The 55,713-nt window shown below is 24.8% G+C and overlaps 4 protein-coding genes across 6 annotated transcripts; 3 read left to right on the top strand and 1 right to left on the bottom strand.

Annotated features, from left to right (window-relative positions):
• The first annotated feature begins 7,203 nt into the window (after positions 1–7,203).
• LOC113550675 (esterase E4-like) lies at positions 7,204–16,183 on the top strand. 3 transcript variants are annotated; one of them, XM_026952669.1, is made up of 9 exons: positions 7,204–7,377; positions 7,874–7,982; positions 9,431–9,620; positions 9,691–9,985; positions 10,062–10,444; positions 11,948–12,113; positions 14,718–14,905; positions 14,985–15,253; positions 15,471–16,183. In XM_026952669.1, exons 3-9 carry the CDS (start codon positions 9,438–9,440, stop codon positions 15,682–15,684), a joined length of 1,698 nt encoding a protein of 565 aa, XP_026808470.1. In that variant the 5' UTR covers positions 7,204–7,377; positions 7,874–7,982; positions 9,431–9,437; the 3' UTR covers positions 15,685–16,183. The 3 variants fall into 3 exon arrangements, with proteins under 3 accessions (XP_026808470.1, XP_026808479.1, XP_026808460.1); XM_026952678.1 differs by lacking the exon at positions 7,874–7,982; XM_026952659.1 differs by lacking the exons at positions 7,204–7,377; positions 7,874–7,982 and adding an exon at positions 8,275–8,394.
• A 2,889-nt stretch (positions 16,184–19,072) lies between these two features.
• Positions 19,073–22,655, bottom strand: LOC113548931 (15-hydroxyprostaglandin dehydrogenase [NAD(+)]-like). Its single transcript, XM_026950038.1, has 6 exons — positions 22,183–22,655; positions 20,345–20,474; positions 20,124–20,236; positions 19,751–19,918; positions 19,443–19,624; positions 19,073–19,349 (listed from the first exon to the last, which is right to left on the bottom strand). Exons 1-6 carry the CDS (start codon positions 22,294–22,296, stop codon positions 19,232–19,234), a joined length of 825 nt encoding a protein of 274 aa, XP_026805839.1. The 5' UTR covers positions 22,297–22,655; the 3' UTR covers positions 19,073–19,231.
• Positions 22,656–27,010: 4,355 nt separating this feature from the next.
• LOC113560695 lies at positions 27,011–39,670 on the top strand. Its single transcript, XM_026966730.1, has 16 exons — positions 27,011–27,190; positions 27,271–27,456; positions 28,308–28,584; positions 28,929–29,311; positions 29,378–29,543; positions 30,297–30,484; positions 30,567–30,835; positions 31,138–31,353; positions 32,415–32,658; positions 35,503–35,691; positions 35,837–36,110; positions 36,228–36,610; positions 37,061–37,226; positions 38,156–38,343; positions 38,419–38,687; positions 39,520–39,670. The coding sequence occupies exons 1-16, from the start codon at positions 27,182–27,184 to the stop codon at positions 39,668–39,670; spliced, it is 3,558 nt and encodes a 1,185-aa protein (XP_026822531.1). The 5' UTR covers positions 27,011–27,181.
• A 3,306-nt stretch (positions 39,671–42,976) lies between these two features.
• Positions 42,977–55,165, top strand: LOC113560686. Its single transcript, XM_026966718.1, has 18 exons — positions 42,977–43,117; positions 45,657–45,848; positions 45,945–46,215; positions 46,709–47,094; positions 47,243–47,408; positions 47,576–47,757; positions 47,846–48,114; positions 50,711–50,926; positions 51,432–51,498; positions 51,933–52,142; positions 52,226–52,375; positions 52,687–52,846; positions 52,955–53,140; positions 53,213–53,406; positions 53,675–53,837; positions 54,260–54,441; positions 54,580–54,845; positions 54,914–55,165. Exons 1-18 carry the CDS (start codon positions 43,085–43,087, stop codon positions 55,107–55,109), a joined length of 3,489 nt encoding a protein of 1,162 aa, XP_026822519.1. The 5' UTR covers positions 42,977–43,084; the 3' UTR covers positions 55,110–55,165.
• The last annotated feature ends 548 nt before the right edge of the window (positions 55,166–55,713 follow it).

Here is a 55,713-nt window from a genome sequence, read left to right as displayed (position 1 = left end):
GTCACATAGTTCTATTTAAATTTAAAATACATATATATTTTGAGTGTAGTAGTTGATTATAGCAGATGGCAGTACACAAAATATTTTTAGAAGTCTATGAATATTTTAATAAAATTCTTTTTCGCTTATATCAAATGCACTTAATCTCGATTCAAGAGTATAATAATGCTATAAACTTAGTTTTCCACACCTTAAACTAGTAGTGCTAGAATATTAGTAAATTGTAGGTAAATAAACTCAATAGAGATCTAATAAATAGATTATAGGTACATAAGTTGTAAAATTCAGTGTTTATTTTTTAAAACTAGTATATTAGGCATAATCGTTATTTACGTTATTCGTCATAAAAACATTTGTTCGTCAAGTATTTAGGGTACTAGGTACCTACTTATTATACACCATGTTTTTTTTTATATTATACTATTATATCATTTATGAACATAATATATTTCTTTGGGATGTAAAATAGTAAAAAATAACGAGGGAATCGATTATTCCATTCCCCATAGGTCATATTATTCTTCATATCTATTTGTTAAATACAATTTCATAGTATTAAAGTGATTAAGATAATGTTAGGTCTTAGATCATGTACAAGTATATGATCTAAGTATTAGGTACATATATCATGTCATACTCAAGGTGGATTTTGATCATACTTCTTTTATTATCAAATATTATTAAAATATGCAGAACACTGAAAATTGTTTTCAAGGTACCTAATTGGAAATGTGTTTTAATCAAAACAATGCAGACAAATAGGTACTTATCGCTTTATACTGTACAGTAAGTGTCGAGTGGCCAAGTGGGTGAGTGGGTCTCTGTAATGGATGTGTTAAATTTGAATTCAATGATATAGATATCATTGTACATGAAAAATGATTCTAAGCGGAGACTATTTGTCAGCTTATTTCATTAAGTACATTTCATGATACGTTTTTTATTATTGCTATTAAAGTAATTTATTTTATTATTACTATTACAATAGGTTGATTTAATTTTTTCATAAATTACTGCTGTTATTATTTATATTTATTTTATTTTATTTTAATTTAATTAAACACGGGCTCGGCCTAAAATACAGTAGTAGGTATTTACAAATAGTATGGGTTCACTAGAAGTGAGACGGAACTAATTAACCAGATTATAACAGGAATGAAGGGTTGTTGTTGGCTAGACGCATTAATTGGTAAATTTGATTATTCTAACTATAATTAATAGAGCGTTTGATAATAGAAAATTGAGCAATAGAGCGAGTTGGACATGGAGGTACACGAAAATGTATGAGGGGTAGGAACGATGGGGCATCAACAGAATTATCAATAAGATTTTGAAGGAATCTTATTATGTTTATCGAGTAAGAGTGGCTAATTAAGGAACGACATCGTGTGAAGAACATGAACTGGCATTTTGCCTCGAATACAAACCAATAGATTCAAACCATTTAAAAAGAGCATTAAGCTCACCTTGTAGTATAAAATTATCAGAATCGTTGCTTACTTAACGGTAGATTTTTAAGAGATCTATAAATCCGAGAATATGGCAACTTGGAACTATTTTTTTAATATCATTAGGCAATTGGCATTAATAAATAAAGCAAAAAGTAGAGGTGTATTATGGCCATCTTAGCGAAATCCCTAATGGGTTATGTGAGACGTTATATTTAGTATTTAAAATCATTAATTTTCACTCATTAATGTCTTTCCGAATAGGTAAGATTTAATTAAAATAATAGTTATATATACATCGTAGTGTGTTCAATAATGTAAAGAACACTGAATTTCTCGACCAGATTATGTTAGAATAAATCAAGTTTTTTTTTACCAGCTATAGTGGTCAGATAAATTTCAAATTTTTAAGTTTTAACCTTGGTACGCGCATGCACAATATAACTCACATTCTTTTAAATGGCAACCGGTGTTTTTGATACTCAATTCGGATAGACTGAATTTTTTAAGTCATTTTGACCTATTAACCTTGGCTTTACAACCAAAATTAACTGAATAAGAGCCATTTAAATTTTAATTAATAATACATTTTTACGATTCATTAAAATGCATAAAACCATTTTCTAATTATTTATTATTGGTTACTTTTTGAATAGCTTTACGTATTTTTTTAATAAAAATAATTGTATACCCTATTGTTGATGTTAATCTTGTTTATAACACGTATAAAAAAAAGTACGTAAAAATATTCAAAGAGTAATCGCTTATTTTTGGTATTTTTGAATATTATGACTTATTACTGGGGTTAGGATATTTATGACTTGCATATTTTTTCTTTTAATCGTACACATTGCAAACCTAATAACAAATTCGTTTTGTAAAACATTGAATCAGATAGGTACATTCACTTTAATTTTGCATATTTTTGCATATTTAGGGATTTTTATGAATAAATGCATATTTCGCCAAAAAAATAACTTAGATATAATTTATATAAACATCAATATAAAGCTAGAAGTACACATTGTTGGTTTCTCAACTTAAGAAAACGAAAAAATATGAAACGTGTAGTTTATAAAATTATTACATTTACATACTTACTTTACTATAATTCTACATTTCTACTAATATAATCATGTTTACAAACGAAGATCACGATAGTGCGGTGATGCCGATAAGACAATGGATTTACATTATAAAGTCTTTAGTTTTGTGTATTATTATAATTCATAATTATATTATATTAAAATATATTATGTTTAAGCAGTACCTATATTTTTAATTTAAAAAAGTCTTATATTTTTGTATATTTGTATTTAGTTTTGAAATTATTAAAAAAGTTGTAAATTAATTTAGAATAAATTTTGGATTAGTAATTAACTAATTTTAAAAAGACATATTTAATTTTTTTTTTAGGGCATATTTTAATATTTATTACACATATTTTCATGTATTTTTTATTTTTGTATTGTTTATAAGGTCATAAACATCCCAACCCTACTTATAACCATATACGATATGACAACATACACGATACACATGTTAATAATGAAATAATGTAGTAAGTTAGTTGGTAGCTATACCAGTCTTTTATAATATGATTGGCTTATTTTTGACTTCGTAACATAGGTATATATGATATACTTCGTAGGTGGTAAGACTACATTAATTTTATTTACAAACCAATTGCTCATTTTTTTTGCCAAGACGAGTTGTTGATTTTTGGTATTAAAATATTATATCTTATCACTTATTGACTTACTGTGTGCCTATCTATTTATTTTTTATACCTATAACTTATAAGCATATCAAATTATCAACTAATTAATATACAACATGCACAATTGGTGATTCATATAATAGTCGAAAATCATAAATTTTACAAATACATCTTATACCTTATTACTTACTTACATTTTCACAGTACATGTTTATTTGTACACAGCATCTAAAATTAAACTAAAGACTATTTTATTTCATGATTTTAAGTTTTACTTTGAATATTAATAATTTTTATTATTTTTATGATCTATAAATACTTTGAAGTTTTAATTAGGTATATATTTATTTTTGTAAATAACCTGTTTTTAAGTTATAAAAAAATTTAAAAATTTGCATATGACTTATAATAAATATAAATTCATGTTATACTTTATATATATAAAGGTATATTTATTTTGACCAACAAATTTAAATTTTAGTTTTATAAAAAATGTATTATCTTTCAAATTAGATATAAATATATAATAAATATTTAATTTCTTTAAATATTTTGTTACTAATGTTTAAATAAAATGAAACATTGGGTGTAATAGAGTTGTTTGGTAAATAATAAAAATGTGAGAATTTAGTAGAGAAAATTGTTGAGTGTTGGTGGATTGGTTAATGGTTGGCCTTAATTTTATTTCGAACTGAGAGCTTCTATAAATATATTTTACAGCTTGATTCTCAAGGGATAATTACACGAGTATCTATTTATGCTTCGAATTAGGTATATTGTGTGTTTTGAATGATATTGAAGGTTAATTATTATACAGTAACAAGAAAAATAAAAAATAATAACTAATGTAATGTTGAAATACACGATAATTATATAATTATACTGATAAATAATTATGGTTATAATCCATCGAGTATATAACAGTGGTCTAAAAACTATGTTATATTGAAAAAATACCTTCAGATTAAGATAGAAAATAGGATTATACTATTTTTAAATATAATATAGGTATACTTTTTGGACAAGTTTTTTTTTTAAATCGCAACCATTGCCAAGTATCTAGATGAACGGGTTATACCTACTTTTATATGCGGCTTGTGTAACTAAATATTAGATAATAGTAATAGAAATAATAATTATGTATCACTTAAATTCCTTAATTGTATAATAAGCAATAAATACAGAATTTAAGTATGACATAAAATATTATTACTGATTATTATTAATTTATTATTATACAATTGTTTGACTATGCACAAGAATAGTGCACAACTCAAAAATTATTTATTTCTAGTTGGCATCAAAAATCAAATCTATAGAATATATACTTTTATACATAATAAAGGCAAAAGTCAAATAATTTATAGTTTTGCCAAAATGTAGTAGTGTCACTTTTTCACTATTAATTAATTGGTATACTGTTTTGTAGAACAATGACATCTTATGAGTTATGACCCTGTTGTTATCCATATCACAAAGCGTTTATGACGAAATATGACGTTTTTTGAATTGCTACATTGCCAAGCTATGTTATGCATAATTTCATGAAAAGTGGCTTAAGTCAAAATCTTTTTTTATTTTTAAATATTAAAAGTATGAATAAAAAAGAAACAAAACAAAATTGTAATAATATGTACAACATTAAAACGATTTCTTAAAAATCCATACATTATTTTCTAAAAATAAGACGAATAAATTAAAACAAAGTTTTTTCAATTTTTCAATCGGCTATACAGAAAAATGCATGATTGGGTTGTGTCACTATTTTTGTGCATAGGCGAACAGTTATTGCTTAATACTTATTACACTAAGTAGCTTAATATGTTGATTTTTTCAAAATTTAATCGATATTGTTGTTAAAACAGTTAAAACCTATTATAGGTGTAGTAAAATTAGATTAATAAAAAATAAATAATTTCTTATTAATTCTATGTTTATTAAACCTGTAGGTAGAAATAATTCAATAATATTTCAAACATATTTGATTTCTAACCTATCATAATTTATATTTAATGTTATATAAACTTCATGTATATAAATATCATGAAACATTTTTTTTAAATTTGATTCAAGTAAGAAAAATATTTACAAATAGCTATTGAATTGAAAATTACATCAATATATACCTTTAATGTGACAACAACAAATATTATGTATATGTATATCACATAAGTAAAAGATTGTCGGTCAATAGATAGTGAGGCTTATCCTAATAAAAAAAAGGAAGAAAAAAGTGTTACAGATTGATACATTACGTGGCTACATTTATTGATGATAATATTAATATTATAAATATAGTATAAAGTATATATACTATGAGTATTTGTGTATTAAAAAATAAATCATAACAATTATTATTATATATGCATGCTCGGATAAAATATGCAAGTTTTTTATTAACATTTTAGATTTTGAGCGTAGCGATGAATTACAATTATACATAATTTTTCTATTTTGTGTCCGAAAAACTTATAGTTTCAATATTCTGGTAGAAAATTGGATTTTTCTTTGAATTTTGATCAAAAGAAAAAATTCCTAGTACTTTTAAAAATTATCGGGAAAAACTAAATAAAATAATTACCGCTAATACATTTTTTAAATTATTTAGATTAATTTTAAGCTATTTGTACTACAAATCCACAAACTGTTTATTCAATTCTATAGTTACTTCGGTATTAAGTTTTAAGTATATTATTAATTATTTATTTATAAAAGTTCAATGTAAAAAATGGTTATTGACAAAATTGATTAGCTTTTTTGATGTAATTAAAAAATGAAGCACTTTAGAGACGACATTTTCACTGAATAATAATATTTGTATTTTTATATTTTTTTTATGTAGGCACCTAAATACGTATAAAAAACTAAAATGTGGCCAAACAATAGTATTTAAATGATGAAATACGTTTTATAGTATTGAACCACAGTATATTGCTACTGCTTACCTACCTATATATACATATCTATACGAGACTTCTAAAACATTTAAATAAATGCCAAGTTAAAAAATGCATTAATTATAATAAAATAGTCATAAAGAGACAGTTAAAATAAGTTAATAATATATAATGCAAATTAAAAAGGTTCCCCTTAAATTGAGATGGTTAATGACCTATCGAAAGTTTTTCAAGTAGTCCGTGCTCCCGTAGTGCCAAAAGTATTGGGAAACACTGCATTAGAACTAAATTCTATTTTTAATAGTTCACCTGAAACTCATGCCAATTAAAATATATTGTCAACGTGACTTTAAAAATACAGGGAACATAACAATATGAAGATGTTATGACACTTCCCCTTAAGTTAGAAATTATAATCCATTATAATAGGAATGCAATTTGTACAGTTATTAACTTATTGTATTTATTAGAATTGAAAGGGCTCTTTACCTAAATTTAATTGTGTTGCATTAAATAACTATTATATAGAATTATATGTTTCAGCATACATATTTATTATTTTTTAATTCATTGCAGTATTATAGAAGTAATAATATTTTTGTCCATTTAAATACTAGTTTTTTTTTGATAATCAATTTAAAGGTCGTTCAACTTAGAAAAATATCAACGGTATAAAAGTATAAAACTTGACAAAACTGAACAAAGCCGATCTCAGGAAGTCATGCGTGTAATGTTATTTGAATTTTTGCGGTGAGTAGTGTTCAATGACTGCGAAAATAATCAAATTACATTTAAAAAATTCAAATTGAGTTTAATAAAAAATTATTACATTTGATTGTAATTATATTTTTATTTTTGTATAGGCTTGTTGCGGTGCTCCATAGGATACCAGGATTAACAGTTTGGAAACCACTAATCTGACAATATAATTTATTACATTAATATATTGTATAGTTCCTCGGATGTGTATTTTAGCTTAAATAATTGTTGAAAATGATTATACAGAAATTCAATGAAAAAAATATATTCATCGCTCTGTTTTGAATGTAAAAAAAATAATGAATGATTTAACGGATTGAAAAATGAAGGTATAATGCGGCTAATGTTTATAGTTTTATCAACTAATTTTAATCAAGATATGGGACGGGTGAGACCAAGTTTCTTTCTCAATCAGACAATCGTCGTTGACAATGATGCAGGTATCTACAAACTGTTCTAAGTACATAATACATCATAGTGCCAACGCTACTACTCAAGGGCTTCAGTAGTTCAGTACGAAAGCGGCAACTACACGGTTTACAACTCGATAATAGTAAGTAAAATACTATAATGATTTACACATTTAGGTACTAACTATATTTAAATTTGTTTACTTTTGAGATTTTTGTTTATGAGCAATTATATTTATGCATGTAGGTACTTTATTATTATTATTATATAACGTTATATTTTTTTTAAACATGGATTGCTTTTATAAAACTTGGAAATATATACAAATTAAAATAAACCATTAATAGTTAACTACCTAAATAATAATAATAATATTTTTTTTAACAATTCGTAAATTAAACTATTTTTGTTAATTTAAAAGGCTTGTAAAGTTGTAATTAATTAAAGTTTTAAATATAGCTTTATCTATTACGTCTGCATTATAATATTGTGTTTGCTAAAATAAATTTTTAATTGATTAAATTGTAAGTTTATTTTTGTAAAAGCTTATTATTATTGTTCAATTTTTTCCCCTATTAATAATGTTAGAACTGCATAATAATGACATTTATCTTTTATCTTTTAATTTGTTTAACTAGATAACACAACACAAACAATATTAGTATTTAGTTGTTACTAATACTTGGCTAGTAGCTACATTCGTAACGGCATATAATTCATTCAAAAGAAAGAATTATTTTAATTTTAGTAAGTTATTTTAATTCTCTTATCAAAATATGTATTTCTACAGATTAAATACCTACCAAAAGAAATATTATATTATTTATATTTATTATTTTGTATTCCTACATAAAATATAGGAACATATAATAAAATCAAAATTAATTCAAGTAGTTGGAACTTATTTTTTTTGGTAGTAAAAATTGGAAGACAAAATAAAATATAAGAATATTTAAGGATCAAATAGGTTTTGCTTTAATTTTGTAACCACACCTGAAGTGCCTAAGGCTCAATGATTTTCTGGCACCTGCTCTAAACTCCCCAGTTTTTGTTATTTTACCTTCAGAATGTAGTTAGTTGGGGTCGTGACGGCAACGGAATCGTTTTATCCTGCGTCTTTATATTTCATTATTCAGTTTGAATGTATACATATGACTACGTGAGTATGTGTAACGATGTAAGAATAAAATATAATATTGTTTATGTATTTTCATATCATTCTTTTAACACTGATCTCTACTAAATGTTGAATTAGATAATTAAAATATAAAAAAATGTATTTTTAATACTTTTTAGTTATAATTATTATTTAATAATAATTATCAGTGTGAATTAATTTATTATACGTTAATAGTTCATTTTTAGTTGCAATAATTTATATTTTTATTTTAATAGTGCCTATAATTGTAGTTCAGACATTATTTAATTTTAATTTTTTATTTATTTTTAACTTTATAACATAGGTAATTATATATAAATAATATAATCTTTATTCACCTTTATACACATAATATAGGTAGGTTTATTGTATTTTTAATATGTATGTTGAAATATATTCCCTGTAAGTAAAGTTTGTGGTAGAGGTAGGGAGACCATCAAAATGTATTTGATATGTTTAAATTGAAAATTTCACAAAACACAATAATAATAATAGTAAAAAATAATAATAATAATAAATAATGGTAATAATACAATATTTAAACAAATTAATTATAATGAGAATAATCGTTTGTTTATATTTTATAAGTAACTTAAATTTATTATTGTTGTCAATTAGTTTAATACCTGAGGTAGTTGATTAAATAATCTTATACCTCTAATAATATAATAATTTATCATCAATGTTGTGTTAGACTTGATTAATCTTAAATTATCCCAATTTCTCTTCCCCTAATATTGTATTTATTATGGAATTAAAATGTATTTTTACATATGTAGTGTCAAGCATATTTAACTCCATTTTTTCACTTTAATAAGAAATTAATTCAAATTTTGTTTTTTAAATTTTTAAATATACTTAACGGCCATATTTTTAATTATTTAGATTTTGTATTCCATTTAAAAAATATCTTATGGGGTTACTAATTTACTTTATTTTGTAAATTGTTAAGAAGATGATTTTTTGAAAATATGGATGTATATAAATAAATATTATATGTAAATATCAATTAATTAGAGAATACTTAAATGTTTAGTTTGAAAATGTGGGCAGTTTCTTGCATTACTTGCATTCTATTTTTGAGTGCTGTAATTTGTAATCCAGTAGTAAAGATTACAAACGGTGCAATAAGAGGACAAAATTTAAAATCGAGAGATGGCCGAGATTTTTATTCTTTTACCGCTATACCATATGCAAAACCACCAATAGATGAACTTAGATTTAAGGTAAATTTTATTGAAATTTTGGATGAGATACAATACAATTTTCATAATAATATTTTATAATTTATTATAGCCTCCAGAAAGAGTAGATTCGTGGGAGGGTATTTTAGATGCCACAAAAGAATCAAATATGTGTACGCAAAATAACCATTTCTTTTCATCAATTAGACACTTAACATTAGGCGAGGAAGACTGTTTATATTTAAATGTTTACACACCAAATGTTAATGGAAAACTTCCGGTAATGTTTTGGATACACGGTGGAGGATTTCTTGCTGGTCATAGTGGATCAAACGTATATGGACCTGAATATTTTATGGATAAAGATGTTGTTTTTGTATCTATAAACTATAGACTTGGATTATTTGGTTAGATTTGTTTATACGCTTAACTATGAACTGTTTTGAAATTAATATTTAATAAAATTAATTTGTTATTATTAAGGATTTATAAGCACCGAAGACGACGTGATACCAGGTAACTATGGATTAAAAGATCAAGTCATGGCATTACGTTGGGTTCAAGAAAATATTGCTAATTTTGGCGGTGATCCTAGCCAAGTAACAATATTCGGCGAAAGCGCGGGCGGTGCCAGTACTGGTTATCACTTGTTATCGCCGATGAGTAAAGGCCTGTTCCATAAAGCCATACTCCAGAGTGGTACACCAATGTGTCGTTGGGCTGTTTCTCCATCTGGGTTAATTCGTAAGCGTACCGAGGCAGTTGCTACTATCGCTGGATGTCATTTCAATACTTCCGAAGAAATATTAAACTGTTTAAAACAACTCCCAGCTAATTATATTGTCGAACTTCATAATAAATTGTTCGTGAGTATCATATCTCTGTGACCTGTGGGCGCCTTTATCTTTCCTGTCTCTGCAATCTTTACTTTTCATGGATTATTGTATTGTTTTGTTGTTCTACTATCAAGCGAAGTACCGATTACAATAAAAAATATAACAATGTAAAACAATGATCACATCATTAAAGGGGCGGATAGGCTTATTGGAAAATCGGGATTTTCCAGGTGGGTTCCTGTCCGTACCAAATTATGGGGCCCCCAGTCTCAACACAGTATTTTATGTTTTAAATGTTATTAATAATATAATAATAATATCGAACTATATACAATTTGGAAACAGTTTATTAATTTTATTTTATTGGTAGGTATTTGGTTTATAATTAAAAATGAAATAAATACTTTTGCGGTTACGTTAATAAAACATGACATTGTATATAGACATATTATAATACGTTTTCTAGGCAGTTTACCAATTGCGCTCAAAACATTTAACAATACCTAAGGAAAATGTATTAGTTAGTTATAAATTATAACTTATAATTATTATATAATAAATGAAAACACTAACCGATTTTTTATGAGTATTAATACATAATTTCACTTTGAACCTTGTGCCCTTTATATAATAATAAGTAAAATAAATAAATAAATAATTTTTTTCGCATTGTACAAGTTATTTTAAAGTCGTTAATTATTCAAAATTAAATACCAGTTATATTACATTATAATTCGTTTCATAAAATTTCCGATACTGTTATAAAACACCCAGTCACTTAAATCAGTAATCAATCGATCAATAAATAAGTTTTAATTAGCAAGCATTTTAGTATATATTATACAAGTGCAATTGATATACTGACTCTAAACGAAAATAATGTTTTAGGCACAATTGGTCCATGCCCGTTTTCTATGTTTATTGTATATTATGGATAATGAATATATTACTATTACCTATTAATTATAATGTATCGTATGTATGAGTGGTGCTCAATAAAGAAAAAATAACAAGAATGATCTTTTAATGACAAGCGCTTCTAAGTGCAATAAAATAACTGGATTTTTTGTCTTAAGTATGTAAAAAATTATTTAAGACATTCAATGTCACAAGAGCATTTAGTAAGTTTAATGTTAATGAGAATTGAAAAAGAAATGTTAACTAAAAGTAACCTTAATGATATTATTGATAAGATGGCTGCATAAAATGATGTATTAAAAAAAAAAAAAAATTAATGTATTAATTATGATTGAATAGTTTTATATTAAAATAAAATAATATTAGAGTAAGAATTATATAGACTTGTTTTGTAAATGTATTGCGAGCGAAGCGATCATAAAATGTTTGGGCTCTTTCGTTCTGATGGACCCTTGAATTCAATTCCCGGTAATAAAAGCTCTATCCGCCCCTGCGAATGATCCTTTCTGTTATTGTATTAACGTGATAGTTAATAATGTAACACACTAAATTGGTTGCTTACTATGTTAATTAATAATTATATTCAAAGTAAAATTAAAATATTTTATGTTTCAGGAGTGGGTAAATCATCCATGTATAATATTTCCACCTGTGGTTGAATCGTGCGATTTAAACCAAGAATCGTTCCTATGTAACCATCCATTTACTGACTTTAAACAAGAATCTTTTGTACCGACTATTATTGGTTTGAATTCGGGCGAAGGTGGTGTATTTGCTGCATGTAAGTAAAATTACTATATATTTGGCATATTTTATATCAATTTGTTAACTATACTGTAATACTATTTTAATTAATGAAGACATATTTTAAAATAAACAATAATCCAACAAATAAAGAACACCACATAGTTTATTAGCTTATATAGTGCTTTGCATTTTATTTTGATCCCATAAATATTAAAGTATAATACTATAAAACTAGAATATATTTTATTATACATATTTCATAGACTAAATTATTGCATACTATAACTGTTAACAAGTTTGAGTACAGAAACCGGTTTTTGGTTGATGGATAAAAGAAGATCAAAAAGGCCTTGACTATTTAGTTAAAACAAGTTTTTTTAATACAAGATATTCACAAGAACTAACGTATGTAATTGTTTACCTGCTACTCTCGTGTAGGAACCTACTATTCCCCATTCATTATCATCGTATATCTTTAACTATTAGATTTTTGGAAAATATGTTATTTAAATAATTTAAAGTAATTAAAATAACAATATTCTTGAAAAAATAATGTTTATATCTAAATCAGTTATTAATAATGAAAATTTGTAAAATTTTCAATTTTTTAGTAAAAGGAAGAAAATTTAATACATGGTAAATGCATTCTGAAACTAAAAATGTAGATATTTATATTTCAATTTTGGACGAAACTACATATTTATTCGATGAATAATTATACATTTATTTATAATGATTCAAAAATATTGGCGCATAAAACTTTTACGTTTATTTTGAATTTTATCAAAATTTGTAGATTAATTTATAAATAATACTTATTTACCTTATAGTTACTTTTAAAATTACTTTGTAACTAGTTATTAGAGTTCAATAAATTATAATTTATTTTTAATTATTTAAAATTTGTATTAATTTGTCATGTATTAAATATTTTTATTCTTTATATTTGTTATTTTGTTGTATTTTGGGCAAAAAATCATGCGCCATAATTTTAGATTTGTATTTTAGCTACAATGTATCAATTAAATTTAGGTTTATTATTTTAGGTCATGAAGTATGAGTTCATAAACAAAGTATAGATATTTTATATTTTATGTAGATTTTAAAAACATTGTACTTAAAACAAAGTATAGGTAATAAGTACGATAAAGTGTACAAAATATGTTATTTCTTTTTGAAATATTTTTGGTATGAAAAATATTCAATTTTTTATTATTTTTTTCTATGATTGCTGTTAGAAAAATCATTTGGTTAACATTTTTGAAAATTTAATATAAGATCGATTACTAATGATTAATGAAAATTAAAATAAACCATCAATTTAACATTAAAATGCTATGATAATTACATGTATTAGATTAATTAATTATTTATTTCATGTAAGATTAAATGATGTTGGTTCCAATGTTCCAAGCATCGAGATTCAAGATTAATTAGCATTTTAAATTCTATTTTACGGTAAACTTTAACCTAATCAGACATTGTCTGGTAAAGTCTTTATCATCTAGACACGTACCCAATTTAATATAAAATCATAACGTTAATAATAATTAAGTACAACAGGTTAACGTTACGTATAATCAATATTAGTAATAAAATTTAAGTATTCAAAATTTTATGATTTCATTATTTCATTATGACTTCTACACATTTTTAAATTTTGTATTGTACACACATTTTAGTCTTTGGCTATAAGCATATTAAAATTCAAATAATGTTAGAAAATAATATGAAAAATTAAAGAAGTAGATTGGTACAATTTTTCGGTTTATGTAATACAAATTTAAGCTACCAACGAGTGCCTTTTTTATTTTATTGTTTAGTAAACAAAATATTCTTCATCAGTACTAATGCACTTACAATATAATTATATAGCACGTTTGGTCTTAAATAATAAAATATACAAACGCAGTAAACATTTATAACTTAAATTAATTTGAAACTTTAAATTTCATAATTGAATACTTCAATGCTATACATAATATCTAACAAGTACCTAATAAATTATTATAATTCTTTCAAAGATTTTAAAACATTTGGCAATTAATAGCGAAGCAGTTTTAATCAATATTGACTCAATTACTTTTACTTTTCAATTGTTCGATAACTTCATTGTTTGTTTGAATTCATAAAAGATAAGCACATTATTTTCTAATATATCTTTAACTAGAAAATTTCGACTATAAGTTAAAACTCTCCATATTGTTAATATATTAAAACAACTTTAAAAATTGAAAATCAGTGTTCGCAAACTACATCGTTTTAAATTAAATGTCTAAGTAATTGTAAAAACAATTTAAAGTAGGTATGTCAAACACGTGGTCAATTTTAATTAAACTTTTAAACATTATTCACCTGAGTTTAAGGAATCATAAGATTACTTGTATGCAAATGTTTATTGTTGATATGCATCACTTTAGATCTCATACTATACTTTTTAAATAGATAAATTGTATAATTATATCTTCTTTGGTTAATTCGTTGAATTTTAAAGTAAGTAATAAATATTTTGGTTGTAACTGTAAAATGTGATTTTACAAAACAAAATTATTAATTAAAATATAGATAAGTAGATTGGAAAAATTCCTAATTTCCGGGTTTGTCAATCTATTCTTAAATTTTTAATTCATATTTTCAGCTTTATTCAACGAAACTTCTCTTCTTTACCCGGAACTATCTACCGATAGTAATCGCCTGTTGCCTGTTTTATTAATGTACAAACATGTGTCATTGCCTAAACATATGGACGAAATTAATAATCGGATCATTGAAAAGTATTTTCCATCGGGAAAAATAGAGGGCGATTCGCATTTGGATGCAGTTAAAGTATTATAATATATATAATTTTATAAATAAATCAATTTTTTTAAACATTGAAATACATTTTTTAAATAATTAATTATAGATGATCGGAGACGGCGCTTTTATTACGTGTACCATGGACATGAGCATTAAATTAACTTCACCAGTCTATTTTTATTTATTCGATTATCAAAATGAGTTTTCATTCAACCAATTTTATGGCGATTGTAAAAAGTCTCTTGGAGTAAGTCATGCTGATGAATTGATTAGTTTGTTTTCATTGAAGGAATTGAATCCCAAAGGATTAAGTGACAAAGATATAGAAATGTCAAAGTTCATGGTTAATATTTGGGTCAAGTTTGCATCATCTAAGTGAGTATAATATTTATTTATTTAAGTTATATTTAAAAGTCAGAATAAAATTAAAAATACATTTTATAACTTTATTGCATAAGTTACTTAATAGTCATTAAATAATTCAGTTTTTGAATAAGATAAAATAAACTTCATTCATTATTTATAGTTGTATACTTTTGTAGATATTCAAATTTAAAAAAATACACACTGACAAAATAATTATTTATTCTAGAATACCTACTATTGATGGAACGGACAATGGAAAAACTTGGCCAGTATTTACTTCTATTGAAGAATCAGTTTTACTTCACATAGATTCAGTCCAACCAAAAATTGTAAAAAATCCATTAGAGAAGGAGTATAAATTTTGGAGTGAACTGCCTTTATTATCACGTTTAAATAAAAATACATCACCAATAAATTCAAATATAAAAGACGAATTTTAATATTATTATAATTTTTAACTATACTGTCTATACTCATTATTTTAAATTTTAGATTAACCAAATACCAGGTGATATATTTTAACATTTAAAATTATATTATGTGATTCCACTTTTAAAGTGAACTTTAAATTACCATTAATACTCGTTACAACAATACTGTATGTTGTATCAATTTTTTTCTATTATTTTATAGGAATGGTTCATTTGATTAATAATTTTGGAATGTATTAAATTATATAACTGTTTATTTTTAGCCTTTTTTAATAAGGTATCTTGTTTTAAAAATATTAAACTTGTGTACAATTATAATAAAATCGTAATATGTCACTTCAAAGACTTAAATGTGAACTACTTATATATTCGTGACTACATGAGGAGAGAGAGAGAGAAAGTCGACGTCACGTAATACGATTAGTGTAACTAATATTACCTTGTTTAAATGAGATAATTGAGGTACCAATTGTTTAGTTTTAAAATATATTGTATACATGATTGTTAATTGCAATGTACATTTTTTGTATGATCATAATCGACATTATTTTCATTGGGTATGCTGGTATGAATTAATTTGCATGGTGTAAACTGAATTTAGTAATGTTTGGTGACAATACTGATAATGGACTTAAAAAGTATGCTTATTGAAAATCTCATTAGTCATTTTTGAATAATAAAATATTATTAGGATTTTGAATTTTTGATTTTCTTCAAGTTCTTTATAAGTTTGACGACTTTACATTAGCGTTAGAATTTCAAATCTAATTATATTAATGATTTAAATATGTATTGGTGACAGATGTCAAAAAGATTTATTTGTTTTTGTTTTCGTTTTAAAGGAAAAAACTTCGGAGGAAGTTACAGTTCAAATGTATTAATTATTTATGATTATTATACTATTTTTTTAATCTTTTTTCTTCCATGTCCTTGAGGCAGAGCGACAAATGTGCTGATTTTATAATGATGTGTGAGTTTTTTATTATTGTATGTGTAGGTATAGGTACGTCGAATCGTAGAAAAAATGCTTTGATCTTAAACTTTGAGAGTGATTTCTGTTAATAAATTAGATTTAGTTTGTACTTTTGGAGGGTTAAAATTAAAAACTCCTAATACTATTTAAAAAATAGAAAAAAATATATCAATCGGACAGTAAATCCACAAATATTTATTTTAAATTTAAAGTTTGCGAAATACAATATTTACGCATAATAGATATAACGGCTCTTATCTGACGATTTTAGTTTTTTTTATTGTAATAAAAATTTAATAAGAATTAATTGTAGCAGCAAAGTATTTCACTGTTACTAAATTATCATTTTCTACGCTCAATTTTGACTATTTTTAGGTATTTACCATTTTTAATATATTTTTTAGTGTATGTAATTCTTTATAGGAATATAAAAATATTTGAAATACATGGTTATGATTTTTTTTAATAATTGTTTGAGGTTCAAATTTTGACAATATTCGTCAAAATCACCGACAATTTTTTAGTTCAAATGTTTTAGTTATTTTGCTGTAATTTAAAAATATTATTCTTGAGTAATTTGGATCTTTTAACGTACAAAATTATATTTTATTTATATATGCAATGATTTTTTAAAATGTCGGTAAAAATAAATTCAACCAACACATATACTATAGGTCGTCATTTTAATATGGGGTGACACTGGTTTGCGCACAAATACCAAAAAGACATCTTGTTCACATACAAAAAAATACAATTTACTGGGAACAGTTGAGCCTTAAACCATACACAATATGGTTTGCTCAGTTATCTTTTATTTACCTTGCATGTTAATATTCATTTATTAATAATTGTTTATAGTTATTACTTCTTTAAAAGTATTTACACACGAAAATGTCACATTTTCTTTCACCCTTACAGTCTTAGGGTTAGGATTATCTATGGATGTATCCAGTTACTTACTTGCTTATCACTAAATAATAATTGTTAATATTTAATACTTGTTTAAGTTAAAATTGCATTTTAATACTTGGTTATAATATACAGTGGATACTGCTTAATGTGGACACGTTGGGACCAACCCTGTTTGCCCACATTCAGTGGTTACTTATAAAAACCGAAATTGGTTAAAATATAAAAAAAAGTAAACAAAATCCCTTTCTGCATGAAATTTTATTTTTTCCGATAAAAAACAACAGGAGGATGGGAAAAATATTTAAAAAATATTCAAGTGAACTACCTTTAAAAGTTGATTAAGGATTAACTTTTGGTACATAATTAGGTTATGATATACTTGAATATTTCAATAAGCATTATACTTAAAAATCTATACTTATTTTTAAAATATTCTGGACAAAAAGTACTACAAGATAGATTTTTTTTACCAAAGATCGGTAATATCATAAGTATCAAATTGTTATTGTTGTAACATAAGTGGGTAGTTTTTCACTTTGCACAACAATAATATTTTCAGTCGTTTATTTTTCATCTGAAGTTCACAATTTTACTGCTAGGTAGATGTAACTGGCCGTAGTAATGTAGTAATGTTGTAACTTTATTTTCAACAATTGAAACTACGAAAAACTAATTTGTGCCATTTTTGGTACAATATGCAGAAAAGGGTTTTAAGATTTAAATGGTACCTAATGCTTTTTATTATTTTCGATAAACACAATCTCATAGATATGACGAAGCCCGATTAAATTAGTCGTTTTTAAATACATATGTGTATTCTAACACTATGATAAAATAAAAATTGCCCACATAAACCTAATCGAGTGCCCATATTACATAGCTTTTTTCAACCTTGTTAATACACATTTATATTGGGACCAGACCATTTTGCAAATATTAAGCGAATGCCCATATTAACCGATGCCCACATTAAGCGGAATCCACTGTAATTGTTAATTTTAATAAATGGAATATGTTATATTTAATTTGATCATAAGAATTACCTACGTATCTATTATTTTCCATAATAACAGTTCCTCATTATTTGCAAATATTTAATTTGATCTATTTCACACTATATTTATATTTTGTTTATAAGTTTATACGATGTTCAACTGATTCTATTGATTTATTTCGGCGATAATTATTTATATTTTGATTAATTGATGTTATTTTTAATTCTGTTTTCGATTGTATTTTTAGAATTATAATTATTGTGATGTGCGTAAACCAATTATACATTTAATATCATCGTGTGCCCAAACAAGTTCCGTATTTCAGGTAAAAAATAAAAAATGTGCGCAAATAAGTTGCAGCCTAATATGTATAATAATACATAGATATAACATTAATAGAAAAAAAATTATTATTTAATGTATAAATATTGTAGGAAGCTAGGTATTTAAATTAAAAAAATAAAACTTGTAAAATACCTATGTATATTATTACTTATAAGTTATAACTGTAGTCTGTAATATTAACATTTGTAACGTGACAAAGTTACACAACATAGTTGTGATTAAACTTAATTAAATTGTTCTATATAATTAATTTTTACTTTATATAATTTAATAAATATTTTATCATAACTTATAGTAGTTACAAAATTAAAATTCAACTAGAAGTCGATATTTAATATTGAGTGTAGAAATGTGCAAGTCTCGCAGGCTCTTTATTTTCAGCTATCCAAATATCTCCACTTTGGCCGTTTTTCATAACGTGAATAAATGCAGTTTTAAAGTAGTCAGTACTGTAATACAAATTTTTAAATATTTTAAGCTTTTTTATAGTATTTACTTATTCGTACAATACACTAACGTAATAATTGTATGGAATGCATTACCTTTGTATTATTATTACTCTATTCGGATTTGGGGTTTCTTCACCACTGGTTATTAATTCCTTAATTTCGTGCTCTAAAGAGTTTTTCTCATCAATGTTGTTATCAAATCCGTCAAACGTAGGGCCGGGACAAATGGCCATAACTCTAATGTTATTTCCGTTTGCATTTGTATTGAACGAACACTTGAAACGCATACAAAATGTATTCATATTAAAAATAAAAATAAAAGTTTCTACATGTATTAGTCATAACAAATGTTCATTGCAATTGCCAGTAATCAAAATATTCTAGATATACTCAATACTCACTCCTATACATTTTGTGAAATCAATAACGGCTCTTTTGGTTGATTGGTACATGGGCAAGACAGTGTTGGATAGTCCAACTATCGATGCTACATTAATTACTGCAGAGTTTCTATCGACTTTGTTTTCAATGTATTTGAGACCTAGTATGGTACCATGGACTACTGCTTTCTATAACATAATAATGGTATAAAATATATTCATCTGATACTACTAAAAGTAATATAACAATTAGAACTAATCTATTATGTTTTTCAATCATCCTTATGATAAGTATAATTTTTAACTGAACTAAGCTGAAGAATCTTATAGAAATACAAAAATATTACTGATACACGATTTAGGTACCTACCTATAAATGTGTTTGCCTACTTACGTAATTTAAATCGATGGCTAGCTCCCACGAAGTAATATACTTGCTCATAATACCAGCATTATTAACAACAATATTTAGTTTTCCAAACTTTTCAATAGTTTTCTTAAAAGAGTCTAAAAATATACATGTAAAAAAATTAATCAATGTTCTGTGTTTTATATAAATTTTAATTTATTATGTTAAATGTTTACATGACAAAAATTATTGAGAAGAATATTTACCTTCGAATTCGATTTTATTGGTAACATCACACTTTATGAATAGTAATCTACTTGAAGACAATTTGTATTTGATTTCTAATTCACTGATCGCTTTGTTTCCTATTGCTTCGTTAATATCTAATAGTGACACCTTGAAAAAAATAAATAGCAAAAAAATTAATGTATAAAAAGTTATTTTTAAATGATAATAAATAATATAATGAAGATGATTTAACATAAATGATGGAAAGTTATTTTATAGTTTATATATAAGAAACAAGTTTAAATAGGTATATAAAAAAAATTTGCATTATAAACTATTTAAACAATCTACATTATAAACGTAAAAAAATTGTATGTAATTCGAATTGAACTTCTAATTAAGTTTTTTTTTATAAATTATATAAATACAAATAAAAATTATTCACAAGGTTAAAATTTTTGGAAATTTAATGTAAGATCCCACATATTTTTTTTTGCATCAGTATAAAAATTAAAAAATATATAATTACAATTATTTTTCCATTTGAAGTTTAAATTTTTACATCATTTTTCAAAATCACGAAATTCGTCAATTATATTTTGAAATTATAAATTCATAAAAGCTTTTCTTTTTATATTTACGTTTTGAAATTGTAATATAAGATATCTCATTGGCTCATTAGTAGTTTATACTGAAACCATAAAATCTAATATATATATAAAGGAAATTAGATATAGACATATGTAGTTTAATTTTGGACGAAATTACTTATTTAAAGATAAATAACGACGATAATTATTTTGTTATGATTTAAAAACAATTCGTGGGGACTTTTAACTTTTACGTATATTTCATTATAATCTGTTTTGTTATACATAATAACACCAACCTACCGTAATACTAAAAGTAAAAGAAATGACTTAAATATAGTTGTATAAAAAACATATCATGAAGTATAGTTATTATACTATAGGCTGACACATCGGTCTCCGACAGCCAGTCTTCGAATCATTGAATTCAAATTTAGCACACCCATTACAGTGATTTACTCAACGCATATTGTACTGCAGAGAAATATCCACTTGTCTAACTTTTTTTTATTTAACTTAAAATTTTTGCAATTTATTAGTTGTTTTAATTATAACTTACCTGATTTTCTATTAATTTTTCGAGTGTTAAGTGTTATGAAATTGTGAATTGTTATAACTATATAACTTTAAACTAAACCAAACAGAATAAACACAACTTTCATTTGAAAACTATTAGGCTTATTTTTCATTTATGTCATACGACGCGTACCTATGTGACCGTCAACATTAATTATTTTATTTTTTTAAATCATCATAGCCTTTACATCTTCCAAACTCATCATTATGGATCTTTTATCCTTAGTACACACACATTTTAATAACTCAAAAATTATACTTGTTCAAATTTGGTTTTCTTATGTTTTCATATTTTAACTATAATTAGTTTTTATTATCGGATAATTAGAATTATTATAAAAAAATGTTACATTTTGATTTCAGTTAATGGATACATGATGGATTTATGTCAATCTTATTATAAATATATTACAATAAGAAAAATATTTTTGAATTACAAAATAAAAAAATGTATTATTGTTTACTTAAAATCGAATTTTGTTCAAATATAAGCTTCAAATGTCTATAAAAAAAAAACAAGTTAATGTATTTTTATTTATAATTTTTAATTTTTAAATTCCATTATGCGTAACTTATAAGGAACCTTATACTTTATATTTAAGAACTATACAACTAAAAAATACCCTAATTTTTTTTCATTGTGTAAAAATATTGGGAATAGGTTTTTTTTATGTTTTTATTGTTATTTCTTATTATAGTCTGTTACTTACATATGCACCGTTTTTTATTAGTTCGTCGGCAATCGCTAAACCAAGTCCTTGACCACCTCCTGTTATCAATGCTACAGATCCGTCAAATTCTCCGTTTGGACTTTTTATGTTCATCGCAATACAATTAGAGTTGAAATGCCAATTAACACAGAATTGATGCAAAAATACTACACAAACTTTGATTTCATAAACTCAAAAGTCAAGAGAATAACTTTAGTTATTAAAAGTAAAAAATTATATTAATTAAGTATAACATTAAAAAAAAAACTTATTTTAAATAATTTATAATTTAAATAATATTAGGTACCAAATTTTTTTTTAAGAATTGTTTTTAAGCTTGTATTTTTTATTTATTTAATATTTTTTCAACGTAATTTTTTAAAGATCCGAGTGGTTTAATGTTTAAATAAATTTTCTATGGCTTTAATGCTTTTATTATAACTCCAATTGTTTATAAAGTGCGTTTCTTCCCTTCAGTCTGAATGATTGTAATAATTGCGGTCTTTGGACTACATTATTATTATCAAAGATTAGGTATACGAATCTCAATTTATTCTTAACAAAAATTTAAATTATTATCATAGTATTGACCTATGATTTAAAAGTGTGTTATTTATTAACTTTTTTATTCTAATCTCTATTTGTAGGTACTAGGAATATTTTTTGTTAATGAACCATTATAATAAATATAACCTGATCAGATAACATTTTAACATTTATTTGGATAGTTTCATATACAATTTTTAATTATAAAAGTTACATTATTATACACAGATAATTAAGTTAAATAATAAACTAATTTAAATATTTAAACAACCATAATTTAATTGTATACTAGAAAAAAAATGATTAATTTGCAATTCTACAACACATTACACACCATAATTACTAATAATCTTTAAAATGCCTTAATAACTCAGAAGCTGCTCATTTTAATTTTAATTACTTAATTGAATTTAATGCATATAACATGTTTATGAAAATAATCGACTCGACAACTTTTGGTAAAATAAGATGGTTTTAATTTATAAAAAAGGAACTAACGTGACTGAACATCCATAAAGTGGTATAAATATATCCAAGTATTGAAATATGTGGTATTTAAGTATATATATTAAAAAATTCTAAAAATAAATAATTTAAATAATTTAGTTATTGAAGTATAAAGACTAAAGAGTGTGGGCATTGAGTAATTAATATTTCAGGTGACTAGGTGTAATAATTATGATTCATGTAGGTATTGTATTGATAAATTAGTTTGAGTGTTTGACAAACAATTTTATTTATTTATTAAAATAAATCAGATAATCAGATTATTCGCGTTTTTTTTATAATATAATAAAAGTATACATTAAGAAAATTAAGTGGTAATGATACAAGTATAATAACAGTAGAAGAATTTGAGAAGGGAAGACGCCCATTTATGTGTTTCGATTATTATATTTTACATTTTACATCATATTACATTATTACATTTATATAATATAACAGATAAAATTACCACGATATAATTAATTCATTTTAATTTTTTAAAATAGCATGACATATATAAAAATTGTTGATTAGTAATCAACTAATGAATAATCAGTCATTATTGATGCAGGCACGTATTGACGTCTCTGGAACCTCATCTTGGGAGAGGCGATTAATTGTTTTAGAAAATATATAAATAATACATTTGTGTCGATGTAATCTTACATAAAAAGTGTTGCTCATTATTTAATATATTTAATAATAAATATTAATAATTATAGGGATGAGAAGTTATAGGACTTGCGTATGATAGATGAGCTATAAATCCGTTTCATAACCTAGCGAGTTCATTTTTGTTTTTTTTTTTTTGCATATTTAAGTACATTTTTTAAGAATAGAACATTAAACTTTTTTCGTGCATAAAAATGTATATTAGTTAATATTATCAAAGATTATACTTAAATTAAATATTTTAATCAAATATTATACTAAAATAAAAATATAAAAATATCCTCTCGGACATTCGTCGTCGATTACACATTGACAATCTTAAAAAAGCTCTAGTTGTCCAATGCAATAAATTTACAGGTATGAAAAATAAATAATAGAAAATAATGATAAAAAATAATAAAAAATTACATAACATAGAGATTGGTCAATAATTATTAACTTTTTGTTTATCTCCATTCTTATATAATGGAATTATTATTGTAGTTTTAAATTTATCGGGGAATATGCAATTGTGTGTACTTAAATTACATATGCATGTTAGTGGCCTCAAAATACTTTTATCTATATATTTTAAAAGTTTGACCGATATTTTATCATAACCAGCTGAGGTTTCATCTTTCAGCTTATTTATTATTTGAGAAATATCCAGTTCATTGATTTGTTCTTTAAATACAGTATCAAAAGAATAATTTTGTAGTTCAGTAATATCTTCAGTATCAATATGATTATTACAATTGTTAGTTTTTTGATTTCCCACCCAAATAAAAAAATCATTAAAGTATTGTGTCACTTTTTACGGTTCATCTAAAGTATTTATAGCCTTATTATTTGTTAAGTATTATTACTATGAATAACAACATAAACATGTTTTATAGACCTTTATTATTAACAGTATAAATCGTAATGATTAACATTGTAATTTTACTCGATAATAATCGATGGACAGTCCCCACCGATCGTAATATGATACTGCTGATTATATATTAGTACTATACGTGTAATACAAATGCTGAATATGCAACATTATTGATAATTATAGTTTTTATTTCGTTTGAATTTTGGATTTCAGTGTCGGTAACTTCTTTAATTAATTTCCAAGTTAATTTGGGATTAGATGCTACCACGGAAAATTTAGTTTGATGAAAATTAATTTTTGCTCGTCGTAAAATGCTAGTAAAATTATTTTTGTACTTGGTGTAATAAGACACCAACGATTTGTTATTTGGATGCATTTTCCCTTTTAAAGACAATTTTTGTTTTTTTACAAGTTGAGCATAAGAGACCTGCTGTAATCCAGTCTTTTAATCGTTTATATTTAGAACTTGCTATCTTTTTTGTAGTAGCCGTATCTATTGCAGAGGATACTATACTATAAAATGTATCACAACTTACATTAACATTTTGTATACGCCTACCCAAAGTTCAGATTTTAAACTAGTATCAACTTTTTTAAAATCTATATAGTTAAATGCATTGCATTTTAAAGTATTAATTGTTTCCAATACGGGTATTGATAAAATCATTGAAAATGAATGACACTGGCATTAAAGTTTTTTATTTCTTTGTTATTTTTGACAAAGAATATGATAGACAATATGATCTATGCAAGAATGATTAAAACCAGTCGGAGTTATATTAATAAAAGATTTATAATTAAACATTGACAACTTATCTAACTATCTAAGTATTCATTATCAGACTTGTCTATACCGATTTACCGATTATGTTTATATTTATATCTCCTAGAATCACTGTAAACCCACATTCATTTTTTTCTGTTAATAAAATATCGTTTAAAATGGTCAAAAATTTGTGCAAATCGTTTGACGGAGACCTATATATACAAAATAAAGTAATTGGAGTCTTATTGGCCTTAATAAGTAATTTAACAATATTAACCTCATCAAAGTTATACCCAAAAAATTCGTACTTAAATCTATTTTTTATTAAGATTATAATTCCATCGTTTTGATTTCTCTTCTTTTTTGAGAAAAACGTATTGTAATCAGATACATTAATATTACAATTTTTAACATCATGCCAAATCTCAGTTAACACAATAACATCTATATTATTTTTATGACTATCATTTTCTATGAACATAAGTAGTTCATCTAAATTCGCATTTACACTCCTAATATTATAACATAAAATATTAATACATAACTTATTTTCTATATTATAACTTATAAGTGTAAACAAATTCAGTAATAGAGTCAAAGTATTTTGTTTTATAATTTAAAAATTTATCTAACATATTAATAACATGCATAATAATTTATAGAAATATTAACTGGGTATTTAATCGTATAAATATAAATATTATATGTATATTGCTATATTAAACAATGTTATTTAGAGTATACTCGTCCTCTATAACTATAATTTTATTTTTTTCGTCTTTTCTCATAAATATTTTGCAGTCTCTAAACCAAACATATTTATAGTTATATTCCTTAGCATACATTCTTGTCTTAAAATAACACAAATGATTCAATATCATCAATATGATTATAACAAATTGTATAAAAACAAATGACGATTGCAATAGGACATAAGGTAAACGTCAGCGCGCGTTGTATACAAGCATGTATACAAGTATAATAATAATATATATATATATATTTATTATATATATTATGATAATATGATAATAAGAAAAAACTGATAACCTGTTATTTGTATCACCGGTGGTGCCCAACTGTATGAAAAACTACTAATAATTGCTATCGGAGTATCAGAACATTAATTGACTCAATCGACAATATTGGTTTATTGGACACAATACAAAAATATTTGATGGTCGAATGGCACAAATCAATCCGCGCACACTACGTCAGCGAAATTACCGATTGATGGCACTCGCGAAGGGATCGTGGTGATGGGGGGGGGGGTAGAACTCGGCCAACGATTATGTCGGTCGACGCCGAAGAACAATGTGACCACGTGTTAGGGCAGCACGGACACGTGTCGACACCATGAAAAACCACCCAACGCGAAGTAGTTCGGACGACGCGCACCAATTGCAGTGGCCTACTTATCGCTGTTGTTGAAATATACGAGATTGTAAATATGTATTTGTTTTTCTACTCAATATACGGACAATAGATAACGATTGACGTTCACCGTCATTCGTATCATTTTACATTGTGTTTTTGTGTAATTTTAATTTTAATATTATTTTTTATTTATTTGAGCTATACCTATTACAAATAAATGTAAATTCATTTTTTTAAGGGGAATTTTTGAGATTTTTCAGGAAATTCAAATCTTAGCCCAAGCTATTATAAATAATATGAGTTATGTAAAGTATTTATAAATATATGTTTTCTTTATAAATTTAATACATTCGCGGTATATTTTAAATCAATGTTATTTTTTTAGATCAATATGAGATATATTTATATTTCATGGATAATTTTTTTAAAATTGGTGTGCTGTGAGTTAGAGGTCAGAATTGCGGATGGAATACTTAGAGGGAAAGTTTTACAGTCAAGAGATGGACGGACTTATTACTCTTTTACCGGTATACCATATGCAAAACCACCAATTGGAGAATTAAGGTTTAAGGTATTAACATCGAATATAATATTTAATATTCATTTTACGTGTATATACAACCAAAATGTAAAATTACTATTTTAAATTTTTAATTGCTCACATGAAACGGTAAATTAAAATCTAAAATACATATTTTTTATCTAGATAAGTTTTTGTTGTTGTAAATATTATAAAAATATTTTAGATTCTGAATGGAGTGATGAATGTATATTGATTTTACAATGATATGTGTTTTTTAATTTTTTTTTTTTTTTATCTGTCATCACGTTTGGGAATAGAAATAATGCTTTGCTTTTTGACTTCAGCACCTCTTTGAAAAAGAAAATTAATTTAGTTGGTACTATGGGAGGGTGGGTCAAAAATAAAAAATTTTCAATAGTTTTCAAATGCGTCAGGAAAAACACGGACATTTTTACGCATACTGGTTATAATCACTATTATAATAGCAATATTAAAAAAACATTACATGAAAGATACTTGGTGATGTATAATGTCATCGCTTAGAATCGTTTTTGTGTACAATAATATGAATTAAAATTTGAAATTTAACATAAGTCATTCATCAGAATGTCCCATTTGATACCTATTATAAATTTATAAAGCAAAGCAGAGCGCTATCCACTTGTTTGACTTTTTAAGATCAAGTATTTTTTAAATTTAATACAAAATAATATAGGTATTACAATAAATTTTAAATAATTTTTTTCTAAATATATTTTAAATTATTTATAATGGAAAATAAAAACAATTATTGTCGGAATTTGTTTCAGTAAAAACGTATTTATAACATTTTCAAATTTTGTTTACTTATTTTTTGTATTGTTCGTATTTTTTTGCATTATATTTTAAATGTATTAAAGGCACCAGAACCAGTCGAACCTTGGAACGGAATATTAGATACATCATCTGAATCGAACAAAATATGCATACAAAAAAATGTCACGGATTGTCACGAAGATTGTTTGTATTTAAATGTCTTTACTCCAAAAGTTGATAAAAAGTTTTTACCAGTAATGTTTTGGATTCACGGTGGTATGTTTTCTCATGGTCATGGTGGACCCAGTAAACATGGGCCTGAATATTTTATGGACAAAGACGTTTTACTAGTTACTATAAATTATAGGCTCGGTATTTTAGGTAAGTTAAGTTAATATCCAACGAGATATTTTGTTTTTGGACGTCTATCCTAAGAGATTTTTAACATAAAAAAAAATGTTTTCTTGTTTTTATTTTATAAAAGAAATCATATTATATTACGTATAACGTATATATTATTAAATAATATTATTTTAGATATGATAGAAATTTACATTAAAATTCTCATAACTGGCTTTATTTTTATATACAAAAAACTTATATGTTTATTACAATGTTTTAATCACACATTTTATTTGAATAATTAAAAATAAAAAATTTCAAATTATTTATATCAATTATATATGTATTTTAGTTATTATTAAATTAATTGTGGGCTTTTAAAGGGTTTCTTAGTACTGAGGATGATGTGATACCTGGCAATTATGGAATGAAAGACCAAGTAATGGCTTTACGTTGGGTACAAAAAAACATCGTTCATTTCAACGGCGATCCTAGTCAGGTGACAATATTTGGCCAAAGTTCAGGAGGCGCTAGTACAGGATTTCATATGTTATCACCAATGAGTAAAGGTCTTTTTCATAAAGTTATACTTCAAAGTGGAACTCCAGTTTGTAAATGGGCTATTTCACCTATTGGACTACCTCGCAAACGCGCCCACGCTGTAGCTACTATTGCCGGATGTAATTTTGATACTTCCGAAGACATATTGAAATGTTTTAGAAAACTTTCATCCGACAATATTATTGATCTTCAAAACAGATTATATGTAAGTTTAAATTTAAATTACACGATTTCATAAATTATTATTTTCCACATAATATGATGTATATAGGCATGGCTTTCACACCCGTGTATACATTTTAATCTTGTAGTCGAAAATTGTAATTCTAGTCAAGAAGCATTTCTTTGTCACCATCCTATATATGATTTTAAACAAGAGTCATTTGTACCTGCTATTATTGGTCTGAATTCAGGTGAAGGTCGTATGTTTTTAGGATGTAAGTTACATTATAATATTTAAAACTTCACATATTTATGAAAACGGTCCAGTGTTATTATTAGGGTGCGAATTTGAATGGACAATTATTTTTCCCTTCTATGTCTGTGTATTGTTTTGTTTACCAAAAATTTATTCCAGGAAAATGTAACATTTTAATCCGTATTTCAGTGTTTGATTCATTCTTGGTAATTTTTTTTAAAATATATATATTATTTCGACATTTCATATTAAATTTATGGTGATAAACTATTAGTGTATGAGATAATATTATTATGAATTTGCACTTGTACCCAAATTAAAACAATCGTATTATCATAGAAATAAGATAACTTGTATACTAAATGTCTAAAAATAAATGCTTCAGTGAAAAAAAATAAACTATTAAAACTAAAAAGTTATTACAACATAAGTAGTAATATTCGTATTATTGATTTATTGTTATTGATTAAGTTGTGAGATGATTCTGTTCATTAAACATTAGTGATTAATCATTTTCTATTTAATTTTAATTTTATTATGTACCTAGCTGTTATTGAGTTTATTTTTGCAATTTATTTATTTATTATATTTTTAATGATTACTTGAAATCATCCATTTTAAATGGGCCATTCTATATTTAAAGTTATAGGTTTTTAACAATTAATTTTAGGGCACGCAAATTTGCACCCTAATTATTGATAGGTATAATATTGAAACACACTTTTGGTAGACGCATACCTCAATGGCGTGTTTTTATTTTCTATTAACGTAGCTTTGTACAACAGCACTTCTATGATAAACAGCGAGTTCCAGACGTATTTTAATCGTTTACTGTCTATTATGCTTTTTTATAACCAATATACAAGACATGAAGATTTAGATGAAATTGGGGATATAGTGTTGAAAGGATATTTTCCATCTGGAAGATTGGATGACAATACCCATTTGAATGCGGTTAAAGTAATATATTCAATAATATTGCTATATAATGCTTGAATAATTACTTTCATTCTTATATATATTATATAATTTATGATTACAGATGATAAGTGATGGATGTATTACTCATTGTGTAATAGACATGGCAAAAAAATTGTCGTCACCAGTCTACATTTATTATTACGATTATCAAAATGAGTTTTCAAATAACAAACTATTTGACTCATATCAAAAAAATCTAGGAGTCACTCACGGCGATGAACTAAATAGTCTGTTTAAAAAAAATAGTTTAAATTCAAATGATTTAAATGAAGACGATCTTAACGTTTCTAGATTATTAGTTAATATTTGGTATAGATTTGCGACTTTTAAGTAAGTAAATGTGTAGTTGTTGAATTCTATATTATTATTGTTATTATTAGATACTTAGACATGGAATTAATTTTAAATATTGAACAAAAATGTTTGAATTATCAATATTGATACTTAGTTTTTTGGGTTACATCACATTATTAGAGTATGATCAAAAAAATGTTGATTGAATAATAATGTTTCGTCCTTTCGATATATTTTATAGTATTTTACTAGATTAATCACTGTAAAAATAAATAACATGCATATTTTTTAAAGATATAAGTTAACTCTTACTATAAATAGAATACATTTTTTTTCAGGACTTTTACCATTGACGGAACGGATACTGGGCCTGCTTGGCCAAAATTTACTTTCAGTAAACAATTTGACATTTTACATATTGATTCAGCGCAACCAAAAATCATACAAAATCCATCATTCTACGAGAAATATAAATTCTGGAACCAACTACCTTACAGCTTCAATTTAAATCAAACTATAACACAAGCATTATCAAACATAAAAACTGAACTATAGTTTTACCATGTTAAATATTTGAAATTGAAATAAAAATTGATTTAGTATCTATTAAATTTAAAATATAGAACATTCAAAACATTCATAATCTATGTATAACCAGGACAATATGTATGAGGTATAAATTATTATATTAAAAAATGCTTATTAGACATTTCAACTATAATAAATAATAATTTAATCATATTTAATTGTTATTATATTTTATAGGTAACACATAAGTATTTTTATTTATTTTAAGTTTTGGTACATATTTAGTAGGCTTTCTCATATTTTTTTCTACATCTACGGTCTACGTCTACATATAACAAAGCTAGAACTTTGAAGTACCTAATATAATGACGTGATCTGAGTTAACACTTTTCGACTCTACATTTCATAGATTGAACATAAAATTTATATATTTAATATTCGTACATCTTTTTTTATGTTATAATCATATTTTAATCCCTTCATAGTAAAAATATTTTTTTTTTAAATAATAAATGCCGATTAAGTAATAATATAGTCTTACTAATATAGTATGTCTTAATTGTACGGTTCTGGGTCAAACAGCCGATAACCATTCGACCGACAGGGTCAATCTACCGACAAGACAATTTTACCTTTAATTTATATTCTTATTTTAAAAAATCTGCGCATAATGTATATAATTGACTACCATGTTAGTGATACATTTTTTTATGATATTGTATAATAATAATATTGATAATAATTGTTTTATAATAAATAGTAATAGCTAGTTTAGTTAAGTATAATAATAAATTAATTCGTTGTATAATAAAAAAAAATACTTGAAAGAATAAAAATAATATACAAATATATGTAATTCTAGAGTGTATATTACATGGTTAGGTTGTGAGCAATACCTCGAAGATACACCAGACTGAACTTTTACTTGTCACAAGAACATACACTAGACTACTAGAGGCAAAACCCTAGAATCGTCACCGAAGCCAACTTGTGCGTGAATTGTATATAGTTGTGTAGGAAGAGTAGGCACTGTTTTAATCAACTATCCAAAACATTGATTGACTGGATTTTTGAATGTTACTTACAGTAGAAAATGGCATCGGCGTTGGAATGAATTGGTAAGGAGGGCTCATATTGGTCTATTTACGCTGATTAAGGAACTTCAGAAAGAAAAAGTTAAAGTTGATACAGATATCGAAGTAATTTTTCGAGGAGCTCTAAAACCACGCCCAACAAATTTTCAGCGAAAACATGAACAGCGCTTGAATACTGCTTTTAACAATCGTGACACGTCTGGAGTATCTTCGAGGTATTGCTCACAACCTAACCATGTAATATATGCTCTAGAATCGCATATAATTATATATTATTTTTAGTCTTTTAAGTATTTTTTTTAATATACAACGAATTATTTCTTTAATTATTTAATTATTATACTTAACTAGTTATTACTATTTATTATAAAACAATTATTATCAATATTATTATTATACAATATCATAAAAAAATGTATTATTAACATAGTCAATTACATACATTATGCGCAGATTTTTTAAAATAAGAATATAAATTAAAGATAAAATTGTCTTGTCGGTATTTTGGTTGCAGGTCGATTGTCCACCTCCCTAATTTTACAGTGTCAAAGTCATACGACCTATTGAATGTGTAGGTAATTAATTTAAATGTTATTGTAATAGGTAACTACAATTTTAAATAATATATTTTTGATGAAATGTATTTTATACAATACGTATTATATGAACAATAACCTAGTTGTATAAAATATATATTTAAGGTTGGCACTTTTTAACATACAGATATGAAATTAATTTAACTTTTTTTTTTTGACCAATTTTGCTCAACGCTATTTATTTTCACTGTTTATAAGTTATAGTAATCACTGTTTCTAATATTATCCTGATAGTTTAGCATTAGAATTAAAAAAGAAATAAAAATATACCTCTATGTGAAATATTACAATTTAAAAATGGCAATATCTTGCTATAGTTGCTTTAGAATTGGAAAGTCTTAAATATTGTTAATTGTGTAGACACTGTAGACTATAGATAATATTTTTAACTTGTTTGAAAATAGGTTTAACGATTTAAGGTTAATTCACTCTTATGACTTATGAGCAAACTAACAAGTAACAACACGATTTGATAGGTCGCGCGTGTGTTAAAGAGTGAAAAAAAAATAGTGCGTTGACATTGTTTTAAAAAAATACATTGAAGAATGAAGATAGATTTTTGGCTGGTGAACAGTTACACTATAAAAATAAGATTGAAATATCAATATATAAGTAATTTTTTTATATTTCATTTAGCATTCTATGACTATACTTCAAGTATCGCTGGTGTCCAAGATTCATCATTCTATGATAATTTTTAGGTTTTTGAGGCATTATTTCAGTCTTAAGTAGTACGGCACTGTGCCACTGTATATAATTAATCATTTTTGCAAAAACTTAAAAAACTATAAACGGCCGCCGAATAAATGCGTAGTACACATCTCGTGTACTCATCGCGTAGACGGCTGATTGATTTCCTATCACAATCTTATCATAAGTAGGAATTGTAAGCCAATCAAATCCAACTGGTGCGTCAGAAACCGGATTTTGGTCTGCCGCCCGGGCACGCACTTATTCCACGGTGAGTATACTCGTATTATTTTATATTTAATAACTGTTAGTTATACATTTTTATAATTTATACTAATTTATTTTAAGGTAAAAAAAAATATATATATTATTATTAATATGTAGGTACAAGCAATATTATTTCAATTATGCTAAGGAAATAAATCAATGGTATCTGGTTCATTGAAATCTGCATCTAATTTTAGAACACACATAAAGGCACAGAATAAATGTATCCTGTGATAAACTCAATAAAGATAAGACTTGTAGGTAGATACCATTAGTTATAGAATTAATAGTCTATTCTAGTGGTTCCCAATTAGCATTGAGCCACGGACCCCTAGCTAAAACTTAATGATAATAATATATTGAATAATTTGATTAATTCTGATGTATTTAAATATATATTAATTGTCTATTGTAACATGTAAAATCATGTTTAACTGATTCGTCGTGCGTTTATCATATTTTGATTTAACTGTTTAATATTGTGTTAATACTGTTGATGTAGTGTTAATTTAATGCATTATGAATTATGATTACAATATTTTATATTAATAATTTTGAAATTTTATTTGCATGATATATGTGCCAACTTATTGAGTAGGTAATGATTTAATAAGATATCTTAATTAATAGTACTTATACTGAACTGATTGAACTGTACATACTGTATACATATTATTAGATAATTGATTATAGTGACCTTGGAATGTTTAAATTTATTGCTGCTTTTTTGACTATGGTAACAGTTTTCTGTTTTATTTGATGTAAGTATTTACTAATAACTGACTAAATTAATAGCATTAGAGCATAAGTCACATGTCTTATAATTCAGAGTTTTACTACTGAATTTTTTTGCCCTAAAAATTATAATGTTATGTTTTTTTTTATTTTTACAATAATTATGGAGCAAAAAAGACTATAGAATGGACTCAATGCCTATAAATGTCAAATACAAATTAATAACTTAAAATTTAAAAAAAAAAGTTTTGGGAGAAATAAATACGTTTATGAAATTGTGAATAATATTTATAATAATGAACAATAGTTATTTAGCAATTATTTATAAATTTATACCTAATAGATATAATAATAATTAATTATAGTAATTTTCAATTAATTAGTTAATCGAATATTTATTATTTTTAAATTTTAGGGAATAATTAATAAAGAAGTACAATAATATTGATCCCAGCAAAATAGAAAATTAAATATCCTTTTAAGGTAATATGACATTTATATTTTATGTAAAAGTATTTAATTAATGTTTTATAAACCGAGGCAGATTAAGTTAATTTTTACTCATTTTAATATATTTACTTTTAATCAATTATGGTTACAAAATTAAATTTATAGTTGGACAGATAAAATGAATTGTTGAACTTTTTGGAATTTAGATTGAAATGTGCTACTTTATAAATATTACCATTTATGCAATCTATACCTATTCTAAGACTATAGAATATTTAGAATTACATGTCTGTTTATATTTTTTAGTTATATGAATACACCTAATAATTTAATATTATTTTAGATGATTATAAAATGGACTTTTATTGCTGTCATGGTGTTCTTAGATTTAGTGTACTGTATATCAGAGAAGTTGGAAATAAATAAAGGTGTAATTAAAGGACAAATTTTGAAATCTCGAAATGGGCAATCTTATTATTCTTTTACGGGCATACCTTATGCAAAACCACCAATTGGAGAACTTAGGTTTAAGGTATCAATATAATTAATTTATGTATATATAGACAATATGTATTATAATATAATATAATTATGATCATTGGTCATCAATCGACTAAAATAAACATTTTCCATAATACTATTATTACTTATAAAATATAATGTACTATATAATTTAGGCACCAGTACCAGTTGAATCATGGGACGGTATATTGGATACTACAAAAGAATCAAATATATGTATTCAACCGGGAAGCACAGACGGTCAGGAAGACTGTTTATATTTAAATGTTTATTCTCCAAAAACTAATAAAAAATCTTTACCAGTCATGTTTTGGATTCACGGAGGAGGATTTACATGGGGCCACAGTAGGTCTAGTATGTTCGGGCCAGATTATCTTATGGACAAAGATGTGATATTAGTAACAATACACTATAGACTTGGTATATTAGGTTAGTATTTTATGTCATATGCAATATTGAATAATTATTATAAAATCTATAGTTTTCTCATGAATTTTATTATATTATAAAAATAATATAAATTAAACATCTCGTTATAATTTATAGGATTTCTTAGCACCGAAGATGATGTGATACCCGGCAACTACGGAATAAAAGATCAAGCTGCTGCATTACGTTGGGTACAACAGAACATAGTACATTTTAATGGTGATCCTAATCGAGTGACAATCTTTGGTGGAAGTGCTGGAGGCGCCAGCACAGGATTTCATATGTTATCACCAATGAGTAAAGGTCTTTTTCATAAAGTTATACTTCAAAGTGGTGCACCAGTTTGTAAGTGGGCCATTTTACCTCCTGGAATTCCCCGTAAACGTGCCCATGCAGTGGCAACTATTTCAGGATGTGATTTTGATGCTTCTAAAGACATACTGCAATGTTTAAGAAAAGTTCCAGCTCAATATTTGATAGATCTTCATACCAAATTATTTGTATGTTATTTATTTCAATAATTAGTCTTAAACAAAGTATCTGATTAATGATATATCTTACATAATAGATAAAAAGTAAAATGTGGTTAAATATTTTAAGTACAAATTTACTCAATACACTTAAACAATTTGAAAGTGGTAGACAATAGACATACTACCAATTGATAATCTTCCTAAAATTGATGTACTTCAGGGGTGTATTGAAATTTTTTTTGTGAGTGGCTGAGGTATTTTTAATTATATTGAATTTCTACAATTTACACATGATAGGATATAATAAGCAGGCTTAAAAAATATTTCCTGGATTTAGGGGTGGGTTATTACGCCCCTGATGTACCTAATATTTATACAAATCTCAAAACATAATTGAAGAAATATTTATGGTTATTATAGATTAATCTAAGTTTCAAATGTTTCTAATGTTTTATCTAATAAAAAATTTCCATTTAGACTTGGATTACTTATCCTTCAGTTTTATTCAGCCCTGTAGTTGAAAACTGTAATTCTGGCCAAGAAGCATTTTTGTGTCATCATCCGATATTTGACTTTCATCAAGAATCATTTGTGCCTGCTATTGTTGGATTGAACTCAGAAGAAGGTGGTCTTTTTGCAGCATGTAGGTTACTATATAATATTTGAAGTATTAATTAAATATTAAAACAATATACCTATGTTGCTTCTGAGTTACAACAATAAATAAGTATCATACTTAATAAATAGGTGCTTGAATGACAAATTATTCAATTAATTACTTGAATATTTTCCCAATTTATTATTTAAATAAAAATAAAAACATCAAATATATTCAAAAAGTATTTAAAATATTTTAAAATATTAAAATATATTGTTTTATATTTGCTGATCCATGTTGCTTCTTTATTCTTAAGCCTGGATTTAGGCACCTAAAGTAAAAAGAGGTAAATTTTGTTATTAACTACTCATTTAATATTGTTATATAAAGTATTTAAGAAACATAATTATTATGAAATTATCATCAATGTCTTATTCTTTCTAGGTTTTATAGGTATTTATAATGTACAGAATTGTTTTATGCTAAATGTATTACTTAAATATTAATGAGCTTAATATTTTACATATTTTTTGCATTTTATACTTCATTTTTTTTTTTGTGTTTATAAATACAAAAAATGTATAATTATTTTAATTAGTATTTATTAATTATTATAAATTACTTACAATTAAATAAATCTAAATTTGCCACAATGTTTAGTAAACTTTTAATTAAATTAGTAAATACTGAACAAATGAAAAAAAAATAGAGGATTCAAAAGTGTAGTATCTATAGTGTATTGTAGCCTGTAGGTAATGGTTTTATTATATTAATTATTACCAATAATATCTATTTGTATATTTATTTGTGCACGACTGTGCACCATGCAGTAGTGTATTGAGTATTGATCTATAGAAACAATTTTTGTATTAAATTGGTACACTAAAATTAATATTGAATAAATTTATGTTATAGTATGAAATTTTGTAAAAACTAATAATAATACCTATCTAATTATAATTTTGTTTCCGCAGCTCTGTACAATAATACGTCATTAATACATCCAGAATTTCAAATGGATTTTAATCGCTTGGTGGCCATTATGGTAAATTATAATTATTACACAAAACCTGAGTATATTGATGAAATTGGAGAAAAAGTGTTTAAAAAGTATTTCCCATCAGGAGGTATAGATGATCATACGCATATTAATGCTGTTAATGTAGGTACTAAATTCAATCAATAATATTCATCATTTTAAATTACTATATTATCATTCTAAATCAATCTCTTTCAGATGTTTACCGATTCAGTTTTTGTAGAATGCATTATTGATATGGCGTATAAATTGTCATCTCCTGTGTATAGTTATTATTATAACTATCAAAATGAATTTTCTTTTAATACATTATTTGGCTCATGTGAGAAACCTTTAGGAGTAACTCATGGTGATGAACTAAATAGTATTTTCAAAATGAATAGCTTGAATCCAAATGATTTAAATGAAAAAGATTTTAAAGTTTCAAAATTAATTATTGATATTTGGTATAAATTTGTTGCATCTGAGTAAGTATATTTATTTTAATTTTGAATTATTTTAATATTTTTACTTGATATTTTTGTATGCTTATGTCGAAAGTTAAATATATATTATATATATATAAAGTTGCTATTTTAAATATAAAATGAATCATTATTAATTATTAATATAGTGAAACTTCCATACAACAAAGTTGCATGGGGAACAAAAAAAAAAATTATAATGTAGAATAATTCGTTAAATAAAATTAAATAGGTATTTCATATTCCATATAATATTCTATTAAAAAATTAAAATTAAAAATTAATTGAAAAATAAACATCAAATACATATCATATTATAAATCGTATTATCTTATTACATATTTATAATATTTATCTATTTATTTTATTATTGAGAAATAATTAGAGAGTTTTGTTTGTTTATTAATTTTATTATGAATTGTAATTTTTTTGTAAAATGTTTTGATTTCATTTATAAAAATGGGTTTGTTATCATTAGATTATAATCTACTGTGGTTATCATATAGTTATTCGTTATATAGAAATATCAGATTCTTTATGTAGAGATAAATTTACACATAATTAACAGTGAAGGTCATGGTTCTCAAAAATAATTTGTTAAGCAGAAGATTTTGTTAAATGGAAGTTCATTATATGGAAGCTTAACTGTATTATATGCAACATATGTATGAGTTACTATCGTATTAAACTATTAAATTGTTATTTGTTATTCCTTATTTATAGTATGTTCAATTTCTAACGAGTAAAATAAATAAATTAGTTTAACTTAAGATTTATTTTGTGCATAGCAGGTTTAGTGAACTTACTACTTACTACTATATTTTATAATTTGCAGTAATCCTACTATTGATGGATTAGAAAATGGATTATCTTGGCCTAAATTTACTCAATCAAACCAATCAATGATTCTATTAAATTCAAGTTATCCTAATATTATTCAAAACCCGTGTATGGATGCATATGTATTTTGGAAAAAACTCATGTAATTCAATAAATAATACCTAGTTCCAATAATAATCAAAAGAATAAAACAAATGAATATTTTAAAAATTAACTGATCATATATTTTTTTTTACTCTTGTTTGTTTATATAGCAAATCATTAAATTAGGTTTTTTAATTTATAATACCTACTGTGAATCTGTACTTATATTTTTGTTAAAAATGTTTTGAAAATAAATGAAACATAAATGTGTTGTTATTAACTAAAGTATTAATATATAGCCATTAGAAGTTTATCAAATGTATTTTTTACAATTACTGTCTAATTACTCTAATTAGATAAAATATATATTGTACATGAATATATTTTTAAGCTTAAATTTCCATTTAACAATCTATATTATACTTACCTAATTTAATGAATAAAAAGCGAGTGTGATACCTGTGGCAAAAAAAAAATGTTTCACAGAATGAAGAATGTACCAACTGTAGAAACTTTGAAAATAAGATTTTGGAAAGGTTAATTTGTTTAGAAAATATGATAAATAATTTTGATTGCTGGTATTTTTCTGCCAATAAAAATTATTAAAATTGTAATTAAAAAAACAGTTAAAAGTACAAGTTAATACTTAAGGTAAAAAGGATGTGCATTTTAACGTAGAACTACTCTTTCATAATAATTAATAATTATTAATACTTTTTTTTTTAATGAATGCTTTAAATCAATATTCATTACCAAATTCTGATTTATTTTTATAGTATTTTATGACTTAAATAAAAAATAAAATGCATAATTTTTCTCAAGATAATTTTATGTTTATATATTTTTTTTTTTTTTTATTACTTTTGTATTTGTAGTAATGATACACCTGCGACTATTCTGCATTCAGTACATATTTAAAAAAAAATAACCTATTGCAGGTTAGTACTTTCTGAAAGATTTGTATTAAATATTTACAGGAAAATGCTAAAGTAATTATGTAGGTATTAAAGTTATTGATTTTTTTTTTTAATCATATCTACATCATACTCAACATTTTTTTCTAATATTTATCATTTTATTATCTATTTTACGGTTTATACCAGTGGATTAGCCAGGATTTGTTCCGGGGAATGGGGTTGATCAATTTTTGTAAAATACAATTTAAAATTTTTGTAGTGGTTGCCGATTTTCATAAACCATTAAAAATTAAAATAATTTTTAAATTTTCTGGATATTTTGGGGGGCTGCAGCCCACTCAGTGGCTATGCCACTGGGTTATACAGAGGTAATATTTGCGTCTAGTGTGTTGATAGTATTCTAGTATTTAAAAATGCTTTGTGTTCGTAGTCTTGTTATAATTTAAATCTTGAAATAATTAGAAAACAATAACAACACAATATTGTATGTTATTTAATATTTTCTATCAATAAAAAATTGTTAACTTACTTTAAAGTATGTTTATAAGAATTAAGATAAAATTATTAGACTAATATTATTATTATTAATTATTATTATTATTATTATTGTATTAATAGATAAATACTAAGTAGTTATAACTTATAAGTAGGACTAGGATTTATATGCAACAGCATATTGTGTTTTTTGCAACTTATAATTATTGATTTTGTCAGTAATGTCCACGAATCACCTCATGATGATATAAATGGGGGGTTTTATTTTGCATGCTTTTGCATATTTTGGATAAAATGCATATTATTGCATGTATTGAAAAAAATGAATATTTTTGCATATTTCGAGTATTCGAATGGAAAAATTGAATGTTTTATAATATATTTCGTCATTAATATTAATATTTCGAATTTAATTCTATCCCTGCTTAATGAAGTATAAAACTTTGTTTTTTTTTGTCAAATATAAATTTTATTTTTATAAATACAATAGTTGGTACAATAGTTATGCGATAAAAGCTTCAGTCAAAATAAATCAATACTACAATCTAATAGCCGATCATTTATATTCGAAAATTTAAAAAAATATATGGTGATAACATGTAAGTACAACACATGTATTTCCACTATTGAATAAGAATTATAAATTTTATTTTATTTATCGATTATACTATATTAAGACAAACAGTCAATCACTGATGTATTTCAATCAATAAATATTTTTGTAACTTTATTTTTGTTTTTATCTTATAAACATTTAAATGCATATTTTTGCATATTTTGGTAAATAAAATGCATATTTTATAATTTTTTATTACATATAAATCCTAGCCCTACTTATAAGGTTACAATGTATATTGTGCATTATGCTTACTGCTTATATATTAACAATAAGTAGGTATGATATAATATATGATGTATTGGAAAAATATTTAGGATAGGTATTATACTATTATACACAATACACATACTAAATATTGTATTTTATTATGATTATATTGCACCTATTCGGATAACATTTTGACATTTCCCTAATAATAGTATAGAAATCAAAAATATTTTTTCTTTTAAATTTAAGTGATTTTATTAAAAAGAAAAATTTGTGAAGATAGAATAAATTTAAATAAGTTTATTTTTAATAAGTCTTAAGTAGGTGTATAAATTACTATAATTATATATTTATATGACGTAATGTCACGTAGTATAATATACTAGGTACTCGATAACATTAACATAATTATGTAATATTACCTAATATTAAAACGTAGGTACCCAACGTTAGCTTACTCTTAAAAACGTACATGAAGTAGTAAGTCATAACTTATAATAGTTATAATTATAAGTGTTTGAATAATATTCATAATTAAATAATTATTTTATTATTATTTATTTTATCATAAATATGTAAGTACCTACCTAGCTATACTTAATACTTAATCATGGATTTTAATTAAAAACTGAATTATAGTTTATTCGAAATATATCTTATATATCTGATATTATTTGTCTAGTTAATGAATATTTATTACACAGCTATTATACTAATATTGTAAGTAATATTATTTATTTAAAATGAATAATAATAGGTAGTTAAAGTTGTAAAAAATAAAAAATGTTTTGTGATAATAATGGATAAATAATTTAATATTATTTAAATACAAAACAACAATTATGATATATTGATATCTTTAAATAATTATTACTTATTAGGTACCTACATATTAAAAACTTCTACGGTAATAATTTTAAACTGTAATAATTTATAGCTCAAGAATACGATATGTATTCTGAATTAAGAAACATCGACTAATATTTTGATGTGCAATTAATCGATTAATATATCTATGTATACCGTATTCAATAGCACTTTTTTGAGTGGGAACTGCAAACCATTTTAATGATTACTCGTAATTGTATGGACAGATATCATAGGCATATCATCACATTTAATAAATCAACACTCTGATTACTGATTAGGTATACAATTAAATACAGAATAATAAATAATATGTATACATTTTTATAAATTAGATGACACAATATATTATTTATATGTAATATACTATAATGTATTTTTCAAGGACGTGGATATTAAATCAGGTAAGAAAATATTTTTTATTTTAAAATTAATTATATTATTATAAGTACTTTTCACCAAATTCATAATTATATCATAATTCATAATATACTAAGAAAGTTAACAAAATAGTGTATTCTTAAAGGTTCAACCTTTTATTTTCATCAAGATCGATTTTTTTTTAAATATTATTTAAATATAATATTTATTACAATTTGTAGGTGTTTATTTAATAAATAATTTAGAATACTTTATACATACTTGAAATTATAATTCATACATAAAAAGTATTAAACCTTATCAAATGTTTTATTAAAACAATCAAACAATATACAAATTTGTAGTGATGCACAACGATGTCGTATTTCGATATCGATATCGGACTAATTTTACGACAAATTGATATCGTTTCAATTTGAAATTTGAAATTTCTATTTTTTATTTATATAAGTTTTGACAGATCAAATCAATTGATGATTAACACTAAAGATAAGCAATACGATAAGGTCCCTACAATAAACGTAATACGTTTATAGTTGTGACTAAAGTTAATACTAAATATTAAATAATGTACCTGTAATTTAATTTTAATTTTTAATTTTTGTTTATAATAAATAATTATATGATATGGAAACTTTTTTTTAATGTAAGAAATATATATTCTAAAAAAAAAAAAAAAACGATATCAATATATTAACGAACGATATCGATATCGATCTCCATTAATCGATATCGATAAATGAAAAAATATCGTTGTGCATCACTACAAATTTGCATTAAAAATACATTTTTTTTCAATCACTTTATGACTTTAATAGTTTATAGAATATAGGTATTGCAATTGAAACATGTAAAATGAGATACTATTTAAATTAGTCATATTGAATGTGTATACAAATATTCAATCTAGAAAATATATTTTTTATGAACTTATTCTCCTTATAAAAAATCGACAAGGATTTTATACAATAGGTATACATATTTATTAATCATAATAAACATTAATATTTGAACTGCATGTCCCCCATATTCTATAGACTATAATAGTCATTAGTTTATTACAAGGTGCAATTATTGTTAGAAAGAGATAGTAATGTCTGTGTATACAATTATATCCTCATTTTATAAAAATATTGTTTTCTTTGTTGTCTTACGTTGTATGCTATCTTTTTCTAACAATGCTGGCTCCCTAGAGTAGTATAGAGTTGTAAGTAGCCGTGTCGATAAATTTAGAGGCGACCAATGCTTCCTTTTTACAATATGACCATTTTCAGTGAAACAAATTATGTAAAACATTGAGTTTATTTCATTGAGATTACACTTTTAAATATATATTATATTTTATTTACATAATATGAGCCTTGATATCATAGACTATAATAGAGTATACCTTATGCTTGAGATTTATCAACTAATACTAGTAATAGTAGGCCATATCTAAGTTTAAGAGAGTAAAAGTAAAAGTATACTGTATAAATTATAAATGTAAATAATATAGTATAAGTATAGAAGTTTCTTTAAATATGGCTGAAACTTAGTTAATGTTTCAATAATTTAGTGGACTTAAACTTTTAGAAAAAAATATTTTGGAATTAAATTTATTATCTCTGTCCATCTCTTAAATTCTATAAGCAATTATTAAAAATTTAAAAACAAGTGGTGTATCAACGTAGAATAAACGTAGTTTTTTAACGAAAAATGTACGAATAAGTTTATACCTATCGTTAACGTAAAATCAACCTATTTCAACGTATATTATACCATTATTATACGAATAATAACTACGCATATACATACACCAAAGTTATCCTTATTATACGTGCTATGTTTACTAGATAGGGGTGGTAAGAGTTCAACCCCCCTAAAATGTATGGTTGGTACGGACATTGATTTAGATTGTATTTAATTAATAAATAATTAATTGGAGTTTAAGAATGGACATTTTTTAACCCGCCCTCCTTCCCCTGAAATTAATTTCTATATAGGTACGCCACTGTTAAAAACCATAACCACGCCATTTTATTACATTAATTAATTTATTAAACTGAATTACTATTATTTTTATTTAACCGTTATATGTATTATTTTTTATTAGGTATAACAATATCTATCGTATTATTTTAAATTTAAAAATAACATTGAATTACTCTGCTTTGTTTGAGTTCTTTTGGGCGTTTATTCTAATGAAACAAAAACAAAATAAATAAATAAATAACACAATTTTAATATTTAAACATCTTCAACGTTAAACAATTATTATATAAAATCATATTACATAATTTATCTATATATCTACAAACTAACTTCCCTCTGTGTTATCAGTCCATTTTTTATAGTTTTATGTTATCAACAGAGCATTTATTGAAACCATGAACTAAGATTAATCTTAGTTAATGATTAATGTCTATTTTTTTAGGTATATCCGTTCTTATGATTACAAAATAATTAAATATTATTAATCACGTAGAATTATTTACAAAAAAACAATATAAACTATAAAAATATTATATATATATTTAAATATTTAATGAGGTTATTGCAAAATTATTATTATTAATGTAGGATCAAGGAAAGTTGGTATACGCCGTGATCATATTATTTTTAATAGTTAGTTCGGTGTTTTGCGAAGTGGAAGTAAAAATTACCAAAGGAATTTTAAAAGGTCAAATTTTGAAATCTAGAAATGAACGACCTTATTACTCGTTTACTGGTATACCGTATGCAAAACCACCCGTTGGAAAACTTCGATTTGAGGTAGATATCTACTCAATCTTCACTGTTTTTCAAAAAAGATTGTCAGTCCGTTACAATACCATGGCAATTACCTATACCTCGTATTATATCATATAGGCTCCGGAACCAGTTGATCCATGGGATGGTACATTAGATGCCACTAAGCATTCAAACGCATGTGTCCAAAAACATGATACTAATAGCAGTGAAGATTGTCTATATTTAAATGTATACACGCCAAGTATAGATGGTGATTTTCCCGTGATGTTTTGGATTCACGGAGGGGCGTTTTATTTAGGACACAGTAGTCCGAATATGTTTGGTCCGGATTATTTTATGGATACAAACGTAATTTTGGTCTCGATTAATTTTAGACTAGGCATATTAGGTGAGTTATATATTTATGATAAATAATATTATAACATAAATATCATTCAATTAATTGTATATATTCTGTAAGAACTCGTAGAACATATATACAATAAATTAACTATATAATAACAAAACTATAGAGTTCACATTTTACAGGAATCTGTAATTTTTTGATCATAAAGAGTTACCTGTGTAAATTTATTTTTACATTTATTTTATAACTGGAACTTTTTATATATTACGTAGGTATACGCTAACTGTAATTAATATAAGTTATTATTCATACGTAATGTATTATTGAATTAATGTTTTTTTTTAGTTATATAGGACTACAAAATTCTAATTGGTAATAATTTTTGTTTTTATCAATTTTTTAAAATTCATTTACATAGCTAGTTAATTACTTTCCTTTGTCAGTTATTTTTACTTGATTACAGTGTTAGAATTTATTTTAATATTTTTATTATTATTATATGATAGTACGAATACGCGGTACATTTCTTTGCTAGGTTTTTTGAGTACCGAAGACGATGTTATACCTGGAAACTATGGAATGAAAGATCAAGTTCTAGCATTACGGTGGGTTCAAGAAAACATTGATAAATTTGGTGGTGATCCTGGAAAAGTTACTATTTTTGGTGGAAGCTCTGGTGGAGCCAGTACTGGTTATCACATGTTATCGCCGATGAGTAAAGGCCTATTCCACAAAGCTATACTCCAAAGTGGTACTCCATTATGTCGTTGGAGTACATATCTGCCGGGCGTAGCTCGCAATCGAAGTAAAATAATTTCACGTATAGCTGGATGCGATGGAAACTTATCTTCTAAAAATATGTTGAAATGTCTCAAGACGTTACCCGAAAGATTTTTCAGTGATGTGTATGAAAAACTTTGGGTAAGAAAATTATATTTGGTTTTCCATAGACGTAAAAAACCTATTTGAACATAAATTATTTCATTAAAACCATCCTATTTTTTTTTCATAAATATTACTCGAATCTTAGTCGGTATTTTTTCCTTCCAATAAATGTACTATGATATAGGAATGGCGATCGTATCCAACTGTATTATTTTCACCAGTAGTGGAGCAATGCGACTCTGGTCGAGAAGCGTTTATTTGTCGTCATCAGTTAAACGACTTCAAACAAGAATCATTCGTGCCGGCCATTATCGGATTAAATTCAGCTGAAGGTGGAATGATAGTTTCTTGTAAGTTGGTGCTAAGAAAATTAATATTATCTTCTTATGTCTGAGCAATTTTCACACCATCGATGGTAATTTTGTAATTTTTGATAGGATTCTTCGTAAAAAAAAAAAAACTATCGAGAAATATATATGCAGTATTATTTGATCTAAAAAAAATATTTTTATTTTAGCTTTGTACAATGACACGTTTATTCGATATCCAGAATTGTATACAGATTTAAATCGCTTGTTATCGATCATACTATCACATCAGCATTTTACATTGGATTTGGATGAAATTGGTGAAAATGTATTCAAGAAATATTTTCCATCTGGAAAAATTGGAGATCATTCACATTTTAAAACTGTTGAAGTAATATTTATTTAAATATATTATATAAGTCTCTTAAATTATGTAGGTATTAAATACATTTCGATAATAAAATGTATTGATGTTATAGATGATTACTGACGGTCGTTATCTTCACGGTATATTAGACATGGCTTTCAAACTGGAGTCTCCGGTGTATTTTTATTTATATGATTATCAAAATGAATTTTCATTTAATACTTTATATGGTAAATGTAATAAAAAATTAGGAATCACGCACGGTGACGAGTTGACCAGTTTATTCAAATCAGATATCATAAATCCTAGAAAATTAAATTTAAGAGACACGGCGGTTTCAAAGCTGATGGTTGATGTTTGGACAAAATTTGCTACAGAAAAGTTAGTATTATTATATAGATAATTATAATAGTAGATAGTTATCAGTAACAATAATAATAACAATAAGCATGAATTGCACATTATTTTTTTTTAAATTTTGTTAAACATTTAGTTTCGACAATTAGGATATATAGTGTTAAAAATAAAAAAAAAACAGTAATAATAATAATAATAAGCTTTTTTATATAGAGAAGTTATAGATGAAGAAGGGTTGAGGTTGTTGCACAATTTTTTTGAATTTAATTTCTTGGTTTTATGAAGTTTGAGTTGTAGAGGAACATTCGTTATTGTATCTATTAAAGTCCTGAATAGAACCAGTATGGCGACAGGTTTTGAATAGTTTATTACGTTTTACGTTTTATTACGAATTGTGCCCCAAATTGTATTAATTAAACATTTTTGAAGTATAAAATTATATATTCTAAACTTAATTTTCTTCCCATGTTTGTACAGACTTAAGACTGTCTGTAGTTCAGTACTATAAGTAGGTTAAAAATATTTTTTGATTTTATTTAAAATTATATATTGTCATATTATTGAATATATGCAAACCCACATATCACTATATCAATAACCTCACTAGAATAAAATTATTAATATTATTATCAGTATTATTAAAATACAGTGTACTCTCGATTATCCGCGAGCGGACTATCCGTTGTCTTCCGCGGAATCATTTACATACCTATATACATACAAAAAAAATATATATATATTTACATTATACATCATTATTGGTTTAATTGGGTTGTGATAGCCGATTACTAAATAACGACCTAAAATACAATACGCTTGTTTAATACATATTTTTACTTTTTGGTATAATTGCTCTGATACGTTTAATGAAAAAAAAAAAGTTTATCCAGTATCATTGGAGATACGTCATTCTATGTTATAACCTAATAATCAAAATATTGCAATTTATTTAAAATATTTTCGTAATTTTAATTTTCCGGGTTATCGAATTTGGGATCGAAGTGTTTGAGGCGTTGATCAATGTTATTTATCGTATATGTGGCAGTGGATAAAGTTATGCGAGACGAAGACTGAATTATGTTTATAATAACGTTTCCTGGTTTTGATGAGCTGCTAATTTTGTCATTATCGATGGAGCTATTATTGTCCGGTATTTTGTTGGAGCTGGTAATCATAGTGTCATTATTTATAATTTCTGTTATTTCTGTCATTCATGTAAACATTAAGAGTAGGATGATTATCTAATATAATAGATAATATATGTTATCTATATATATGTTGTAGATTTACTATTTAGTGAGATAGGATTGTTGAATGAATTTGAAGTTGAAAATTAACGGGTTTTCTTATGTGTAACAACTTGAAAAAGGGATCCGTATGATGGGATGAAGCAATAGTGGATTTACATTTATTGGTCCCAGATTTTTACCCGTGAAGGTGGCTGTTGCCGCTAGTTGTTAACGGCATATTTAAATAACTTTTAATTAAATTATAAAATACCATAACTTCTATGCGATAACTGGCGAAAAAACGACTGCTAAAGATGAGATCGTCTCTCGTTGTGATTGTGGACATTATTGTGCACTATATTCCGTCATACTTCCAAATATACTATTTTAATTGTTGAATTTATTCGTTTAGATTAATTGTATCAATCTTCTTTACATTGTAGTTAGGTCAAAATTAACAATCAGAAAAAGTGCAAATGCTTTTAATTTATGGCAAATGGAATAAAAATTCTCGTTAGGCAGCAGAAATATATACTGCAGAAGAATAATCCAGGTCAATATCATTCACCACATATACTTTTTATTAAAATTGATAAACTATTGATTAACCTCTAAGAGTTTTGTGTAAAAGTAGCCTGTAACCTGCAATCTAGCACAATTAATATTAATGATATTAAAGAAGATATAGAATTTCAAGTTATAATACTTAAATTAGTTAAAGTCTACGATCTTTGCATGAGCGTATTGAAAAGATGAAAAATTTAAATGTCCATATAAAAATGTACTTATATATCTACTAGGTTTTAAAAAAACATTTAAATTTATTCTAATGCAATCTGGTCAAGAACTATTTAGTGTTGTTTAACACACACGGTAAATCTACTTATTAGAATAAATATTTATTTAACTTAACATAATTAAATTGTTTTTATACGTTTTGTTTATTTTATTAGCTACAATTTTATTTTAAACCTTCTATCTTATTATACCAGAACTGTTTAGTAAAATACAAAAATTTAATATTTTTGGATTTAGTTAACTATTAAGATGCATAGCATACTTATGTGTATATAATATATATTATATCAATATATATATATATATATATATAGATAGATAGGTTTATTCATATGGCATATCTAAACTTTACAAATTCGTAATAATATATAAAAAACTGAATGTATGTATTTTAATTTTATCCCATTTTATTTATTGACAATACATTTGCTGATAAAAATCGTGGTAAGTGTTTTTAAGCAGGAAATATTATGTTATAATGTTATTTAATAAAAAAAATTTAAATTCAATTAAACAGTATAATTGTATAAATATAAAATTGTCTATTACTTAATAACATAATAATATTACATAATGTTGAACAATATTTATAGATTACCTACTATTGATGGTACAATAAATGGTCCAGCTTGGCCTACATTCGACTTACAGAGACAATCAATACTTCACATACATTCAGATCATCCAGATATTATACAAAATCCGTTTGAAGAAAAATATATATTTTGGAATAAATTGCCTCTTCTTTCTAATTTCAAGAAAGTTATTTCTAAAAATAAATTTTCTTCAGATCATATGAAAAATGAGTTGTAATTATAGGTACTGAATGTAGTACATTTTTATAAAAATTATTTATAATTAATATGTATTTGATAATTTTGTAAATAAACAATTAATTATCTTGGTAATATTTTATATGTTTTACAGTTGAACAAACTATTAAAATATTAAAATAATTAGTTTCCATTTTATTTTCAATCTTTATTATTATTCTAATATAAAGACAATGGCTAAACCAATTACCATTTTGATCAAATAGTTGGAAGTCGAGAAGTCAACAATGATTATAAAATAATAAATATAAAGATTTGTGTTGAAAATACCTTAAGATTATCTATTCAATTATTCTTGAACTTCCTCTTTGATTTTTCTATTTTGCACTATTAATATTTTCATTATTCATAATAAATTACAGGATAACTATTCAATATTAATATTATAGCCAAAATGCAGAGGAAAAAAAATAAGATATGCAGGTCAAACTGCAAATCATGAATAATAATTAAGATTCTATTTTAATTAACTGTTTCGCAGGGCAAATATGTTTGACATTGTCATCTTAAAATGTATATTTTGTACTATGTATAAATTGCATATGATTGTAAACACTTTGCAGTAGACAATAATAGACATAAATTATGTCATTAAACTTCTCCACGATATACGTATTCGTTTTTTACTTAATATCTGGACCTATCTAAGTAGTTTTTCTATGAGGTAATTTTTTTGTTCACATTTTCGCATAAGTCAAAATTATTTGCTCGAATAATAAAAATGTTTTTATTACATTAACCAGTCTTTCTTTCTAAAAAAAAAATATTGAATTTTATGAGTATACCTTTATATTGTTTACACTTTTCAGAACAATGCCGAATATTAAACAAAAATATTATTTATCGTGTAATATAGTTATAATGACAAATACCTATTAAAATGGTTTTTGTATACTAATTTTTTGAGCATATTTTTTTTTTATCAGAAACTCAGTATAGAAGTACCTAACAATTAATTTTTTTTTACAGCTATATTTGATTTTGTCATTTTTATTATCAATTAATAATTACAATGAAAACATTTGGTATTCTTATGCTACTAGTCGGACTCGTATTTGGCACGGATAATATTTTGAATTTAAGTCAAGGAAAGATAAAAGGTAGTGTTTTCAAGTCAAGAAATGGACGAGATTTTCTAGCATTCCAGGGAATACCTTATGCCAAACCACCGATTGGAGACCTTAGATTACAGGTATTTGCATGCCTTTATGTTATGAAATTTCAAATTTGTATTGATTTTAATTGGTATTATTAAAAAATGTGATTTTTTTTTAGGATCCTGTAGAAGCAAATTCATGGAGTGGTATTTTAGACGCAACCAAAGAAAAACCAATGTGCATTCAAAAAAATTTGTTCATGTATGAAACATATAATACACTTTTGGGTGTTGAGGATTGTTTATACATTAATGTATACACTCCTAAGGTATAATTGGATTAATTAAAAAAAAAAAATCATTCTGACAATATTGTCTTGTGTAATATAAAATTATAATGATATTTTTCTGAAAAATTATAAAAATTTGATTACTTTTTATTCATTTATTTAACAAACAAGTATAACCCCGAAATATGATTTTGTCATAGTTTATTAAAAATAGACCAAATTATAAAAGAAATGATAAAATTATAGAGAATATTACTTAAAAATACCTTTAGTTAAATGGTACATTTATTAAATTATTATAATTTATTTGTTTATCTATTTTATATGTATTTTTTTTTTATTATTTATAGATCCATAAAAAAAATCAAAATGACTTGCTTCCGGTTATGGTTTGGATCCCAGGTGGAGGTTTCAGCTCAGGACATGGAGGTATGAGTTTATACGGTCCTCAATATTTGCTAGACAAGGATGTCGTTGTTGCTTCTTTCAACTATAGAGTTGGACCTCTAGGTAAATTATTAGAATACTTATAAGTTAGATGTTTTACAATTTTTAATTTAATTTATGATACTCGTTCCTATAAAAAATAGCAATAAAACTATTAACATTTTTTTTTAGGTTTTTTAAGTACCGAAGATGATATTTTACCAGGAAATTATGGTATGAAAGACCAAGTTTTAGCATTGAAGTGGGTCAAAAATAATATTGAAAAGTTTGGCGGAGATCCGAATAAAGTAACAATATTTGGTGAAAGTGCTGGAGGAGTCAGTGTTGGATTACATTTATTATCTCCATTGAGCAAAGGTATACGTATTTTTTTGTTTTATACCTTTTTTACATATTATATACTTTATCGCTTAACATTTATTTCTATAGGATTATTTCATAAAGCAATACTTGAAAGTGGGACTCCTCTATGTCGATGGGGTGTATCTCCACCTGGATGGGCTAAACGTAGAGCCTCAGCTCTATCTACTATTTCTGGATGTCCTGAAGACTCAAAACAGTTGGCTGAATGTCTGAGGGATATGCCTGCAGAATTATTAGTAGATCTTCTCTACAACTTATTTGTAAATAAATTTTTTTTTTTTGCGTTAAAATTTATATTTCTGTTCATTGTTTTAATTCTACGTCTACATAATAGAAACGTCACAGAATTTAATATTTAAACTCAACACAAAGATTATGTTAAAAGTAATACTAAAACATGTCTAATATAATCGATTATTTTAGTTATTATTTACTTTTTAGTTACTAATACATATTATATACATATTTATTTTAAATATGTATAATATATGCATATATCAATATGTATTTAAAACATTTTTCTTATAGGAATGGAAAGTGTTCCCGGCAATCACTTTCATGCCTGTTGTCGAAAACTGTGAAAATAAAACAGGGTTTTTATGTAAATATCCTTTGGTTGACTTTAAACAAGAAACCAATGTTCCAATTTTAATGGGTATGAACTCCGGAGAAGGTGGTCTTTTTGCTGCTCGTGAGTTATTTTCTTTTTTCATTATTTAAAATAACAATAATAATTTATAATTATTATTCACGCTCCATTTCAACAATTTTTTAAATGAAAATAAAATAATTTTTTAGTACGATATTTTTTTTGTAGTTTAATTGTTAGTTATTTATTAGCAATTATAAATATTAATTATTAATTAATATTTTAGAAGTTGAACTTAATAATCAATAAAATACAATTTATTTTTTGCATAATCTTCAAACTTTAGACCATAAAATAAAATCCAAAGATTTGTTAACTTTAAATATTTATTTTTTAATTAATTAGTTCATGTACATATATGGTATGGTTTAATTATAAGCTCTGTTTTTATTTTTTAAATTATAAATAAAAAATATTACTCTGTGTGTATTTTATGTTGTACATTTTTTTTTTTTTTTTACTAGGAGTCTATAATGAAAAATGTGAAGTTGATCTCGAATTAAAGAATAATTTTAATCACTATATTTCATCGTTGCTTATTTATAAATACACGGCAAAGGTGTCTGATCTTCCCATAATTAGTAAAAAAATATATAAACGTTACTTTGTTAAAGGCAATATGGATGATCCTTTAAATTCTGTTAAAGTTAGTAGACTGATTTATATAACAATATATTATTTTTAAAATACCAAAATGTATCAAATTTAAATTTAGTAAATACAATAAGATGTTTTAGAAATATTTATTACCTAATATATACTCCATTTTGTGTTTTTTTTGCAGATGATTAGCGGTGGAATTTTTCTAGAAGGAATATTTGATATGGCAATCAAACTATCATCACCGGTTTATTATTATGTTTATAATCATACAAATGAGATGTCATTTAATTCATATTTTGGACCATGCCCCACAAAATTAGGTGTAACGCACGGTGATGAAATGATAAGTCTATTCTTTACAAAGGGCCAGGCTGAATTAAAAGGGGAGGATCTCAATGTATCTAAACTTATGATCGACATATGGACTAGTTTCGCTATCACTGATAAGTAAGTAATGATTGTTGTAAATATTTAACATCAGTAAAAAAATAAACGTTTTTTAATGATATAAACAGACCCACGATTGATGGTACTGACAATGGAAAAAAATGGCCACTGCTTGATTCCAAAAGTATGCAATATCTGTTGATTAGTTCAAGTAAACCTATCATATCCAAGAAGCCATTCATAGAAGAGTACAAATTTTGGAAAAGCTTACCATTATTATCACAATTTGAGAAGACTGAAGAGGTTTTAAAAACTGAACTTTGATTTAAAAACAATTAAATGCAAGTTTATACACATATAATATATTATATATTTTTTAATTTGGTAACTCGTTTTAAACTATTGATATAAATTGTATACTATGGGGTAAAAATGTAAAAACACCCAAATGTTGGATATATAATTTTACATAATTATTATTTTTTAATTGAATTAAGCACTGTAAACAATTTTCATTTTTGAATGAAATTATTTACTAAAAATATAAATTAAATAAATATAATTTCGATACCTACAAAATTATGTATATTACATTTGGTATCTGAAATTATTTTTTATTGTGTGTAATTCTATATTTCATTGCAATAAATTATTATCTAAATATCAAAATATTCTAAAGGGGCGGCAATATTAATGTTTGGAAACACTTTGATAATCTTAATTATTTATCTGATATCTATGTAATATTGTTCATTATGAGGATAGATGATGGACATTCTATTTTTATTTAACGCATGCTAACGATAAAAAAAAAAATATTTGAAAGATTTATTAATTAATGTATCTATTTATCTGTTTATTTAAATAGAACACTATATTATATTATACTGTACTATATTAATATTTATAATTAATTGATGAAAACATA

The sequence above is a fragment of the Rhopalosiphum maidis genome, chromosome 1, assembly GCF_003676215.2.
Source record: "Rhopalosiphum maidis isolate BTI-1 chromosome 1, ASM367621v3, whole genome shotgun sequence".
Lineage (NCBI taxonomy): Eukaryota > Metazoa > Arthropoda > Insecta > Hemiptera > Aphididae > Rhopalosiphum > Rhopalosiphum maidis.
The sequence above is the reverse complement of the archived record's forward strand: the minus strand, read 5'-3'. Positions and strand labels throughout refer to the sequence as shown.

Coding starts and splice junctions, on each gene's coding strand:
- LOC113550675 (XM_026952659.1), top strand. Junction 9,621..9,690: donor TAGATGAACTTAGATTTAAG/GTAAATTTTATT, acceptor AATTTATTATAG/CCTCCAGAAAGAGTAGATTC. Junction 14,906..14,984: donor CGCATTTGGATGCAGTTAAA/GTATTATAATAT, acceptor AATTAATTATAG/ATGATCGGAGACGGCGCTTT.
- LOC113548931 (XM_026950038.1), bottom strand. CDS start 22,296: ATGAACATAAAAAGTCCAAACGGAGAATTTGACGGATCTGTAGCATTG. Junction 20,237..20,344: donor CAATAAAATCGAATTCGAAG/GTAAATATTCTT, acceptor GTATATTTTTAG/ACTCTTTTAAGAAAACTATT. Junction 19,625..19,750: donor ATTTCACAAAATGTATAGGA/GTGAGTATTGAG, acceptor ATGCGTTTCAAG/TGTTCGTTCAATACAAATGC.
- LOC113560695 (XM_026966730.1), top strand. Junction 31,354..32,414: donor AACATAAAAACTGAACTATA/GTTTTACCATGT, acceptor TGTTACTTACAG/TAGAAAATGGCATCGGCGTT. Junction 32,659..35,502: donor ATTGCTCACAACCTAACCAT/GTAATATATGCT, acceptor ATATTATTTTAG/ATGATTATAAAATGGACTTT.
- LOC113560686 (XM_026966718.1), top strand. CDS start 43,085: ATGTATTTTTCAAGGACGTGGATATTAAATCAG. Junction 51,499..51,932: donor TGTATAAATTGCATATGATT/GTAAACACTTTG, acceptor TATATTTGATTT/TGTCATTTTTATTATCAATT. Junction 54,846..54,913: donor AGTTTCGCTATCACTGATAA/GTAAGTAATGAT, acceptor TGATATAAACAG/ACCCACGATTGATGGTACTG.